General features: G+C 38.0%; 3 protein-coding genes across 16 annotated transcripts in view; 2 read left to right on the top strand and 1 right to left on the bottom strand.

Moving 5' to 3' along the window:
• ZNF280D (zinc finger protein 280D) overlaps positions 1–7,558 on the top strand; it is a 54,603-nt gene extending 47,045 nt beyond the window's left edge. For 12 of the 13 annotated variants that reach the window (XM_064456483.1, XM_064456492.1, XM_064456485.1 and 9 more), the window contains one exon: positions 3,143–7,558. In XM_064456483.1, coding sequence (XP_064312553.1) covers positions 3,143–3,779 — 637 coding nt within the window. In that variant the 3' untranslated portion in view covers positions 3,780–7,558. The remainder of the gene's footprint in view (positions 1–3,142) is intronic. The other variant, XR_010373758.1, reaches the window with a different exon arrangement.
• Positions 7,559–37,411: 29,853 nt separating this feature from the next.
• Positions 37,412–45,676, top strand: MNS1 (meiosis specific nuclear structural 1; the record flags this gene model as incomplete). The annotated part of the gene is made up of 9 exons (XM_064456471.1): positions 37,412–37,478; positions 37,691–37,853; positions 38,457–38,559; positions 39,395–39,624; positions 40,363–40,579; positions 40,658–40,765; positions 42,250–42,507; positions 43,331–43,456; positions 45,119–45,676. Coding segments are annotated over 9 exons (1,371 nt in total), but the record flags the coding sequence as incomplete, so codon positions are not given.
• Positions 45,677–46,640: 964 nt separating this feature from the next.
• TEX9 (testis expressed 9) lies at positions 46,641–69,657 on the bottom strand. 2 transcript variants are annotated; one of them, XM_064456469.1, is made up of 11 exons: positions 69,491–69,657; positions 69,278–69,369; positions 68,299–68,362; positions 66,715–66,785; positions 63,105–63,153; positions 62,003–62,085; positions 60,303–60,481; positions 56,811–56,893; positions 51,096–51,230; positions 50,475–50,609; positions 46,641–46,818 (listed from the first exon to the last, which is right to left on the bottom strand). In XM_064456469.1, exons 1-11 carry the CDS (start codon positions 69,542–69,544, stop codon positions 46,741–46,743), a joined length of 1,023 nt encoding a protein of 340 aa, XP_064312539.1. In that variant the 5' UTR covers positions 69,545–69,657; the 3' UTR covers positions 46,641–46,740. The 2 variants fall into 2 exon arrangements, with proteins under 2 accessions (XP_064312539.1, XP_064312540.1); XM_064456470.1 differs by lacking the exon at positions 50,475–50,609.
• Positions 69,658–72,089: the final 2,432 nt, after the last annotated feature.

The raw sequence follows: 72,089 nt of genomic DNA, 5'->3' as shown, positions 1-72,089 counted from the left end.
TGTAGAAGATGGATTCATTGTTTTCATTTATTAAACAGAAGTCAGATTTTACGTCCTAACTGTTCACTGAAATCCTCCTTTCTATATAATACAGTTGTTAACATCTGCAAATTTTCTGGTATTTATGATGTCATAATTTTCAGTTTTCTTACCCTGTAACCAGTATTGTTTGCACATAGAGTAGTAAGAGGATGTTTCATTTCTAGTATTAGATGGAAGGCTATTCTTTTTCAACTACTGACTTACTACCAGAATGATTTCTTGAAATCCTATGACTTTTCTTTTTATTGCAGGGTTTTAGTGTGCCACAATTGCTAGGTTTTGTTTATTCACCTGTAGTTCTCGGCAGAGGTGAATTATTTCACTGGAGAGCTGTTTTGTTGAAATGAACTCACTGTTGTGCTTAGTGATCTAAAAGGTCACTGTTGTTTGTGGATAATTGTTATGGTGATTGTGCAAAAACTTGTTTAATTTTGTTTTTATACTCTATAAGTGACTCATGGGAAAGTATGCAGATGAGAGACAGCATGTTTCTGCATGAGAAATGAAATTTTTTTTTCCCTTTTCTTCCCCACTTCCTCCACCTCTCCTACTGTGTTTTGCCAAAAATGAGTGAGAATGAGAGGCTGGGTTTGGATGAAGCTGGGATTTTGGTTACTGGAAGGTGAGGGAGATTGTGATGGATTCATTTTTTGTTAAGGGCAGTTTTGTACTTTGAAGATTTTTCTTGGTGTGAATTGTGTGTGTGTACATGTATGTAATCCATCTGGGATTTCTGGTGTGAAAACACTGCTCTGTCTGCTAATGAGGCATTAGTAATTCTTTTTGCATATCTGTGTTCAAAACTTTCCACATAGAGCGTAACACTGTGCTTGCTAACTCTGCAGCTACACCTCACCTTCAAGTTGCTTGCTGAAAAGTAGTAGCTGAAGGTCATATACATACACTCTTTCATAAAGAGTTGACTGGATTTTCATGTGAAGACAATTCTAAATATATACTAGCATTCATACAGCTCCATATAGCTTAAGTGTTTCTCTGGAATAGATGAGGTAATTAGGAACAGTTATGGCAAGACCAGTTATGTCAGCCACAGCTGACTCGCAAACTGGGTGTTTGTGAGCATTGGCTTTTGTGTTGGAACTTAGTCTTGAGTTTTCCTCAAATATTACCCTCTTTCCCTTTTTTTTTTTTTTCTTTTAGAAGTTTGAGAGGAGAAGAACTTGGATAGAAGATTTGTCTGTATATTTGAGAATGTCATTTACTGGTATAGGTAGTCCAACAAATGAAAAAACTTGTTCTGTTTGACACAAGTAGCAAATATAGGTTGTAACTTGGTAAAGAGGTTGGCCTATCTCTTGAGTTAATTCCTTATTATGAGTGATAAATTGGTGTAACAGGAAGAAAAGATTCTTATTACTACCTCAGTGACTGTTGAGATTTCACCACTCAAGGATTATCTCAGCAGCCTCTTATCCCTACTCAAAATATTCCTCTGACTTAAATTTAAATTAGGAAATGGAATGTTCTTGGACTAGTTTATTTAAGTGAAGGTAAAACCCGGAAACAGATTTCTGAATGTTTGTAGGATGTAGCACCTTTTCCAGAAAAACCATTTTCTCTAGAATCCAATATCATTTAGCATATAGGCAAGTAATGTGACTTATTTTAAATTCCTGGATCAGTAGAACAACATGTGCAGACTTTCAGCTTGAACAAAATATATAATAAAAACATAGTAGCAGGAAATCGGTTATTCCTTTTAAGAGTCCTGGAACTGTCTTTTGCTTAGGTAATGTTAAAAGTGGTTTTACCAAAAAATTACTTCAAACCATTTTTAAAACTATTTGAAGAAATAAAGTACAAATGCATTTTGATTAATGGGTGATATAATCTCTCACATCTCTTGTCTGCATGTCACTGTTTAGACGGTATTTTCCATTTAAGTTTTAAATCTTAAAAGTTAATTTGGGCAATTTATTTGCTCCTAACTTCACTTCCTACATAGGATTTATATCTGAAATCAGACCAACTGTTGTTCTTCCATCTCCCCCCCCTGCTTTATTTTGTCTGTCACCATCATCATTTTAGGTAATTTGAGCGCTACTTATTCTGTAGAATTTTGAATGGGTTAGAAATTATATTAAACTTTTACCAAATGTAAATCTTCACAGCAAAAATTGAGTTCCATCAATGAAAGGATGGGAGAAGCTGGTGTTCCTGTAACAAATGAAGAGAAATATTAGCAAATAGTATTTCATATTTTGACTGTTGGAATGTAACATATGAGCAAATTGCATATAGCAATGTGACCAGACTATTTTATATTTTTATGGGTACAGGTGGCATTTGAAGTCTACAGTTCAGTCTTTCTTTGGAGCACTCAGTTTTATTTTTTTTCCCCTGCTCACCCTAAAGCAGTGCATGCAAGTGGCTTTATTGAAATAATACAAGGTTTAAACAGTTTGTCTACAAAGTTTATATGCTGTGGTTTAGATTTTATTATATAGTAAGATTCTCATTTTCACTTGCGTAATTCAGTACTGATCTATATTTCCTTTTTATAAACATACAGTTTTACTCTGAAAAGTGGTTGAAAATGCTACTTCACAATCCACTTTTCCAGTGAATCCAGATTTGTAGTTGCTCAACTAAATTTTAGATTTAAGTTAATTCATATTTCTGTCAGCTTTTCTCTCACTTTACTCTCATTAGTATTGCAGAGTCAATTTGACAGTATAAAGGTATGAACTGGCTTCTTTTTCTTTCACATCATCAACAAAAGTTACCAAGTAGTTGTATCTGCACCTGTGTCAAAAAGGCTATGCAGGTAGAGGAATTTAACATTGTATTTGGGTAAATACCATGTGTCATGCAAAGGGGACATCTTAACCTTCCTTTCTGGAGATGAAATGCAAGAACTAAAGAGTAATAACTGACTGCTAAATACAAAACTGGGTTTGTAAATAAGTTAGAAAAATGCAGCTGTTAATTAGATCTAGCCCATCTTGCTATGAAAACTTGTGAGAAACACCAAATAGGAAATCCACAATACCACTTTCTGCGTGTCACTTGGCAGAGTACAGCCATGTGTTGCTTTATTTCATTTGTTATAAAAGTAACTTGTTTTGGTTTTTTCCAGCAAACAAGAGTGTGACTCTACAGATGAAACAAAAGAATGCAATAGAAATCAAACTAAAAAAGTTGCATCAGTTGAAAAGAATGAAGAAAGCTCATCATTATCAAATAGAGACAATGTTCCTAGTTTGGAACTCCCTGACAACAGCTCAAAGAATTCTTTGCATGAGAAAGGAGAATGTTGTGATTCAGATAATAACAAGCAATTAGTAGAGGAGAAACAAAAATGTATTCTTGATAAAAGTGAGTTGAAAACTTGCCAAAGTTCAGATAACATTATCTTGAATGAGCAGACTAAAGTATATAGCTTGGATGAAACTACACTTTCAGCAATGAACGCAAGGGACTTAAAACTAACATTGGGTGAAGATGTTATTTTTGAGCAGTTCTTGAGAAAGAGAGATGAACCTGAATCTGTTAGTTCAGACATTAGTGAACAAGGCAGTATTCATCTGGAGCCTTTGACTCCATCAGAGGTACTAGAGCATGAAGCTACTGAAATTCTTCAAAAAGGTAATGTTGCACCTTCATCAAAGAAAGCTGGACAGCTCTCTGAACAAACAGATGAGACTTCTAAAGAAGGCAGTCCCAACAGAATGGAAACAACTGTAAATAAGACAGGCGAAAATGAAGCAAGCTGAAATTATGTTAATTTTATTGTTTATTAGGAACAATGATAAGAACACCATGGACCATTCCTGATGAGTGTGCTCATTGATGCCAATTATTAAAAGAAAAAAAGGGTAGGGGGAGAGGGAGGAGAGAGAGATGCTAAAGGGACGTTCTGCATATGAAGATAGCATGTATGTGTATGTACAACTGAATTAACTAAATTTACAAAAGGTAATGTTCAAATGTATCTTCCTGTCTTTTGGGTGTGATATATCTTATTAGATTGACATTTGAAAGGAGGAATAAATTCTAATTTTTGTAGTTAACTAGCCTGGGATAAGGTGATTTGTTTGCCAAGAAAATATTTTTTTTAAATCCTTCAGTGTGAATATCATTTAACAGTGGAATTCAGTATTAATTCACTTCTGATGCTGAAATGGAGCACACTTGTAGTGATGGTTATTGGTCTGCTGGTAATTTGGGTAAACGTAACCCTTTGGACTTGGTGTCACATTCCTGTCTGTAAAAGCATGTAAACAGAATGATATGAATCTATGCACCTCTGTACAGGTGTAATCCTGCCAGGCTGTAAGCTTACCTTAATAAACTTTCAGTGAAAGTGGAATTATTACAATAAAAATATATATTTGTGGGGTTTTCAGTGTCCAGGCTGTGCAGAAATACTGAACACAATTGTATAAAGTAGAACATACTGCTGAAAGTACTGTAGCTGTTAGGCTTTTACCATTGTTTTAATAATTCTTAGCCATAGACCTGTAGGAATGGTCTGTAAGTCACACCAAAGTATGGTTTAATGTAAAAACTGGTTTAAGCAAAAAGGAGGAAACCCCCAAACTGGAAACACAAACTGGCATGCATTCTGCCATTTTGCAGCTGCTACTGGCTAACTGTTACAAAAAGGACACAAGGGCATATAAAGTAGAATTGTACAGTTCAACTTCTGGACTTTTTGTAGTCTAAACTGTGTACAGAAAGATGGCTGCTGGTTTTGGTTTGGTTTTTGGTTTGGTTTTTTTGTGTTCTAGTTAGCAGCTAGATGTAGGGACACGTATGATTAATGGTAGCTTGCTCTTATGACTTCACTGCTCCATTTGAAACATTCAGAATGTGCTTTTGACTTAGAGTTTTGTTTTTAATGAATGTTATATGTTTTGAACAGCTGTTAAAGCACTGCTGTAAATTATTACCTTTTGAGTAAATATTTGCAACAAAATTTTGTCTTTGTGCATAATTTTATGCTCAGCTTGAAACTTTGGGCATAGTTTTCCCACATTTTTAAAAAAGATTTAGTGACGCTTCCCAAAAACTATTTAATTTTAAAATTGTGAATTAATTTGAGACTTACGTGAGGTTTTTTGTTTGGCTGGGCTCTTTTTACTTTTTTCCTCTTAGTATTAAATGAGTAAGTGCCTACGCATAAACATATTTTTTGTAGCTGTGTATTGTGGTAAAATGTGCTAACTTTTCCAGATTATATAGAGATATTTTTCTGGGACATCAGCATGCAACTGAAGTCTCCTAGTGTCCTTCTAGGCTCAGCTGCTGAAGGAATCTAATCAGCAACAGTATTAAAATTTAGAGACCATCCAGCTTATTGCTGGAGCCTCTAAAGAAACCACATCAGTCTCAACATCTGAAAAATTGCTTCGAACTCTGAAGATTTGTATGACTTGAATTTTGAATTATGGCTTAGTTTTCATCCATGCAGGTTTAGAAGACTTTTAAACGAAAAGTGGAACAGTTTACATACTTACAGCTCTTCAAGATCTGCCACTTTAAGAACTTGAAATAACAAGGCACACGAAAAAGCTGAGAGCAATAATTTGCAGTATTCTTTTGTTCTTTAAAGGTTTTAAGTGAGATTGTTAACTCAAGTTATGATTAACCAGTCTGATGTCTTCATGCATGTACACGTGGAAGATGATAAAATACAGCATCACAATGGCAGTTTAAAGGACTTAATGAACTATGAAACTGGATGTGTATGTTACTGAAGGAGTTCCTGAATACATCTGCATTTAAACCCAGAGAAATCCCTGCAGTATTTTTAATCTCACTGATGATCTTCCATGCAAATTATATATTTTGAATAACACTCCTATATGTGGTGTTGGAAAAGATTAAGTTCAACTGGAACCAGTTGTATGATACTTACTTGTAAATTCCTTACATTTGTCTTTTATTATGCAATTAAAATTTTTAAACATTTACCATTTAAATAATAAGAATTTGGAAGAATTTGGCCACATACTGTTGAGAAAAGTTGGAAAATAAAACAGATTAAAAAATCGCACATTTGGCAGGTGTGTGTATATATATTGTCAGATGCTTAATATGTAAAGCATTGTTTGCTCTAAAGCATGTAGAGAATGCTTATACAAAAGGTAATGTTAGGTATAAACCATCTAAATATCTAGTAGCACTTCCAAAGGAAGAAGTGAGAGAGAATTAGATTGTTCTAGCAGGACCATCAGATAACCTTACTTGCCTATTTAAAGCTATCACGAAAACAATGACATGGTATTTTTGTGAAGGAGAAAAACAAATTCAATACACTTTTTCCTATATGAAGTGGTTCACTTGCCTTCTAAACACTGTAGGAGACTGCATAATTATGAAGATTAATCTCTTATGTTATTTGGGAGGTTTTCTAGAGATAAGTTGAACTAGTACTTTTGGCTGAAGTCACTCCAGAGATCAAGTTAGGTTGAATTCATTATGAGTTATTTGAATATAACTGCACATAATGCAGGGTTTTTCTTTGTTTCTGAGTCATTTAAAAGTTGGGTTGGTGGTTTTTTTTCCCATACAGCTGTCAGTATTTCTTATTCTGTGTCACCTCTCTTTTTGTACTTAGAAGATATTTTACCTCAAGTTTTCATTGCCTTACCAAAAACCAGCAACTCGAAGTTAATTCTTGTTATCTATATGAGAATCACCATCTCCCCTCAGCTCAAGAGATCTATCATATTTGCTTGAATAATAATTTCAGATTGTTTATATAATGTTTATTTTTAAGGAAATCAAATGCTATGCATATGTTATCTTTATTATTTGGATTTAATGGAAAACTGTTATTATTAGCTTATGGTCAGTGAGTGTTTAGTCACTTGGAATTTCCTCAAGTGCAGCCAACATTGCAGTTTGCCTTGTGCAGTTTGGGAAAGAAACTGAACCTGCGGTTCAGTTTAACAGAATGGATGAGTAAACCCAGGGAAAAAAATCAGATCAAATCATAGCACATACTGAGTTCTAAGTATCGGGTGATGTATTTTAAACACAAACTTTTTAATAACAAAACCATGTCCACTTTTTTCCCTGGAAATGAGGGGAGAATGAGAAGAACCCTTAGCCATAGGTGTTAAATAGTGTTCTGTGGTGTTTTACTGCTAGAAGGCATTAGTAATTGAAGGTTGGGGTAAGGAATCTTGAATAACCCTTGGTATTCTGCAAAACCTTAAATAAAAGATCTTGGCGCTTTTCTGCAGGCGCTAAGCATTGTTATTTATATGCTGGCATGTAGAAAGCAGTTACTTTTTTTAATGCTGTAGAATACACTAATATTCTACCAAAGACTGTGGCTGTAGGCTGTCACAGTAGTGTTTTGTTAGAGACTGTTTAGAAATTTTTGTCTAGGCCAAATCTTACACCTGATTGTTCTCTTTTTGTTTTCATTGGTGTTTGATTTTTTTTGAGGCTTGTAAGCTTATTTTGTCTAGTTGCATCCTGTATTTTTTTGATGTATGCTTAATATGCCTCTAATAAAAAAAATTGGTATGTTTTATGATTACTTGAATTATTTTTTTTTTTAATAAAACCTTTACTCCAGTTTTAGTGTATCTCAGAAGGACAGTTCTTAGTTCTTAGACGAAGCCTGGCACGTTATCTCCTTTCAACATTACATTTTTATGCATAATTTTGACTCTGATTTTTCCCCATTAATTCAGCGCTAAAAAGGAAAGAAGTATGACTGATAATTCATATTAGTTTACAGACACATTAGTTTACAGAATGTTCTTTGTTATATTCATTTGAGTTTTGGACCACTGTTCTAGCTCTAAGATCCTTAATTAAAATTTTATATTCATTTATTTCATTGACCCAAAGTAACCATGTTAGGTTGATGTTTTTCCTATGTTGCACCAGATTTAAAAAAACAAAGTGGAAAATGTTTAGCTGTGAAACACTTCATTTTGAGGGAGATTAATGTAATTGTTATGCCTGCAAGGTGCTATAAAGCTAATGTGTTTATTGATGTAAAAACGTGCTCTTTTTTTGAGTTTAACTGTTCATTATTTCAGAGAGGCTAAGGTTTTTGTGACAACCACAAAGATAACTGTGGTGTTATATATATATCTGCATTTAAATTTGGGCAAATTAACTTCATATTAAGAAAATTAAATGTTCAGATCACATGTATGGGCTGTATCAGACAATTTAAGATTAACTGCATTATCAAAAAGTGTTAGCTTGTCAGAAACCAATTCTCCATTCTTTAAGCACTTTTTTAAGTAGCATTGCAAAATGAATCCCTTAAGTTTATTTACATTAAATTCATAACATAATTTCATCTTAGTTCACTAAATTCTCAATGTTAGGCATTTAATTCAAGAGAGTTATTTTCTCAAAAACATTTGGTGAATGGGGTAATATATAGTGGTGTCTTTATAAAGGAAGTTGACTCACACTGGTAGTGCAGCAGCCGTGAGTATGTAACCTTGATATGTTTGGCTCATAAATAGTATAAGAATTAATAATTTTGGCTAAAGGAAAGTAACCTGCAGGTTTGTTCCTTACAGCCTCTTGCGACTTTCTCATTCTGGTCCTGTCATGGTATTCTAGCAACAAATTTAAATCCTTACTCTCCTCTCTTTTAAGGCTGTAGAAGAAACAGAACATATGAATACTTAATAGTTTTTAAATTGTTTATATTTTAATTATTTGGGTGTTTGCTGCCTGAAATGAGGATTGAATTTTGTGTATCAGTTTCTCAGGTTTTCAGCAGAATTCAGCTGAGACTTGTGTCTTTCCACTTGATCTTGGAAAGACTTCACTTCCTCTTTGAGCTAGCAAGTTGATGGCATGTGCTATAATTTTCCCAGGATATTTAGTGAAATGCAGTGTATTTGTTAGATATCATTTAAATGGCTTCTTTTTCCCTGTCACAATCCTTTGTATCTTGGAATGTCTCCTCCTGATGGTTGGTGTATACTCAACTTTTAAATCATAGGCTGGTGATGGAAAGCAAAAGACACTTCTACAGAGGAGAAGCAAAAGTAGATTCAGAAATTTAATCATGAATAATAGAGTGCAACATGCAGGACAAGTAGGTTAAGCTGCTTTATCTAATAAAGTGAAGCTTTTTTTACTGATTCTTAAAATTGCAGCTTGAGGAGCCAGAGCATTGGTCATATCCTACTTTCATGGCTCTGAAAGATAGCCAAGAGCTTTAAATATCTGTATCAGATCAGAATTCCCAGAAGGAGCCTAAGGCAACAAGTTCATGCTAGAGAAGCTTTTCTTCTGTTTGTGTCACTTTTCACTCTGTTCTCTTTCCCAGATAACATATGCTGGATGCCCTCTTGAGACCATAGAAAGGCCAGTTATCCCAGAGGAGACGAATGCTTGTAGGATCTGCCTTGATGGAACCAAAAAGAAGCTCTTAACATGTGGCATGTATGCTGTCTTGTATTAATATAGTAAAATGTGACTTAGTGTTGAATAGTGGCATTTTATTAATCTTTGCTAAATAATGAAGTTCTAGTAGTTCTGAAGAGTTTAACAATGCTGCTTAAAATAAATGTCCTTTTAAACTATAGCTTGTCACTTTTCAGTGACCTTTGTCTGAGATAGCAGGCTAGCAAGTACCACAGCCTAAAAGTGTCAAGGCAAGCTGTGTCATCCTCTGTTTTAAGGCTGAAAATGACTTAGCCTTTCTTGAGGATAACCTATGAAGTTTCTTTGAGTTTGTTATAACAGAAACTTCAATGTACAGAACTTCTGTTTTTTATAGACCTGCTTGGAACTTAATATTGATTCAATTTAAATTAGTAAAACAAATTTATTAAAGCAGAATGTACTTTTTAATAGCATAAAATGTATTTCTATTTAATAAAAGAAATCGGTTGTCCTCTGGGTTCCTCTGAAGGCAGTCTTAATGTAATAGGAAATGAAAGTACAACCTGTATTGAAAATACAATAAACATACCAGAGTTCTTCATAGCAAAAGTAACACAAGTTACTTGTGGATGGAAAGTAAGAAGCTCTGTACAGAACTGTTCTCAGTTTTATTCAGTAAAGTAAAAGATAAAGCTTCTTCCCTTCCCTTTGCGGTTGTTTCCCTTAGCACATTTAAAATCCTAGTGAGGGTATAGTGCCAATATCAAATCAGATGTTATGTTTGTATGGTCTTTAAATATCAGAAGCAATGTTATCATGAAAGGTGTTTGAAAAATGAGCCTGGAAGCTAAAATTCAAACATTTAATGGATATTAAAAATTGAGTACACCATAAAACTAAAACATACTGCAGTTAGAATTTTGGCATCATTCTTCTAGTTGACCCCTGGCTGTTTTATAAGTGATTTCTTTGTCCATCCTGCAGGGTTTTAAAACCCTCCTAGTTTCTCCAGTAGATAGTCTAGTGCTCTTCGCTCGTTTAATCTGCCTTATCTCAAATTGGTGAACTACTGAACATAACAGAATTTGAAATAATTGTTCCGAGCTTTTACTTCGCTGCATTTTGTTGCTTCAGTTGCACAACCTTAGAAAGATAAACTTCCAGGTTTATAGCCCTTATTATAGTCACAGATATAATTGAGGGGGGGGAAAAAAAGATTTTTCTCTTCCCTTGTAAGCCTGCATCACCAACACCTTTTGGACTATCATACTACATCACCACAAATAAAGTTAAGGAACTTTGCTTTATAAATAATTTATTTTACTTGGCCATTACAATTTTTTTAGATTAAGGTAGCTGAGTTTTACAAGAGGAGTCCAAGTTTAATCTCAGAAATTTGCTAAACTGAGGCTTGCAAGGCTCTGATTCTATAAGAATGTTTTCAGTGATTGAAGCAGCCATTTTCTTTTCCCCTGTAGCTGCCAAGTCTCACTTCAACCAATTTTTGGAGATACACACTGAGCTGATCAGGCTGAAAACACCACTGGCAGCATGAACAAGCAGCAGCAGAGAACACCATGGCCAGTTTGGGCCATTCAGTTGCTGCTGAATGGGAAACCACAGCCTAGGAGATACAGCTTTTGGAGTAGTCTGTAGGGAACTGTAGACAAATTTCTACTTTGGGGAGGAAACATTTCCATAAGAGGAATAAACACAGTGAGCTTTCACTATACCAAAACCAGCTGCAAGTAATGAAGCTATTGCATCAGTTCCTTTGGAAACTGCTTATTATAGCTGGATCTCCAGAGATTTAGTTGTTTATATTTCAATTAACTGCTGCCACTGAAGGTAGACACCTTTTTTGAGTATGACCCATACATCCTTCAGTATAAAGGATTGAAGGCCATAATACAGCTTTTATAATTTGCATGCACATGATGTATGGTTTTCAATCTATGCAATTATAGCATATTTGGTTCATCCAAGCAAGCACATTGCAATAGGAGCACCCTATTGCAGTTACAGAAGGCTCGTTATCAATATAAATTCTGAAAAATCAAATGTCATTTTGTAGGATTTTGTAAAGTAGAAAACTCCTCTGCTACCCAGGAATATGTTAAGCACTCACGCTTTAATTTTTAATTTCTATATATTTTATATATTTTTTAATGTATATTTATATATTACTAAGTGAAGCTGGGAGAGAATGGAGCTTAGTATGCAGTAACTGCACTGATGATTAAGTCTGTAACCACTACAAGTAGATATTAGCGAAGTTGGAAATAGGAGTAATTGAACCACTTTCAGACTTCAAAAAACCCTTTGCAAAAGAGCAGAGACAGAAACTGTAAAATATTCTGGTCATCCTAAAATTGAAATCAAGAGTCTTTTTGTCAATGAAACATGATAGGTTTATTAAATATGCTGTAGAGTATTGTATGAGAAAGTTGGTTTTATCTGCTACAGCTTTTCATTTCAGCTGTATGTATGCTAGTGTAGCTTCAAAACATCTGGGTACAGCAATTTTTTTTCTTTTCTGCACCTGCAAGTGTAAGTACACACATAAACAAAAAAGAAATTAAATCTTTCACAGAGCCAATGAGAAAGAAAAAAACCAACCAGCCACGACACTCAGGGGAGCAGTATGACAAGTGCTGAGCTGTAAACAAGCTTGAGAGGGATTTAATTCTTATGACAAGCGCCAGTGGTAGTATCTCACATGGACTCAGCATATGCACACATTTCAGAGGAGGAATCACAGAGGACTTAATGCAAATATAAAAAAGCTCAGAGCACATCAGCCTATACTCTTCTAAAAATAACCTCATAAATCAGGATGAGCTAGTGTTATTATCTTGATTTTTCAGAATTTTGCCACTTGTAAAAGGGTTTCTGGTTTATACTCACACTATAATTAGACTTTGACATATAAACTGCAAACTCTGGGGCAGGGATTGTGTCATATATTTGTAGGACAAGTACAACAAGACCTCACTGGGGTAACATTTTCAGGGTGATAGTAAAATGAAAAGCTGAGTAATAGCTGCTGTAGGCAATTTTAAAGAAGTTTATTTTAGGTTAGAAGCTTTTTTGTTGTTGCTTAAGGAAAGAGAATTGAGATGTAATTTGGTATCCAAATTAAATTTTAAAAGCCTCTAATGCACACTTAATCCCTAATTACAGTCAGGTCCTTTCTGTTTCAAGTATGCTTATAACTGCCTCATTTCTCTAGCAGCATTCTAAGAAGCACATACTGCAAACCATACCCTGCAGTGTGTACTTAAGCAGATTTCCCCATGGCTGTTGATGAGTTAGTGCTGCAAGATGTAGCCAGTTTTCACATAACCTTTAGGCAACTTTGAGATGAGTAGCATGCTCCGTGTGCTCCAGCTACTACATGGGTTGAACTCATTTAAGAAACCAGAGCAGTGCTCTATTCACCTTAGATCTTCAATCCAGCTGCTTTCTTTTCTGCTTTCCTCAGTCTGCAATAAATTAATTCAAAGGTTAAATTTACTAGCAAAGGGTCACTAATCCCTGGAGGTATGGTTTTGGATTGTCTGCAGGCTCAGCCAAATGCTATTGTGTTGGGTTGTCCTGTAGTTTAGATTTCATTGCAAAAGGAGGCAGTCTCTAGGAAAAGAGTGTCTCTTAGACCCGATCTTTCTTGCTCACTTAAATGATTGACAATTTGAAGGTTGTGTTATTTTACCACAGTTCTATTATGTTTTAAGCATACTGAATTTTAAACATAGTTTTACAATACTGATATTTCTGGATTTAAATATGAGATGGTTTTGTGTGTGCAAATTACCCTTCATTTGTATGATGTAAATACACTGTTTCTTAGCCTGTTTCTGGACAGGTGTTTTAGACAACCCATGTATTGCAAATGATTGAAAATGGCCTTGCATTTGCAGCTGGTATGAATAACCTCCAAAATAACAATTAACAGGCTTGACTTTGAGTGGAATAGTTTCCCACCTTTGGCATGGAAAGCTAAAGCTGCTCTTTCCCTCTCTCACCAACACAGTAACATCTGTTTTAAATTCTTTTTTCATTCTGGTTTTTATTTCTATAATTTTTCTTTTAAGGACAAGTAAGCATAAAAGGAGCTCATTTTGTTTTGAAGTTAATATTCTAGTGGTTTGCAAAACTGTAAATAACCATTATGTCTTCTAGAAACCTGTAATTATTTGCTTTACTGATTTAAAATTACCTGGATAGATCAATGTATGGGAGAAGAGCAGAATATCAAAATCCTTTTTTAGCAGGTGACTAGAAAGAACATTTTTTTTAACTAATTCTTTATTACCAGAGCAGATGGAAACTGCCATTATTTGTATAAGTTTTGAGAATCATGTCTAAATAAAGATTCAGATACTGAAGTAAGTTAAACAAGCATTAAAGTCCAAGCATCTTTGAATCTTGAAAGCCAAATCCCAATATAGTTTGGATCCTGTAATGTTTATTTTCTTTTTAAATGTTGAGCATAGGCTGCGTATTGCAGAAAGCCACATAGTTATTTGCCCAAAATTCTGGGACTTTAAAGAGCTCTTGCGTGGAGGTAAGACAACAAGTTTCCCTCTCAAAATAATCTTTCATGTAGATCAAGAGCTAGTATCTGATTTTACAAAACAAGTAGTAGTGACTCCATTTGTACTACAATCCCTTGAAAGAAGCATCATACCCCTGTCGGCAACTTGTTTTTTATTTGTGGCAAGATATAATAAATTCTGCTTTTCTGAAGAACTTCTAGAAAAAATGCTACATAATATGTTTGGACCTAAAGGGTCTTGCATTAAAGTAGGCTGAACTGCTACTTTGCATACTTTAAGGACTGATTTTCAAATATCATTAATCTTCCCCACAAAGAGAAGGGATGGGTTATGCTAAATATCTCATAGTAATTTTTAGAATTAAAATGGATTCACATGTTCTACATGTCTAGCACAAGTAGGCTTAAAATAGAGGATTGTTTTGTTGAGCATGGGCTCATCCATAAACATCAATGTCTTCTAATTTGACACAGGTAATCCATATATCTGTGTTGTTTACAGACCACTGGATAAGCATCTCTGCCCGTCATTGGTTTTGTGCATTACTCCTGTTAGTAGAGAACATGCTAAGTAAGCTCCATTTCTCTTACAGACTTCTTTTGCTTCTTTTATTTTTAATAGTCTCTGTTTTGTTATTTTTCCAGTATTTTACTTTCTCATTGCGCAATAGCAGTTGGAAGGATGATAGTGGGAGGACACCAGCTACTGTGGGTGGCAGTAGGACTGCTCAGTTTTATTGTCCTGAGATTAGATCTGTTAAAGAGTAAAAATTAATATAGACAATAGACAAGGCTGTGGTAGGCTGCTGTGCTTATGGGGTTTCTATGAATTTTTATGTCTTTATATATGTAGTGATGCCTATGTATACACTTTATGATTTTTTTTTGCCAGCCTTGCCCTTCTTGTTGGGGAGGACAAGAAAGTGCCTACTCATGCTAAGCTTTGAGTAAAGCCTAGTTATGTGAACACAGATATATAATAACTAAGCCCTTAGGCCGATTGAAAGGTAACTATGTACTATGCTACACTATTCTTATAATGTCTCTATAATATAGGAACATGCTATGACAGATAATGTGCATATATATGGCTGGTGTTTTGTAAGGTTTCTGTGCAGAATGTTTTGTTTCATTTTACAACTTGATTGAACCAAAGTTGTATGTCTCTTTCAAAGGCGGAAGACTGGATTTATAAGAGAGGTTACTGAGGTAAGAGGTAGTTAACTTACCCTAGGCTTCCTTGTGCTTGAGCACTTTGTAGTGGGGGCAGAGTGTGCCTGCCAGGCTCCCTCCCACACCCCTCTACTAGGAGTGACTTTGAGCCCATCCTACTGCAGATGTCATACTTTTGGTTCTTAGCAAAAAGACTGTTGCTTTCATAGTAGTAGGGAGAATTTCTATGAGAAAGCAAATACATGTTTCTTAAGGAAGGTCTCAATTTTTTGTAATTAACAGACATTAAGTTGATTGAACTTTGTTGTATGCTCTATTATTGAATCTAGCTCACCCTTCTAGTGCTGTAACTAAAAGCAAGTGAAGAGCAAGCAGCCAGTTTATATAGCTTCTTCAGATAGCTTACTATTTAAATCTTGCTTGTTCTGCATTTAAGAGTGAGGCAGTACTTTTAGTTCTCTGGTTGCATATATTTGAACATTCAGAAGGTTAAAAATACTACATTTACTAGGTTTCTCTTAGTAAAAGACAGAAATTCATTCTGGATGATGAAGATGATGTTCACCAGAACACAAAATTCTCCTGAACACATTGGCTGAGTTTAAACATTGCTCTATTAATTTCAATCCTCTCTGGATGCACAGGCCAAACATCAGTAACCTGCAAGATTTGTTAAAGGCTTTACTCTTCTAATTCCCACTGGGGTATTTTAATGTTGACAGCAGTTAAAATTCTCCAACTGGAGCTTTGCATCCATATTCTCTTCCTCATAGACACCTGTAATGGATTTCATCTGTTTTCTTTGTTACTCCCTCTGCTCATTTAAATGTAATGTGCATTTCTCATCACACCACTCAATTAACATTTATAAAAATTACTAAAATGTACAGATACATGCACACACACACACATATATATTTGTCCCAGAAGAACAGTGCCTAGGATTTTGGTTTTGAATATAAAGCTGGCCAAAGATAAATACAGTACTATAATCATCATGCCTTTCTTTAAAACAAAAGAACATTTTTATTGTTTAACCTTTTGAAGCTTCTCCAGAGATTTTTCATTTTCTCTATCCCCTCATCATTAAGCGATGTTCCAGGAGTGGAGGAATTCATTCCATTTACATGTCTGGTGTTTTACGACAAGTCACAGGCTCCTTCCCTGACTCTCCAGTCCATCTCTTCTGATTTATATATAGCTGGAATTATGGCTTTACTAACTTTTTTTCCTAGAAGGGATTAACCAGATATGGGGGGGGTATTGTATTGCTTCAGGGATTATTCATTTTCAGGGCCTTTGTTCTGCAAATGATGTGTTAATAGGACATGTTAATTGGTGTTTTAACCTGATGTCTGATTGAGATTCCTACTGAACCAGTCTTGTCTGCCTTGGTTCATCCACAGTGAGGATGCCAGCCTTGTACTTGCACTTAACTCAAAAATAGCTTGGGTACAGTGCTTAGTAAAGCTGAGGGAGGGTGACTGAACAGTCTGAGACAGAGCTGTTAAGGCATACAAAGTTTTTTGCTGCCACAACTATGTTTCTTGAGACACGTTACTTCGCGTGTTTGAAGTCTTGTTGGTGAGTCTCCACTGTACTTTGGTCCCAACAGGGATCATCACAGAATAAATCTAGCATACAAATTAGAAGTATGAGATTAGCTGAGATGTAGTCATTAAGAATCTAATCTGCAGAAGACGCATGCTGCAATGCTGGTCAAATTAAATTCTAGTAGGAAGTCAGGCTTGTATATATTACTTAATTCCCTTCCTCAGTGAGCAGGAAGCAAAAGAATAACTTAATCTAGACGAGTCCTTGTAATCTACCTTTCTGCAAATACTCTTCCCATACCAGCACTGTTGCCCACTTAGCTGGAAGGAAGGCCTGCTGGTGTGATGACTCTGGGTATCATATTTGCTTTTACAGCCTGTATATGAGGCTGGCAGGCTGTTCACTCATCAGTCCAGGGTGGCTTTTTGGGATAAAGTGATACTTAAGCACTTAGATGAAGCTGTGGTCCTTGTAGCTGTTGGCAAAGATGGCGGTTAGGATTTTGGTAATTCAGTAATTCATCTAGCGGTCTTGTGAGGAAAAACAGTAATGCAAACAAAAGACGTAAAATACTTCACTTGAACAAAATTCTAGTCTGTTCTGACTTCTGATTTTAGGTACTTAAGGAACTAGAAATAACATGCTGCTATTTTAACTGTGTAACTTACAGCATTTTAACTCCAACCCACATTGTCATTTTTCACCCTGCCCCCACCCCACCCCCAGCAAAAAATCCTACAACATACTTTGTATGAAGAATGAAGATATGTTTTGAATCCTGTTTTTATTTCTGATGGTGTAAAGCTCAATCATATTTGCATATTTGAAATGGAAGATTTTTGTCTTCTATAAAGCCTTTTCCTGTCATATCGTAAAAGCAAAGACAGTGTACAGTTTCTAATAATAATCTTTGCTCTCTTTTAACAGACACATGCTAGTATGAAGATGTTACCTGTGCATCAAGCATAAAGAATAATGTTGTCTTGTAATAATGTGTCAAATTTTTCTTTAATGAGGAAAGGTATATAATGTACAAAGAGGGGTAAAACAGCTACTAATATCTTCATTACTGTCTGTCAAAAAAATGACAGTCCTATTACTAAATGAGTGAGCTAAAAGGAATAAATGGATAGCTTATAGAAATTGCTTTTACAGTGATCTCTGAACACAGAAGATGCAGTTTTAAGCCTTCAAATTTCAATGCAGTCATTTTGGCAATAGCAACATATGAATGTGTTAGATGTCAAGAATGTTTTACTCTTTATATTCCATAGTTAGGCTTTGGAGTATTTGTTTAGTTTTATATACCTTTTGTGAAATATTAGTGCATTCTGCCATTTAAAAGTTGTCTAGCCACTAACAGTATTCTGGATTGCAGAATTCAACCTACTAATTACGCTTCCAACAAGTAGAGTTGTTGGAGTTTTGGCCTTTCAGAATTGAAGGACCTCTTTTTCTTGTTTGAGGCATATCAGAGTATAATATCATGAACAAAATGCTGACTTGACCATTGGTTCCAGGAGATTATGTTGGGGCATAATATTTTTGAGACTCATTCCAATAATAAATTACAGTTTTAATGATGGTTCCACTAACATATGGCAAATAGAAAACACTTTCATAGATTAAGCAACATAGCTTCCATTAAACCTCTGCAAGGACTAAAGACCAGTAAATTGTTAACTATCTAAGTGTTCATTTGTTGTACTTTCTGTTGAATTATTTAACGCCTTCCTCCTTCCTACTTTAAGGTAAAATCTGCATTAGAAATACTATTACTATTACTAATCAGGTTACCAAATCTTAAATCATGTATACTGCTCCTGCTATTTTAAATCTGTACATGGTGTTTACCTGAGAAGCAGTGAAAGGAGACTGTATTTATCATAAATTAATTGATTAATATTTATATACCAGATGGTTTTTCAAGTGCTAGCCAAAACTGATGGTGTTTAAACCAGAGCAATTGACAAAGATTGAAATAAGAAACTCATGAAAATATCTATGAAGGGAGGGATAGTACATTTTTACTTCTAACAGCCAAATTATTTATGGATTTAGAAGTACAGCTTGCCTACTGCTGATACATTCTTGACTGTGCATCTCATCCTGTAGTTAGCCCGTGCTTTTAAGAGAAAGCTTACTGCTGTACATAGTACAAGATTAGCAAAGGCTGAAAGTGTGATGAGTCCAGTAACATGAATGCTTATCCACAGTATCCCTCAGAAGTAAGACTCTGACTCAGTGTCTCATCTTGCTGTGCACACTTTGAAAGGCAAGATCTTTGTTTACTGGTTAAGGATTGATGTCTGAGACATGTGGGAAAAGGGAGCCAGGGAAAGGTGGTGGTTTATTTTAAAAGGCACATTCCAGCCTTTACTTAGCATATGTCTATTTTATGCAGTTTAAATTAGTTAAATTTCTGTACATTTGGTTTAATGTATTTGTCCAAGCAATCTGTCAGTTATCTAGTAGCATTTGCTTACAGATTGAATTCTGGTGCCATCATCTGTTGACCGTGTCTAATTGCAGTATGGGCAGATTGGGATCCTAAAGCATCTAAGATTACACTTTTTGTATTGCTTGTTTCAAATGTAACTTCAGTTCTTATAGTCACAGAAAGACCTTATATATGCTGCTTTAAAGAAATAAAAAATTCAAAAGTCTATATAGTGGAGCAGCTGTTGTCTGAGTTGGATGTCATATGTGAATACTAGTGCAGACAAAGCAGAAATTTTACAGGGAAATAAACTAGACAGTGCAAACTCTAGAACAGCATCTATAAAGCTGATTTTGTATAGTCACTTTATGTCAAAAACTACAGGTGCTCCTGAGATTTTGCAGCAAGAGCATGTGCTGTAGTTGTTGTTCTGTTTGGAAACTTCTGCTCTTTGTTTCAGTAAAGAGTTTGTCTGACCTGCATGAACAAAACTATTTGAAAATCATTAACTGTGATTCAATTCTGCTGCTCTAGAAACTAGAGCTAAAACTTCCATTTACCTTTCTGGGAATGAAGTACCCTGCCAGTACTCTGTGTTCTCTTCAATACTAGCATCTACGGAAAGATGATTGGTTTCTTTGGTTTACCAAAATGGTGTATTTAAATTCAGTAGATCATCCAGAAACAAGAAGATTTAACATGAGTCTTACTTGCTGGTGGTACATGCCTACACTGTAATCAGGCTTTTTTAGCTGTGAGGTGGTGTAGTAGTAAGGTTCCTTTCCACGTTTTTAGCTCGTTATCTCTGAGTGAAAAACTTCTCTCCATTCATAGCCTTGGTTTCAGCCTCCATTTATCAATTTCTATCAGAGTCCAGCAAAACAAATAAGTATGACGATATTGGAGAGATGTCTGGAATAAGAGTCGTGTCAGAATGAAGAACGAGACTTGGCTACACCTCAGGGCTACATGCCTGGTGTTTGTGGGTGAAAGTCATTGTCCAAACTTGTCTGTGTTTGAGTTGATCTTTCTCCATTAACAGCCAGTGGAGAGAAATGCTGGCATGATCTCACCCTGAGGTAGATGTTTATAACTGGCAGGCATACCTGCCTTCTATCCATTGGCAGTAATAGGACCTCGGACTCAACTGGAGATGCTACAGTGTGAACTTTACAAAGATGGGTCCCATACAGTATAGCCACACTGTCATCAGATTTCTGTTGCAGAGAAAGAAACTCTGTGAGGAATATCTACAAAAAGTTGTCATCTGAAAAGGAATTGCGTAAAAAAATCCCAGAGCCCTGAAACCCAGAGCAACATGCTGGAAACTGGCCCAGCTCTGAGCAGCAGGTTGGACCAGGCAACCACCAGAATCCCATCCACCTACAACTTGTGAGTGGTTTTGGATTTCAAGCAGGTACCTTCTCTCTCAAGGGTGAGAATCAAGGGGAAGGCTTTATCTTGTAATGTATGCAGGATTTCTGTGTGTTATGGGTGATCCTTAGCAACCAAACAGATATATAACATTTATAACTCAATGACAGATCTGAGCTGCACAGTAAGCTACCCAGGTGAACTCAAAACTTGTCACTGATTTTTGCACTCTCTTAATCTTCCTGTTTATTCTGTGCTTCATTAAAGTCCATCTCTGCTGGACAGACTGTCACTCAGGCTAGGCCTATCCTGCTGTCTGAACTGTCTGGGGAGCGCCCTTCATCCTGATAAATGGTCTATTAGGAAAGCATGTGTCGGAGAGAAACCCTCCATGAAGCTAAATAGATTTAGAGTCTGTTCCCTCTGAACAGTCTCAGTGGAATGGGGCAGGCATGATCGTTAAAGTGGATTTAGAATGAGAAGACACTTTTTCCTCAGGACAGGAAATTGCTTGGAGTTTAGAAAGGTATGGTTTAGTTCTAGTAATAAAGGGAAAACTCTCAGCATTAGCACTTGCTGCCAAAATGTGCACGGTATTGGTGGTCTGGAAGTTGCTGAACTTTCTCATGGTGACCGCTTGGGAATTTAATAGAGACAGCCATTCTCTGTGGAGTTTTTGTAATGCCTATCTGTAACAACAGCAATTGCTAGCATGGAGGAGTGGTACTAAAAAAGCATTTAATATCCTCACAATGCAGTTTAGCAGCTGAAGCAATGTTAGTAGCATAACATTACTAGCATAATGACCAGCAAACCTCTAGCTAAGGGAGGGAATTTTTTATTCTTACAGACATCCTGTCCCCCTAGCTGTGGCATTTTAAGTCATTGCTGTGCTGTCCTTGACCCTCTAAACACATCATGGTAATAGCAAGGCCAAAAAATCCCTTAAAAATTGAAAACCTGCCCTTGAAACAATCTGTTTACAAGTGTGACTTAGTATGAGGTATCACACACCCAGATGCCTCTGGTTCATCATCTGGTGCTGCCTTTTCCCTAGGGCAGGTTTCCTCAGGCACAGCATGGGGAAGGGAGAGAGGAGCTTGGGTCGCTCCTGTTTGCTTCTTTGTGGAGTTCTGGAAATGCTAGGGAGAGGAGGGTGAGCTCAGTTGTTTCTGAGGTTAGAGGACAGTTAGCATAGGTTGGCTCTGTTCTCCTGCAGACCCTCAGAAGTAGCTTTGAGCTCCTGAGGTTGCTGCTGCCTTTTTTTTTTTATTTTTTTCCTTCAGTGTATTTACATCTTCCCTTTCTCTGCATTAGTGAGTGGGGATCAATGGAAAACTGATTCAGAGCTTTTCCCCACAACTGTGTGTGTCCTAAGCAGCCATTTCCATTAGCAGCAAAAGTCTCAATTTCTCTGAGCTTATTCACTGCTCTGGATGTTTGAGGTGTTGCAGGGGTGCCTGTGGGAAAGGCAAAGCCTATGCAAAGAGCCGGCAGATGACATCTTGGTTCTTCTTCTTTGTTGCTTGCAGGAGCTAACATGCAAAAGCTCTCATTTTCACCCTTGTTGGAGCCGGTCCAACAGAAACATCTCTGTTCTGTTGGCAACAAGAGAGGTAGCATTTGTACCAAAACGGGGAGGGAATCCTGCCAGAAGATGCTCTGTGTGAAGAGTGGCTATGGCCCAGGGAGAGGATAGAAAAAGCTTATGCTGAGAGAGCTAATTTTAAATTAATTAAAGGAAGATAAATTCACATTTTCTGGTAGAGCATCTTCCAGGAAAAGAAATAAAATAAAATAACATAAAAGTAATAAAGAGCAAATTCAACATTAGTCTTAATGAAGGACTAAGCAAATATTGTAGACTTTTTAATAATAGTAATAAAAAACTATAAGTATCATAACGATGTGCATGTTGTAAGCTCATGTAATCGCATGCAGTTGGTTTTTGCAGCAGTAATATATTCTCTGTCTGCCTGTGAAGATTTGGTAGACAATGACTGCAATGATGATACAAAAGTTGAAAGAGGTAACATAGGGGAAAGAGTGTTCTGGAAGACCCTTTTCTGCTCTTTCTTTTGTTATTATTTATTTAAATGCAAATCTTCCAGGGGAAAAAAAAAAAGTCCAAAATCTGATAAATATTCAGTAGCATTGGTGAATTCATGAATGTGAGGCTGAAGTTAAAGAAATGGTGAGTCACAGAGAAACTTGTCCAAGGAAACAAGGCACTTCTGATATTTTGAAGTTCAAGGAAGAACAGAGGATAGCAAACTCTTAAAATAAGTCAAGGCCTATCATGTATTTTAGTGTCTTCTAACAGTGTACTTCAAAAGTAATCTTTTAAAAATAAACTATGTAGGAAAATATTCACTTTGGTCATCTTCAGGCAGACCTAAGCAATACTGAACTCAGGCAGCTTATAATCAGTGTGGCCATCTGCTTTCAGATCTGTGAATGACAAGTGCCTGTAAAGGCATCGTATGTTATTGTTAGAAAAGCAGGTTGTTACGAAGTCTGGGTCCAAGTTGTCATGCACAATTGTAGTTGCGAACATGGTGTCTCAAAATGTCATCCTGATGTGAATGCACTATTTCAAGTTTTGGTTTGTTTCAGTGGAAGTAGCTCTCCCCGGGCTGAGATTCTCCCCCGGACTGGGCACGGTCTGATGCAATCAGGTGCAAAAGCTCATTTTCCCTTTCTGTCCCTTGGTACATGAATGTTTGTACAGTGTTGTTTTCCCTCTCTGGGCAAAGCATAGCAAAAATATGGCTGCTCCATGTTGAGTCCTGTAAGAATGGTACTAAACCTTCCTGCATCACTGTGGGGCCCCGCCCTTCCTCTGTCAGTCCTGAAGAGGGTATGAGAGTCAGCTCCTCCACCTGAACAACACTATAGCATGCTATAAATATGTTAATTCTTTAATTTATTAAGATTAAAACTTACTTGACCTATTTAAAAATGTTGCTGTTTCCAGGGTATCAACAATAAAAATAATACCTGAAAGACACCTAAAGAAAAGCTTGGATGCATGTCATGAATGTCATGTTATTCCATGGCTTTATGTTTAAGCATCTTTATTACTGCGTCTACTTCCACTTAGAAGATTACCAACTAGAACAGGTTCAAACCTTTGTTTAAATGAATTCTGCATTGCATAAAAAGAATTCACAGTAAACATCTTTAGGATGTAGGTAGAGATGAAAAAAATGTGTAGTTTAGTATTTATTGAGTACTGGTATTGTTGTTCTTGGCTTTTTTTAATGTTTCTACTACACCTCATTATGAGTTCATTACAAGGGCTTTGCCTTCACAGTATGACATAAGTAAGCTTATGTTTAGCATTTTTATTATACAATCTATATATAACCCTAACGCTCATTTAGCTCTGTCTAGGACTGGCCAGAAAATTAATATTTAGGGAGGGCTTCATACATTTTGGACAAAAAAGAAAATCAATTTTTTTTCACTGCTTCTTGAGGAAAAAGAGATTAATTCTCTATCCGATGCAACTGGGGGCATGGAAGGTGGATCTTCTACATCTAAGAGTACTGGGTATTTAGGATTATATATTATTTAAGACACGTCTCATTTAGTAGTCTCAACATCCATGTTGTCTCTGAAAGCACATTTGGCATATTGTTGTTTGTTTTCTTCCTTTTAGTTGGGGACAAGCTGCTACAAGGAATCAAGCTTGTGTCCTCAAGCTCAAGGTGTCTGCAGGGGGAGTCCCTTCTGCACGTTAGGTCTGGACCAGTTGGATGCCATTCTCATCCCAGGCCATGTGTAGATAACAGGATGCTTTCCCATGATTTGCTAATCCAGCTCAGGAGCTAAGCAAGGTAGGTATTTGGTGACAAGCTGCCTGGAAGGCAAAGAGAATCAGTTTTTCAAATATTGAAATTCATAAGAAGAAAGAACTTGACTCTTTTCACCTGTGCCCCGCCCTCTCCAGTAGGTATAAAATAAAAAGTTATAGTCCTTCAGGAAACTGGCACATTACATAACAAGTAGGTAAGAATTAATTGTTCCTTTCAGGTCTGTTTTTAAAACAGGAAAATATTTAGAAAGTGAATTTTGCAGTCTAGATAACAGTAATTTTGTTTTATGCAGCTGCAAGCAAAGAATCTGGTGTCAAAATACAGTGGTACTTGTAAGTAGTAATCAATAAACATGAATTATTTATGAGACAGGATAAAAATGGGCAAGTATTAAAATAGAATCAAAATACTGTGTAAGCACTAAGGAATGTGTATGAATTCCTAGCAAACTGATAGTGACATCCATTTGGAATCTCAGCTTATGTGCATAAAAACAAAGTGTAAGTGAATATTTCATTAGCTAAATGTAAATAGATTATATATAAATTTTAACTAAACTGCATGAACTAACTGTTAAGGATCAAGTATCTTAACTTAGAACATCTACAGTATATAAAAGCTGATGTGTCTGGTGAGATGATTTGAGAAGGAGCAGCGACTGCATTTCAAATAAATAACAAGCACCTAGAAATCGTGTGAGGTCAGTCAGGGAGCAGAGGGATTCAGCTGTCCACCACATTTTAAAACCTGGAAGGAAGAGATGAGACAATTTAGGGGTGACTGCTTTCCCCGTGCAACTGGTAGAGAGAAGGTTTTAACACCATTCCAAGGTGGAGAAAAAATAATCTATAATAGAAATGGCAATGCACAAGAGAGAGACTGATTCAGGCAATTTACTCTGCTAGACATCAAGTGCTTTTTTAAGGCTATAAGTGATCATTCAAAAAAATTAGCTGAGATCAAGCACCTGGGCCAAACAAAACCAAGCAGAGAGAAGTCTCTATGTTGGAGGGGCAATGAGAAAGCCTCATTTAACACAGATACTGTGTTATTCACACTTTTTGCTTATTCTGTCTGCAGAAGTCAGGTCCCAACAGAGCTCTTGGATCCTGGAGAAGCCTGACGAGACATGTTATTCTAAACCCACTGACAGAGAAGTCACCCCACAGAGAGGAAGATGAGGAGTAGTCTTCACATGTAAATGAAGTGAGGCAAGGCCTGAAAAATGTTTCCCAAAAAGAGAAAAATTGAGGCCAGGAACTAGGAGTACCAGAAAGAGCACTTTGGAGAGCAAGTGCCTGTGGGATGGTAAGAAAATTCCGAACAGGTAACAGAGACAAGAGGGTAGAGATAATCTCTCTGAAGATACTAAAATGAGCTTCTTAACCTACAGTTGTACCTCTGTAGTACATGTCTGAATAGATATGGGGACAGGAAACAGTTATCTGTAAGCTAAAGCAAAAAGTAATATTTTTGGGGCAGGGGGGTAATTTTTTTTTTCTAAGCAATAAGTGACATGCATAAAACAGGGAGTAAGATCATGACCCTGTTTAATCCAGTGGCAGAATCCTTTGACTTCAAGTCACAATCAAGGCTTTTTACTTACAGTTCCTAGTCACTCCTTGCCACGTCACACTAGCACTACCTCAGTGTTAGAAGTCAATACTGGGCCTTAAGTTGTGTGCAAAGTTATATACAGACATATGCAAGTGCTGTAAGTTGCGTACACTGAAGCATATATGAGTGACTCCCATTTTGTTAGAAAAACTGAGGTACGTGGAGCCGGAGATAGGATTAAGGTACCTAACTTGCAGCACAGCACTTTGTGGCTGGCAGCATGGGCAGACACCCACAGGCACCCTCTGCTCTGGGTGTCCCTGAGAGCCCAAACTGCCTTAGGGACCTCCTGGGAAAACAGGCCACCACCTGTTCCTAGAAAATTTGTACTAGTCAAAGCATGAGGCCAGTACTGCTTTACAATTTGTAATGAGCAGAGGGGCTGATGAGAATGGTAATCATGCATCTGGGGAAGCGAGAGTCCTGATAGTGCAGCAATAGCCTTTAATAGGTAGTGATGTACACATTCAGATGCAGTACAGGTATAAAAATACTAATCCATATGGTGCTCCTCCTGTGTAAGTATGACAAACATTGTTGCAGGCGTGCAAAAAGGGAGTAAGGTAAAATAGTTTCTGGAATGCTATGCAGCAAATTACAGACAAAGCCAGAATTCAGGCACACCTAATCCTCAGTCTGTGTCCAATCCTACTAATTGCTCAAAGTCTCTTTGCTGTTGTCACATAGAAAAGGTCATTACATATTTGAAGATGTTCCCACTGGTTGCTTGGAGAGCTATTAAAGAACCCACATGTGAGGGATGAACGGAACGAAACTGTACGTTTCTCATTGTTTAACAGAAATGCAGAACTGGCAAACTCCCCCATCACATGCAGGATTGGTGCTCTGAAGAAAGGCTTCTGTAGCAATGTTTAAAGTGCAGTTGACAAATCTGAGGATTATCAGTCTGTAAGAAAATTGATCTGAATATTGCAGCCCTTCTGTGTTTGGAACTTCCATTGCTTTCAGGGCCTGCAAGATTAGCCCCCAGTTTGCAAAGGAAAAGCCTTACCTGACAGGCTTTTGAGGAATGTTCCTTTTTGAAGAAATAATTCAAACCACTAGTTAATTCTAGACTGTTATTAGAGACCGTCATGCCTGTGCTGCAGTTATTGGTTTCCTTGTGTATGGAGAGAATTAGTGCCATGTTTCAGCTGGATTTCATGATTGTATTATCCAGTCAGTAGTAAAATCCATTCATGCCAACTCTTTGAAATACCAACCTGTTGTGGATGCGGTGTTGTGTTTCATGGGAGCTGGTTACATTATGAGAGAAAGAAAATGTTTGCGTAGTAGGCTCTTTAGCTCTTATTTGAAACTGAACTTTTGGACAAGCAGGAGGAAGTAAAAAGGGAAAAAATCCTGAAAAAAATCTCTAGACAGGCAGAAGTTTCAGCAAATTACTGATTACTTAACCATAGTATTTGCCTCAAAGGCAAAAACATCCTGTGCCTTCAACCTGCTGTTATCCTGATGGGGTCGATCAATTTAGCAAAGTTGTTCAAGCAAAGAATTAAGCCTACTTGTACACCTCACCACTGGGCACTGAGTATTGCAGAGACAGAGAAAGCACATTTCTGCTTCTGCCTGCCTGCCTGGTTCTAACTCTGACCCACCGCCGCCTTGCACTTCTATGTGTGTGTTTTGCTGAATACACAAAGCATGTGCTTATTCTCTTCTTCTAGCGCCACTAAAGTTTAAATTAATAAACTTAAAATTCCTTCTCCTGTTATTTCCTTAGCTGCCTCTCCTGTGACACTTTTAAAATATGTCCTGCCCTATAATCAGGAGTAAAAGAAGCACATTGATATTGCTTTCAAACATATGTATTATCTGAAAGGCAAGCCCACGTAAAATGGTTTCCAAATAAACTCAGTTAAAATTTCAAAAGTATAGATGATGGAGAGTGGGAATTTCCAGCATATCCAACAGTAGAAGAAAAGTAGAAACTGCTCATCTTAACGTATCACATAAAATTCTGTAGGTCGCCAGCTTCTGGTCATGTGCCCTTATTAAAGCACCAAAAATGTTTCTAGGCTCATTGCAGCTAAAGTAAAGTTGTTTGACAGTGGTGTTCATCTATTAGGACAGCAATATGATCATTGATTCTTCAATGAGTAACAGAAAGGTGAAGTTAGTGATCTTCAGAAGGAGGACTTTTAGCCACAAGGGACAAAAGGAAGAGGGGAAAAAAAGGACTGAAGAAAGTTGTAGACAAAGAAGCCATTTAATGCAGATTTGCCATAAGGCAAGATAATAATGCTTGAATGTTATGAACTGCAGAAACTCCGTAAACGCATTATATTTTAAACACTTAATCTGTTTTACAAACTACATACATTCTTCTGCTAAATAAGATGAATTGGGATTCAAGAAGCAGCACATCCTGACAAATCTCCTAAAGGCATCCATTAATATAACTCAACAGTAGCAATTTTGTTTGATCATTTATTTGCAAGAATCATTAAGGTTTATTAGCATAATTATTCCCTGTGGGACTTCATGTCACATAAATGAAAAATGGCATTACCAATATTTAAAAGATAAGTGCGTAATGTTCAGAGTACTTAAACAGTACTCTGCAGGTGGTGTCCAGCTGTAGTAAATTAGATTAGGTTTGATTTCTAAATTGTAGAAATACAATTTCAGTGCAACTGTTTATTTCAAAACTATGTTTGCTTATTGTGCAAGGCATAAACACACAATGAAACTCTATAGTTACTTGCTATCGTACATATATGTACATTGTTTTCTGATTTCAAGTAAGCAACTTGTCTGAAGATAGCAGATGGGAAGTGAATGTTGTTTACTGGTGGAAGTCCTTTTATACTCTTGTCTTTTTTACTCTTTAGAGTTCTGTATGATCACCTGAAATTTTCTCAGTGAAAATGTCCTATCTCCTTCCAAGCAAAATAGTAGTTATTGTGTCATTAGATCTCCTTCTCTACAGAGACATGGAGACCCTGGCTTTTTTGCAGTAGCTCTGAGACCAAAATCAGCTGGTGCTTCTGTACCAGCTCTGTGATTATCTCGGTGCTAAGAATGAGGTTGGCTTGCTTACACAAGCACTTTTTGAAGCAGACATGAGGACTGATGCATAACAAAGCCATGGGCCCCATTCGCACAGCCTGCATGGTGGGCACTTTCAGGTTTCAGAAGGATGCCAAGGGGGTCAGCGTTAAGAGGGTATATGGGAATATAATTATGGCAATTTGAGGGAGGTCAGATGAGTGAACTGCCCCTTTGTCATATGCTTAGGGGAAACACTGTGTGTCTTGCGTTCCCCTTGCTGCTGCTAGAGCAAGTGCAGAGTGGCAGGCATGAGCAAGAGCACATGCTGCTTTGGGGAAAAGTTGCCAAAGGTTCCTGCACAGATGAGTTGCCATTGGGCACTGCTCAGAGTGAAAGCCTTCGACTGAGGGAAGGGACTAGTGAGAGTCCAGCTGCAGGGTGGCAGAGTAAACACAGCTTTTGGGGCTGGGTGAGCCCTGCTTTTGGGCAGCAAATCCATAGCATGCAGAGCAGCACAGTGCAAGGCAGGGGGTGTGGGCACTGAGCTGCAGCCACCCAAGAAGGCATCTTGAGCCCTTGAGCAGCTGCTGGCAGTGCTGTGATCCCCCAGCAGTGCTCCACATCAGTGTGCCCTTTCAACAGACCTTGTATGCAGGGTCTCAGCAAGTGAATCATGCTGAGAGGTGAGAGACTGGGAATACCTTGCAGACAGAAACCTGTGGGCTTTGTCTGGTCCATAGCAATACACAGGCAATTCACTACTTCACCGGTGAACTTGTTTTGGAGCACAGAACTGCTGTTTTATCAGCAGCGAAATGTATTGTTAACTACTGTGTGCTCTTCTCTCTAAAGGCTCTTGAATAAAACATCAGGGATTTTACTAAAAATGCCCCAGGACTCCTGCAGACACATCTCCATGTGGGGCAGGGAAGCAGAGATTTTGCGGGCCCTGGGCTTGTCACAGGGCTCTGTCGAGGCTGATGGGCAGGATGAAGTGCCAGTTCCAGAGATGGATGCAGGCAGCAGAATTACTTTCACATTCCCCTCAGCCATTTCTGGGACTGATGTTTGTTTTCTGTTACTGCCCTTCAGTTGCCCTTTCTGTCGGTTGGCTTGAGGTTATGGTTACTGATTAGTTTGTTAAAGACTCTGTTGTTTGCAAATGGCATCTTTCTTCTTAGTTTTCCGCTCTTTGCTAAGCCTTCCTTTGGAGCTCCTCAGTTTTTTAATTATTTACACGTTAAACTGAACTCTTTGGAATTCATTTTGTTTGGTAGTATCTTGCAGGAATGAAAGGGCTCTGCTTTCTTCTAAGCATGTTTCTTGGTACTCTCTTTTGCACTCAAGTTAGAATATATGCTGACACCTGGACTTGGTGCTTCCAAGGGAGTAGGCAGTCCAGGAAGCATATGCCACCTCACCCTTTTACTTGGTGTATACTCCTCTATGGGTGCTGCTATAGGGAGAAGAAGAGTAAAGTGTAATCCTTAACATTTTCTTTCAATATCTCATTCAGCCTTGAAAATTATTAATCTTCCTTCCAGAGGTGTATGTTCTGATGGCATTGCATACAAAATACTGAAAAGGAAACTGTGACCTATTCGAGTGCTTAAATGATGGCCAAAATCAGCTGAGGTGATGATGATTGCTGGGTTGGGGGTAACGACTGGTTTCCCTCCAAGATGCTCCCTTTGCCCTTGTTCAGTTGGGTACTTCAGCAGATGAGCTTGTTGCAGGCTGGTTTCTCAAATGCCACTTCTGAACCCCACACAGGAAAGACAAAGATAGGATGGAGTAGGAAAAAATATAAGTCTGGTATTTAATCTTTCTGCTTCCAAATTAAAAGCTACAAATGGAGCTTTTTATCTTGAGGGATGCTTTTTGACAAATAATTAAATCAGAGCTCAAACATAAAAATCTGATTAAACTAGATATAACTTTTTTGAAAAGCTTTTACAAACAGAACTTTCATACTTAAACGTTTAGATTCTCACTTAAAAATCATCACTGTTCATTTTCTTAAGAAAGAACTCAGTCCTTGTGCTTGAACTGATGATCTTTATTCTTTTTCACAGGGGACAGGAGTTTTATTATGATAGGTAAGTGGATAAAGCTCTTGCTGCGCAAACCAGGTATGTTATTACAGCAGTAGTTTTACAACATTCTTTACATAAAAGAACTGTATTTGTTCTGCCTAGAACATTTGCTTAAAAAATGATCACGGGTGAAGCAGAAAGCCTGGTAATTGTAACTAACATTCTCCCCAGTGTTTGCTAGTTGGATTAAACACTGGATGGTGGACATGGTGCTGTAATTGGTTTTTAATCACTGAATACTAGCAAAGTTGTGCCAAATGCACAGGACAGATGCCCTGTTCCATAACCCAAACAGATCTACTAGCCAGGCAGCCAGTTGGCAAGAAAGCTCAGACTTTGCTGTGTGCTGTAAAAGCTCATTTCCCAGCTCACTGAATGGATGTTGGATGTTGTACAAAACCTGGCTGATATTGATGGTGTAATTGGGGCCTTTTTCATGTTTCCTATGAAAAGCAATTGAACTACAATATAGATTAAAGTAGGGAAATAATAAGAAACTATAGAATATATAGGACACTTACAAACTACTAAAAAATGTGAATAATATGATCAATAGGAGAGATGCAGAAAGCCACAAACTTGGTACTGCTTGGAGTAATATGAATGGGGCAGAAAATGCAAAGAAACAGAAGCACCCGAAGAAAATACGAAAGAAACAGTTGCAGAGCCTAAGGCACTCTTTCCATCTTGACACTGAACAAATCCTGAAAGGATTTTTTGGTTTTAAGCATCAGATGAGTTTGGGCTGCATGTTTCATGAAGCCCTTATGTTTTCTGGCATTGCTAATGTGGAAACAAAGAAATGACAAGGATTGTATGGAGATAAGAGATTGTGGGATGAAAAATGATTTTGTCAATTCTTAAGCCTGGAAGGGACTAATACTTCTTCCTGCCTAGAAGGAGAATCTAGTGTAGTTGCACTACACTAACAGTTTTATTTTTAAAGGTCCTCTCTACAAACTACCTCAGGAGTCTGCTTTGGTGTTATCCTGCCCTTTTAACTAGAATAACAATTATTTCATGTCCAACCAGCAAAAATACCCTCTGTAAGAAACATTGAAGTGTAATGTCACTGTGGAGTAAAATCCATCTGTGGTCTTTCGAATTTATGTATTCAGTTGTTAAAACCAGTGTGTCTCCTCAGAAGAGTAGGTGGGTGCTTTATAAACTTGTAATATTAATAGGAATATTAATAAGTTTCCTATTAATATTAATAGGAAATGTTATATTAACAAAAATAGGAAATGTTAAGAACTCTGAGTTTACCCAGAGATACATGCTATACAATGCTGTGGATGTAAATCAATTTTCATAGTTTTAGTCACATAGTTTAGTGAGTTTAACTCTGAGTTTAACCAAACTAAAGTTTAGAGACACAGTTTACAGCCTTTACTCTTGAGCAGTAGGACTGAGCAGAGATGGAAGCCCAAAAACAAAGCAAAGAACATGGTGCCCCTAAAAGACTAATTTCTGTTCATGTCCATTGCACAAACATCCTTTCTGCTTGAGACACTCCATTTATTCTTTGAAAGCTCAATACTACAGCTAAATATTTATTAAACCACATTTTTTTCATCAGGAACAGCTGTGGTTTTGTTGAACATATTTGAAGCACTGAGTATTTTTGTTCCTTGTAATATTCTTGTTTACAGATCATAATGTCTTAAGTAAAAGATCACTTCTGCCTACTGCTGCCATGGGACACATTTTCCCCACTACTGCAGGATAATTAAAAATAAAACGTAGCGCAAAGATTTTCTTGACAGTGATAGCCCCTTAGCTGCTAAATCTGCTATCGCATCCATCACTAATCTCAAGCAAAGCAAGCATTGGTTGCTCTGTAACTTATCTAGGTCTTTAGTAGATCAATAGCACAGCTCAGATGTTTCAGATTCTCCACTGTTAATTCACATTTATCTTTTCATCTAAAGAAGGTAAATTACCTCACAGAGAAGCTGTGTTATCCCCAATAGCGGTTTACAATGTTGCAAAGTCAGCATGACCCACATATCTTATCTGAGCTGGAACACATTTGTCACTGTCTCATGTTGTGATCATCTGGTAAAACGCCCAAGAAAAGAGGTGAAACTGCAAAGTGGCTTCACCATTTTCATTTAATGACCTTTTCTGCTGTGTTCTCCTGCATCACCTTCAATTTAAACTGCTAAAATAAAGGGAACTTTCTTTTTCCCTTTAATGCTGCATTTAATTTTTATCATTAGCAAAATTTTCATTCCTCAGCAGTCTTCATTTCTGCTGTCGTGAGCCGATCAGTAGGTGGTGGTATTGAGACTGAGAACTGAATCATTTATTAATATGCAATGTTAACCCTGAGAAAGGACTGCTGAGTTAAGTCTACATTTGTAGAGTGGGCTGCTGGTTACCTGAAGCTTTTCAGGCCCTGGGAGTGTTTAATACTGTTAGGAAAAGGAACGAGAAGCATGTCACTGACCAGTAAGCTGTAAGCAGGCTGCTGCAAGAAGAAATGCTGTATGAAATGAGTTAGATAGCAATTATGCAGCTGGGACTCATTCCTTTCCAAACTATAGTAAAGTAAATGTTTCATTATTTGTTATTCTAAAACCTTGACAAATTATATTATGGAAAGAAAACTTGAGAAACATTTGACTTTTAGAGAGTCTGGCCTAGCTGGTTGCAGAGCAGTACATTTTTATTCTGTTCCTTCAGATGAACTGAGCAACTCTGCCTGGACTGAAACTCTGTTCTGCAAGCGTTAACTGAGAAATTAGGTGGTGCCATCAAGGAGATCTGCTTTTTGATATAAGGCAAAGGTAGGTCTGTTTTCAAGACAGGGCTGGATTTCCTCCCAAATGAGAACGTATGAGGGAGGCCCCTGTGAGGAGCAGTGACTTGCTGTGACTGCACAGCTGGGAGGAGCAGCAAAAGCAGATGCTTTCCCCACAGGTAGAGGTGGATTGTCCGGTGGAGACGACCTTGGTGAGGAGAACGGGATGTGCCAGGAGGGCACAGGACAGAAATGCTTGCCCAGGTGCAGGTGTGCTACCCATGTGTCTGCACCTCCAGCACGCTTGTGGGTGATCCAAACAGGGAGGAGCAGTCAGTGCCCTGGGGGGACCGAACAGCAGCCCCCAGTTGCTATGGGGAGGCCACCAAGAAGACGAAGCTGGGCTCTTTGTTGACAAGCACAGTGCAAGTCTGAGAGGCTGATGGTCACCAACAGAAAAAGAGGAAGTTCTGGCTGAGTGTAAAGGGGAAAGAAAGTTAGGAGGACCAAGATTTGGGACAGGAGCCTACAGTTCTTAGGGGAGCTCTCAAGAAGAGATGAGACTGGCAGTTATATTTGAATTGCAGGAAATGATTGTTTTCCATCTTTAAGTATTAAGTTTAGCGAAAGGAGCAGGGAAAAGGTATATTGGGTGTTCCTGTAGAGTTTCTGGAGTATTTTCTCCTCCCTGTTCTCTACATGGGGTGACAGTACATGCTGAAAGGTTACTTATCTTTCTTTGGAAATCTGCACACACTGTATGTTTACTGAACTGTCCCTGCTGAGGCACGGAAACAAACTCTACAACTCAGAGAGTTATAAAGCAGGTATTTTTATTGCAGTGCTGGGTGCAAGGGGGATTGCTCTTCCTAACTTGCACACCACGAGTCATGATATTGCTCAGTTATATACATATGCATTCGATTTCCTGGAACTAATTATAATACTTGCATCTTAATTACCCATGCGTTTTAAGTCCTTTTTTCTGCATATGGTCACGAGTTGGCCCATCGGGTAATCTTGTCACAGTGGCTTCAACTGGGGTTCTGACTCTTATCTAGATGGAGATGTCCTTAGTTCCTTTGGTCTTGGTTTCAACTGGCACCGGCTGCTAGATTGTTTGCATCCCCCCCAAGGATGTTCCCCATCAGGCTTGCAAAGATTGTGTCCTTGAGTGCATTCTTGCCTGAGGCCCCTTACAACAGTGGCAGTTGTGAGGCTGTTGCCTGTTTGTCCTGGGTGCTTCTGAGTAGAACCTCAGGGATCATGGGGCTGTTTCTAGACAGGAGTTTGGTAGTTCTGCACTTTGTTTAGGCACTTCTTGTCCTGAAGCCCCTATGACTCCCCCAAAGCAACAAGTTTCAGTCATCATGCAGGCTGTTCCTGTTATCTTACAGCCCAAGGCTACCTCATTATCCTGGCTAAGTTTTGGCTCCGGGCCTCAACATTTGTTGAGCTACACTAAATTGCATTAGTAACGTTTAACTATTTATTCCCTGAATCACTGTGGCTTAATTTATGATGGGGAAAACTATCAGGGCATTAAAGGTAAGAGCTTCTGAGCACAAACTGCCATAAGTTCTCAAGGATAAACAAATTTTTGTTGTGGTTTTTTTTCTTCTTTGCATTTTAAACACACTGCAGCAAATTTGAAATATCTGGGAAATGAAAGAATGAGGCACCAAGGACTGGAAACCTCAAAATATTTTCCCCTTGGGATCTTACTGGATATTAGTGCTGTGTTCTATCCCTTCTGTGAAAGATACACTGCTCACAAACACTGTTTACGTACAAATACAAGCCACCTCTTAATTTTAAAAAGAACTTTGTGAACTGACTTGTTGGTCTCTGATATACGTGTGTTTTTATTCAAGCATTTTCACTCCCACTTTTCTGTCTGAATACCTTGCTGTCCCAGAGACTGAATCAAGGTATATTTAAATTCTCATTTTAGAGTGTTGCTCTTCCAAATTAAGGGCATAATGTGCGCAAAGATTAAATTTTACATCTGATGGTTATTTGCCATTATTTCCAGAAGTGAGGTAGGGGACCTGATTTTGTTATTTTGTTTGGTAAGAAAGAAAATTCCGTTTCTTTCCAGTGGGGCATATAGCTGTTTACTGAGAAGAAGGGGCAGCAAAGTATCTTTTGCACCTTTATCGCCCCCAACCCTCTGCCACCTCCAGACCTCAAGCACTGAAAGCCAGTGCTGTGCCAGTGTAGTTAAAAGCTTCCTTCTTTCTAAGTCAACACCCTGGAATTGTTGGGGGATAGGTTTTATGACATTCACTTGTTTTCTTGCCTACTGTTGAAGAAACAGGATGATTTTTTTTTAAGAGAGCTTTAGTGGTAACACCACTTGGAAAAAGAGGTAGGGAAAATTAATGACCTTTTGCTGTCTCATCTGTCTGCTTGTATCAGTGCAGTTAAAGACATGATGTCCTGTAGTTTACTTCCTCCCCCCCAAGCATTGTGGGAAAACATTTTTCTCATGAGAAGAGCAAAGGATAATCAAAGCTTCAGAAAGAATTCCACTAATTTGGGAGATTTTTGTCTAAGATTTGGAACTGATTTAAAATGATGGGTGTTGTCATCCCATATATAGATGTAGGCATATCTAGCCCAGAATCAGTAGAAACATGCAAATTTCTTTTTACCTAATTGGACAGTGTTCTTAAGCTTCATTGATTTTAATTAATTTTATAAAGTAGGCGACATTAATGAATTTTAACTAGTGCTTTAAATAAGTTTAAATATCTTCACATAACTATGTAGAAAGGCAAATAAAGGGGGGAAAAAGTGGTAAAAGTGGGTGCGTAGAGCTTGTGGGATTGGATGCCACCATGTTGATTTCCTTCCTGGAGCAAAGCCAGTCTGGAGAAACTCTGGAGTGAACAGTTCTGCTTTGCATAATATCTGTCTCTCTGAGAAAATCTTAAGGGCTGGATTTCCCTTTTGCCTATCAGGTTTATATATGCCAATCATGTAGAATTACATAGCTTTTGCTGATGTTAATTGTTAACATTCTGGCTGTTGATTTCTCCTGTGACTGACTCCCAAATACGTATTTGGGATCCAATATCATACGTACAAAGGAGAGAAATTCTTAGTTAAATGCTACCACCTCGGTTTGGTGATTATGGACGAGTAAAGTGCATTAACTTGAACTAATAAGTCAAGAAATGCTCCTAAATAGATTTTTTTTTTTTAAGACATTTTGATAACTATATTTCTCCTCCCTCCTTGTGCTCAACGTCTACTGCTTCCCGCTTCGCCAGTGGCGGTGAACGCACGCGCCGCTCCTCGGGCTCTTCTCCGCCGGGACGTTGCGCTTACCCGCTTTTGCACCGACGTGAGCGCATGAGACCGTGCAGCACCTGCTCCTCACGTGCGCTTGGGGTCAAAAGAGACCGAGAAAACCGCACCCTCGATGCAGCTCTGACTCAGCTCGGCCCTCGCCTCCCCAGCTCTCTCTTGCAAAGCGGCGCTGACGGCCCCGCCTTTGAACCTGCCGCAGCCGGCGGGGGTGAGGGGAGGAGGGCCCAGGCCGCTGCTCCCGCCCCGGGCCACGCCTTAGGGGCGGGCCGCCCTCCCGGCCAATCGGCGCGGCGGGCTTCCCCAGGAATTTGAAGCTGTTCCCCGCCTTTCCGCCTGGCTACGCTGCTCGTTGCCGTGGCAGTGCGGCGCGGGCGCGATGGTGAGCGGGGCCCGGGCCGGGGAGCTGGGGGCAGAGGGAACGGGGCGTCCGGGGGGGCCCCGCGGCACTGCCTGTCCCTTGTCGCCTGCAGGCCTCGGCGGTGCTGGAGCGCTAGCGGCGGCTGGAGGAGGCGGTGCTGCGGATAGGGGCGGGGCCGGGCGGACCCCAAGGGGCTCTGCCTGTGTCTTCCAAAAGCTTTCCTCTTTACGCAGAGGGAGCCGTGGCGGAAACGGTTTGTTCTGATCAGGGAGAAGAGAGCAAGAAGTTCAGGGAGCTGCAGCTGGAGCAGGAAGAAAGGCTGGCGACTGAGCTGGCGAGGCTGAACCACGAAAGACTTAAAGATGCAAAGATGAGGCAACAAGTACGAGAGAACAGGTAACACTTCAGAAACGTCACTGCTGCTGTTAGAGGTTACCACAGATGTCAGCGAACAGTGTCGGAGCAGAGCGAGGGAGGTGAATGCAAGGCAGAGGAGGAGAAGGGAGGTGCGACGTGGGGTGGTGGAGGCGAGACAGACTTGGTGGAAGTTGTAGCAGAAGCAGAAAGGAAGGAAAACTTATTTAAGATTCACATATGACAAAAGATCGCATTTAAGTGAGTTTTGTCAATAAAACTCTGATCCACAAAATTTTCATTTTGACCATATGCTTATATATGTGTATATATATATGTATGCTTGTGTGTGTGTATGTTTATATACATAGATCTATATAGTTACATGTAAAGTGTGCAAAGCTATTGATAGTGTACAGACGGCTATAGACCTCGGTTTGAGAGAGGTTTTATTTTTCTGCTCTTTTACTAGAGCAGTATTTTTCATCTAAAATTGGGCTTTTCCAATTTTATTCCAATTTGGGCTTTTTCAACTGTTTAAATAATGATGGAAATTTCAAATTTTTTTCCACTGGTGCTGACCTAATCTACTGTATAGGTGCTGTAATAGTATATGTTTATTTTTGGGTTTTTTTTTTTCCCCAGTCTTGAACTTCGAGAGTTAGAAAAAAAGCTAAAATCCGCCTATATGAATAAAGAGCGAGCTGCACAGATCACTGAAAAAGAAGCTCTGCAGTATGAGAAAATGGTAATTAGCTTCACAGCGTCTCCCCACATCTGAGTGCTGTAACTCTTCACGTGGACTGTGCTGAAAATTTTGCTTTTGGAACGGGCCTTTTTATCTAAAATATTGTGAGGTTTGGGCGTTTGCTGTTTATTGAAAATACTTTGTGTGTTACAAAGGACTAATTAGCTGGTAATAACCATCCATAAGTCTTGCTTTGCCATTGCAATCAAAGTAGTAGCGAACTAAGCTGTACGAATAGACGTAGGTTTTATTTTACTGGTTTTGTAATGTTTATCCAAGTAAAAATTATACACTTTGTGCAGTAACCACTTTTTATGGGGAATCCTTACCTCAGAAGCATTGTTGAACATGTTACTATTATTAAACCTTTATCTGAATAACTTCAGAGAGAAGCATGAATTTTTATGTGTAGAATAATATTGGTGATCAGGCAGATGAGTCTGATTATGTTAATGTTTTATACATTAGTTTTTGCAAATTGGTGTAAAGACAAAACACATTTATTGAGGAAGTCCTACATAGTGAAACCACATTCCAGTCCTTATGCCAACATGAGCTAGTTTCACTCATGCTGAACACACTACAGCGTCTTTGTTCAATACATAGCTTCCTCGAAGTATTGTTAGTTCTCTTCGAGTTGTTCAGATATTGAGGGTTCTCTTCAAGAGTTCTACTTACTGAATTAAGCTATTAAGCACATTAAGGCAGTACAGATAGAGGTGGAAAAAGTTCTGGTTTTGTAATGCAGTATAATTCCTTTTCGTATTGTGTTTTTTTTCACAAGTTATATTAATGGGAATAAAAAGGAATCTTGCATTGCTTTTTCTCCCTATAGACATGTGAGGCTGAAATAGCCCAAAAGATGAAGGAAGAGTATGAAAGGGTAATAAAAGAAGAAAGTTCTGCAGAACTGAAGCGAAATAAGGAGAAAATAATGTATCAGCAAGAACTGGAGAAACAGATTGAGGAACAAGAGAGGAAGAAGCAGAAATCATATGAAGAGTTTCTAAGAGAGAAACTCATGATTGATGAAATTGTAAGAAAGATCTACGAGGAAGACCAAATGTTAGTTACTTTGAATTTATTTATTTAAAACAAAGCAACTGATAAAATTCTGTATGGAACACTGATTTGTATATGTTTATTTCATAGACTAAGGCCTATTTCAGTTTTCCCTGGTCACATTTTACTAACAAGAGGCTGACTTGCGTGGATTTTGCTGTTTAAATGTCAGAATGTTCCTCTCTTTCCAGTCAGCCTTGTGTCCTTGTTCCCCGGTCATGAAAGCCAGCTTATTTCAAGGAGTGCTTCCATTGGGCCCCTAGTGCTGGAAATGGCTGCATTTCAGATTTCTGCCTTGCCTCATGTCCCTACATCTTCATGAGACGTGCTGTGTGCCTGTCTTATGGACAGGGATAGGAAAGGAGGTTTCTGAGGGCAGGGTGGTAGTTTGGAGGGGGAGGGTTTAGTATGAATAAGTAAATAAAAAGTTTAGGAGATTCTGGTGCCATTGGGCTTCCTCCTCCTTTCTGCTTGGATGGAGCACGTATAAAACTGAGTAGTATTGAGTGTATGTACAGTCTGTTTTCCTGAAGAAAGGTGTTAAGACATGTGAGATTAACCTGTTTGGGGTGATTCATTAATAAGTATTTTCACTTTAGGTATCTAGTTTTCAGCTGAACGGGTAAGGAGAGTCCTTTAAATCTTAGTTTCTGGAATATATTGTTAATGATGAGCATATGGTCTGTTTAATGTTACTCTGCAGTATGTTAAATAATTTTAATTTTTTTCTATCTTCTACAGGGAAAAACAACTGAAGTTAGATAAAATGAGAGCAACTCAGACATATATTGAAGAATTCAAAAAAGAACAAGCTCTTTGGAGGAGAAGGAAACAGGAAGAGATGGAAGAAGAAAATAGGAAAATTATGGAGTTTGCCAACGTTCAGCAACAAAGAGAAGATGATCAGATGGCTAAAGTTCGAGACACTGAGGAGAAAAGACAAAGACTTCAGAGCATGGTAGCAAAAACTGAAATTGCAGAAAAAATTATTGTACATTTTTGTCTTTCATTTAGAAATCCTTCCTTTTTGTAATAGATTGCCCAAAATCTGGAAAGAGAACAACAGAAGTGTGAAGAACTGGCACAAATCTGTCAAGAGCTGTATCTAGAAGAGCAAGAGGACACAGAAAGGCAGAATGAGATGGTAAGCGCTGATGGGTAGTTGAAGTAGTACCTATGTTTTGGATTGGGGAGCATTTAACTTTCCTTGGATTTCTCCTGCAGATACACATATGGATATTTTGATACTTGTCAGATAGCAGTTTTTTCATATATCGTACATACGTTACACATGCCTGTGCATAACCTGTTAAGGGAAAATGCAAGTGGAGAGGAGTATTTCAGCTTTGCTGTAATTCCTGCAGAACATTCAGGTTAGAAGAGCTGGTCTGGGTGAAAGTTTTATAAAATAAAAATGGTAGTGTACATGCAGGAGAACGTATAATTTATGGAGCACTTGTAGCTATGGGTAAACTAATGTAATTTAAACAGATCAGGTATGAAAATTTAAAAAGAAAATGAAACCATTTTCAATTGCTGATCTAGAGAGTAGGTAATAAAGTGAATGCAGGGGGCAGTATTTTACATAGTCTTCCTCTGTCCTTTTGCTTCTGATGTTTTTGTGATGGAGCAGCGCTTCTTCAGTCTTTGGAAATTGTCACTGGAGTTATGATGCTCAGAGAACATTTAGTGAGAGGATGTCCCACATGCAATTCCTTCTGCATCTGAGGATGCTCTTCAGAGGCCAAGTAACTCCCATTTCTACAACTTTTCCTTTTTGCTCATGGGCAGCGTTGGGTTGGGGTTTTTTTCCATGCTTTGGATTTTCTAAGCCTATGGTGTTATTTGTGACTTTGGGATGTTTTTGAGGGACTTCCTTGAGTCCATTTTGGTCTGTGAGCTGTCTCAAAGCAAAAAGCTTAATTCTGGCATGATTTTAGGTACATTAAATAAATATGAATTGTTTTCAATTCTGTTCTGGCACAAAGCATCTATCTGCAACACTATTTCCTAAACATTCTCAGTCAGACAAGCAATTTGTATATTAACTTAGTTTTGGGAGTTTTCTTTGCCATCCATAATGTATGTATGTTTTATTTCAACCAGGAGGACAACTGAAGGTTTTGAATATCCTTATTGTCTCCTTCATATATATATTTATTTCATGAAGGAGAATGCCAGTAACTTGAATCAAGATCAGGTTTAAGCTAAGCAGGTTAATTAACTGCGTGCTTTTTGCATGGCCATTTGCTTTTTCCTGTGGGCCTGCCCACACTGTCTTATCTTGCTGTGGGTGGCAAACAAAATGTAACACAGGCTGAGATACGTAATGCTGTTATTTTTAGAGAGTTGTTCAGGATGACTGTCTTGTTGATTCACTTCATGCCAATGGGAAAAAATAACCTCCTTTTGTTTTGGACTTAATTTTGAGAATTTTGAGACATTTGCCAAACTGGTTGATACTCGAGAGCAGTGCTACATATGGAGTGTTTGCTCTAGTTATTTATGCTAGAAAGTAACAGCTACAGTAAATTCATTCCAAGATAAATCGAGTAGATTGGCTGATGATGATCAAAATTTTCCAAAGTGTGTTCAGTAATACAGCACTTCATTAAATTTCCTTTGTAGGCAGAAATTGAAAAGAGAATGAGGCAACGCCTAGACTTAAGGCAAACTTACGAAGAGCAATTTGCTTTAAAGAAAGTAGTGCAACAAGCTGTAGAAGAAGAGGAAGAAACCTTCAGAAAACAGATGTTGGCCAAGTTTGCAGAGGATGATCGCATCGAACAGATGAATGCGCAGAAGCGAAGAATGAAACAGCTTGAACACAGAAGGGCTGTGGAAAAACTTATTGAAGACCGTCACAAGCAGTTTATTACAGATAAAGTAATAAACTTATATTAAACTTTTCACTTTTGCCTTTGATTTGGCCAGAATGTTTCACTATGAGAATACTTTTGCTACCCAAAGTGACAAGGCTATTATTACTAGGGAAAGGTGACAGGGGAATTGCAGAGAAATGTGCAGGCGGGGAAGCAGGCCTTTGTTTTGGTTTGCTGACAAGAAAAAAGTCTGAACACAACTGTTGTCCAGTTCAGCATCACTGATGATGGTGTGTGAGAAGGGGAAGTCCCAGGTTTGGTTTTAGATTGTCTCTTGAATTATCACCTGAGGAGGAAAAGGTGTAATCTGAGAACAAGTCATGGAATCCTATACCGGAGTTTTCGGACCTGTTCTATACAGTATAAATCACATGCGTAATATGAATTGCAATTCCTAGTCATTGGCATGGGAATACACGCCTATTTCTCCTTTTCCTGGATTAGAACAGTAGGGCAGGGACAGACTAACTTGTCTTGGAGCCAGGAAGGAACCAGAACTTAACTACCTTTAAAAGGGCTTCTAGTATGAGAGTGAACACTTACATAGTGGACCTGCCCCACGTCTTGCCATTCAGCCTTCTCTTTTGTCTGAGGTTTTCTTCTAGTTACCAAACATGTATTGTTTAAACAGTGCTTTGTGGTTTTTTACGTACACTTCTCCATCCTTTTCAAATTTATTTTATCTGACCAGGAGTTAATAAGTGGAAGTTCAAAATATACTCCACCAAAAAAAAATATTTCTCTTTATACCAAGGTGGATATTGGTGGACACACATGTTCACAGAGCTGAAACTCAACAGTTACAAAAACTTGCTTGTTTATTGTAGGAGCATGAACTGGAAGAAAGGCAGTTAGAGGAGAAAAGACAAGAAAACATCTGTGCAATTGTTGAAGAAGAGAGACAGAAACTCCTGAAAGAGCATGCATCAAAATTACTGGGTTATCTGCCTCGAGTAAGTGAATTGTTTTTTAAATGCTTTAAATGTTTGTCCTGGAAATTGGTGTTCTCTTGGGGAGTTTAAGGTGAAGTTGCAAAGCTGTGTAAATTCTGGCAGGTGTCCTTATTGCGTCAGCTCTCCTGTGCTCACCTTTCCCTTTTTTAAAATTTCTTTTTGAGTTGGGAAGCTATTTACACAAATATTTTCTCTGTATGAGGGCCTTTGGGCTCTCCTGCAATACTGATGCCTTGTAGAGAACTTGCTGAAAGCTCCCACAGCACTTTACACATCCAGTCTTTGGGATACGGAATATAAGTTCTAAAGCAGGGCTTTTCTAGATAGAGAGGGGTCCACAATATCTCAAACCCCATTTCTACCAAATTTCTCAGCTGGAGCTTTGGGAGCAATTTGGCCGTCTTCTAAGTCTTCTGTTACCATGGAAGCAAGGCCTGGTCTCCACAGCAGTGCAATAAACTGCAGTGCTTATAGAAGTATTTCGAAGCTCATTCTGTTCATCCTTGTGTTTTCAGAAGTTAAAAATATGGAAGCAATTACTGTAATAGGAATAAACTACAACTTATTTTGTATTGTATTTCATAATCAGGAAGATGACCCAATGGTATGCCAGTGAGCAGAGAGCTGCTTTAGGGATGTAAAGATGCATTTACAGTAGGAAAGGAATTATCCAACTCTTTAAATAAATTCTTTTCTGCAATACTGGAAAGCACTGTAAATATAGCAGAGTATAATTTTTATTCAAATATTAATATGCTATTTTGGTGCATTGATTTGTAAAATTTGGAGTGAGTCTAATTTTCTAATGTAGATTTACTTAAAGGATGACTGCAATTGGCAATACTTTGGTATGGTTTTCTGGTTTGAATTTACTGTTGTAGGAAGTCTTGGCTATTTCAGAGCATCCAGGGCTCATACCCGTTGCATAGTATCAATGTGCTACTTTTTTCTTTTCTCTGCTTCAACACTGTGTCTGAGTTGTGTGGCCACACATCACTTCACTCAGAATGATACCTAATGGTACACTCAAAAGTGCTACCTAATTCTGAAGTCTCCAGCATAGATGCAATTTGTAAATTTTTTCCCCTAAATGCTGCAAGGTACATTCTGTGGGTAATACGCATTTTTAGCCCTAAAACTAATTTAGATGTAGATTTAGATTTCTGGGTTCCCCTGCTTCTCTTCCCCAAAACAGCTTCTGATTAAGTTGTTCAGAATCCGTTTATTTCGGAAATAATTTCTTTGTGTGAGCTCATTTCAGCACAACTGAAGGTGGAGATGGAGCCCCACCCCAGCCAGTGCCTCTTCTTGATGCAGTTGCTTGATTTTGCTAAACTGGCACCAGTGCTGTGCTGCTGTAATCACTCTCATTAGAAAGTGAATGCAGATTAATGTTGTCTTTTGCATAGTGCTCATGATAGAATCCTTACAGGGTTCTCATCATCACTTGCGTGAAGAAAAGGGGCAGTTCTAGGTTAGCACCACGTACACCAATATGAAACTCATCTCTTGAAGTTTTGTGGTGGTTGTCAAGGCTGGCTGTTCTAAAGGTAGCAGCAGTACAAGCTATTACAGTCACTTCCATCAAGAATTTCAGAAGTCCCTAATAATCTCTCTATTTTGTTTTACCTTCTGACATGTGTTTTCTTCCCCTTATTGCAGGGAATACTCAAAGGTGAAGATGACATTAACATGCTTGGAGAGGAATTTAGATTGGCTTATCAGAAGAGAAGAGGTAATGCATTTTCAGAAGAGGGATGAAATTTCCCCATCTCATCTCCTGGTTTGCCGCTAGGTGTCACTGGATTTCTGATGAAAATTCCCTTTGCTGTTAACAGTGAGGAACTCCTTTTTAATATCATTAAAGGCCTCCATTTTAAGACTGGAGGTCTAAACTGATGAGCAGCTAGCTTTATTTAAGCATACGTTTTACTTGCATTTTTCATCAATAAACTATTATGGATTTCTCAATCATTCTCAGTTAGTGAGGTAGCAGTGTTAAAGATGTTTTCTCCAGCAGCTCTGCAGAAACCTCAGTGTAAATTCATGTGTGGATTTCAGTATGGACTGTAAGATTCTCTTAATACAATATTCTTGGCTGTAGTTTAAAGGCCTATCTGCACTGGCATTACACTATTAAAATACTAATCCAACTGTAGTTTGTCTCTTCTCAAAGGGGTAGATCTGAGTTACTTATTTCACTGTTAGCTCGTGTTACTTTGCTAGTAGGATCTAAGCAGAGATATTTTTCCATTTGAGGTCAGAATCACCATTCATACCTTTCTTTTGGTGAACAAACTTATTGTTTATGTGCCGTGTTCCTATTCAGTTGCTGAGGGAGGAATCCACTGAAACAGCTGAGGTTAGGCAGAGGTTCATGCAAGCTGCACAGGCTTTTATTGCTCCCGTTCATTAATGTACACATGATATGCTCAGCTCATCTACACTCAAACTTCTACCTAGTTCTTGATTACACTTACGACACAATAATATCTTCAAGGATATAATGGTTGTCAATCACCTGAATATGGAGCCATCGTTCCTGACTGTATCCCAAAGCAGCAGCTGGTGGCCAGGGAAAGATTTACTATTTTCACCTGGACTAAAGTAGCCATTTTAAACAAGACAACCACATCAGGTAGTGGAGCCTATCCAGATAGTGAGGGGCGAGTATCATGTATGTTTTTGCCAGCCAAGGGTGTAAGATGTAGTAGCTAAATCAAGTTATGATTGTTTCTATAAAAGAGCTGTTGGTGCTTAAATGAGGTGCCAGACCAGCTAGCTTTGAGAGGAGATCTGTCACAGAGGACAGACAAGGCCAATTTTCCAACCACATGTTCTAAAAAGGACGTGACATTTTCTTCTTAGCTGGATCACTGGTTAATTTATCTCTGTTGCAACAAGAACTTTTCTGAGACTAAACCCAGCTTATACCTTATCTAAAGTAATACTCAGTCCAAATAGTTTTAAATGCTAAACCAGAGCGAATTGATAACAGAAGTTCATTTGTTGGAATATTCCTTGCACGGTCTGTGCTTCTCTGCTCATTACAGAATGGACAGTTTGGCCTGAAACTTCAGTAGACATTTGTATTTCACATGATGCTACAACACTAACTTCTCTAAGCCCGATAGCTTAATGATTTAAACATAAGCAAAATCAACAAAATCAATTCACTGGGACATACAGTTATTAAATATTATTCTTAACAAGCATTCATATACAGTGCCAAAATAATGTACCATCTGACTTGTATTTCAAACAGAAGTTGTTTTTTTATGGAATCAAGAATTTCCCCACTCAAGAGCTTTCATGAATTCCTCTTCAGTAAAAGAAAGCATCTTAGCAGCTTCAATGTGCATCTTAAAAAAAAAAAAAAAAAAGGAAAAATTAGGAGCAGAAGGTAAAATAGTGTGAATGACCACTACAGCATCCTGTATGACTGGGACAGCTGAAAGGGGCTTCACATCTCTCATTCTATTTTTTTGTACTATGGTTTTGATGGTTGTTTACCTGTTTAAGCTGAAGCAAAAATTTATAGTGTAGGGATAATGTGATAAATTTTTGCTAAACATTGCAACTTCAGCTCTAGTAAAACAGGGCCAAAGTCTTTCTTAGTTCCTTATATTGCTTTAAAAATACCTCTGTTTTAATGAGGCATGGAAATTACTGAAAATCTGACAACGCTTGTGACCTCTAAAGAACACATACAAGACTACTGGTACCTGTTCTTTCAAGCTGATCAATACACAGGTTAACTTTAAAGCTATTGCAAATACAATACATCATTAAGACTCGGTGTGCTAGCCCCTCTAATATGAGTGATTTAATGTTAAATGAGGATTTTACAAAATAATACACCACCATTAAAAATTAACTATCAGCAAAAACCAAAGAGTAACTGTTCTACACCTTCATGAGAAATACCTGGGGCTGACCACTGGTAGCTGTCTTGCCACGTATCACACCATGCATCTATGGTCCATTATGGCACATGCACACCCACACCCCTACATGTGTACATATGTATGTTTAAAAATCATACAGTAGCCTGAATTTGTATTTCCATTACATAGGATATGGCACACTAACTGGAACACTGAAAGGAACAGAACATTTTATCTTATAACAAGGGTATTTTCTGTTCAAATAATGCAATTCCTTGGAAAAATGCCATCAGGGTCATCAATGCTGGATGAGAAAACAATTACTAAATGTTCAGTGTATTTGCAGAGAGCTACCACTCAAAAAGGCGCAGCAGCAGGAAAGCCCTGAAAGCTCACTGGGTTCCAGCTGATGTCACAGCTGTGCCACATGTCCTCATCCCTGCACTGCAGTATAATCTCTTTACCTGTCATCATTCAAAGTGGAAAAGAAAGTGTTCCAGTTTTTACTGCAAAGGCAATACTCAGGGCAATCAGAACGGTCTGCAGAGACCAACTGGAACACCAGCAACTACTTGCTGCTAGCTGCAACTCATCCTGCTACTGGTATTTAATACCGTAGGGGGATTTTTTTTTTTCCCTCTATCATTCATGTGGTAGCATATACCCACCTTCAGGCTAGCTGTACCTGCCATGTGCATCTGAATCTGCCACACAAATACTACACAAATGGCCCAAATTAGGTTTTTCCTCATTTGTGAAGCAGACTTGAAGTTCTTTAGGTGCCTATGTGTCTTGAGCACATGTGAGCTTTAGCTGCCCTTCCCCTGTGCCTTCTGCCAGAAGCGGTAAAAGGCAGAGTTAGGGCCATTCTCTTCCAGGTGCTGCCAACCATAGTCTGTTCTGAAAAGAGAACTAGCAGCATTCTCCTTCTGTGAGCAAGAAATATTTTTTTTAGAAGAAAAGGTAAGTGGCTTCCTCTACTATTTGTGGTTCTGATACAGTATTCATAATTTTTTAAAAACATATTTAATGAAGTTTTGTGACGTTTACCCAAGACTATGCTTTTTGTTCACAAACAGAAACACTGCTCTTTGACACCCATTTCAGTGAATTAATCTTCCAGAGGAAATGAGCTACCTCATGCACAGAGTATATTTTGAGTGCTGTATTTTTTCATTCTCAAAATAAATCTGAAGAGCTAGAAGGGCCAGCCAAAGTCTAAGCTCACACTGTTTCTCTTAGGTGAATCCCGAAGATCTCCTCAGCATCCTGTTACTGCCAGAAAAATTCTCTTCCACTAGAAATGCATGAGCTGCCCCAGTTCCCCTTATTCCACTTACATATCCTCCCCTGTCCTGTATGGGAGAAGTATTCCAGCATCAAGGGTGTATTTCCATATTGCAGTTCCCAACTCTTTGGCTAAGTCTGTGTATTTTGTTATATGAAGTTGTCACTTCATACATAACTACTCTTTCTCTATGGGGACTCAACAGCTTCAAGGGCGTTTACAAAATGTCTGGTAATCACTGCAGCGCTCAAATGGTAAACCAAATGGTCTGCTTTCTTATCTCAAAGGCTGACCCTTCTAAGGTGCTTCTGCTCAACAATCACCACACATTGCTTGCTTTAGCTCTCTTACAGCTTTGGTTGGAGTGCAAAAAGAAGCGCATTAACCCCATCCCGAAATGAATCACATTAGATTCAGTAGCGTAAGCACTTAGAGATGAACCAGTCTATGATGTGAAGATCCTACCTAGACAACTGTGAAGGCCATGGCTCTGCATGTGTCTCATGCAGCCTCCGAAGAAAAACTCATACAAATGATAGCATGCGATCCCAAGTGTTTGGTAAGTGAAAGGTGTGATGGAACTCTGAGATCTAAACATGTCAGTAAGTGGAAAATGCTCATCTGGCTCTAATTGGATTTCATATAAACAGACAGGTTCTTTCAGTGTGTACCCTCAAAGCTCATTTGATAAGTCTATGCTGAAAATATATTGTGATAAATATAAGGATTTACCCACTCTGCAGTGTCTGAGGCTTCTCTTTCCAAGTAAAATACCCCTCCTTTTTGGAATATCAGTATAGCTTTATCAAATATGATAGTCAAATACATTTTTAGCTATATTCTAGCTGAAGTATTAACCCAGTTTTTGGTGCAACACCTTTCTACAAAAGGTGTGTCACTAATGGTTCAGCATGAATTGTCAGCAAGTATCCTACCACCTATCCTCCATTCAATTTCAGCTTCAGCTGCTGAAGAAACTAAAAAGCAGCATCCCCTGCCCTCCCTTTTGTGCCCTGAGGGAGATATGAAACAAATGTAGAATAAAACAACCTTCAAAATAAGGCTAGCTGCAAGTGCAGCGTGGATGGGAACACCCACGCAACCATGCAGATGTTACCACATTGTGTGTCATTCAAAGTATGCGTGGTATTCCAGGAATTACAAAAGGATGGAGATCAATTCCCATTCTTCAGTCCAGTAAATTCACAGCTAGGATAAGTATTCTATTTTTTTCCTCCTCCTTTTTTCATCTGACACACTAGGAGATGTGCATCCAGGCAGAATCCTACATGTGCAGAACACCTCATAATATAAATAAAAAGAAACAATGTTAATAGAGAAGGACACGCTTTGAGAACCCAGGAGGAATGTAGGCCTGAAATGTTAATGGCTCACTCCTGAGAGGGCACACTGTTGTAGCTGCTGCTAAGACAAGTAATATGCTGTGGGGAAAAATCTTTTTTTAAAAAAAAAAACACAACAAAAAAACCCCTACATGCTAAAATGGAGTCAACTGACACAGCACCACGGGGAGTTACTTTTATTACCTGAACAGTATTTGTTCTTGAACAAATAGGTACTCTCGGTCCTAAAGCTTGTCAGCAGTAACCCTTCACCATGACAGGATATGTTCCAAGTTACGAATGGGGTCAATTCAAAAGAAGATCAGCCTTTGCCATAAAGCAAAATGTTAGCAATATGGTCTAATAAAAGTGAGGCTGCTGCTCCCTTGCACCAAAACGTCCCCATCTTGGGGCTCTAGTTTCCATGACTGCCTTACTTGACAACAGGCACATTTAGCTAGAGGTTGTTAACTGAAATATTACAGTACTCTGGTCCTTACCTTCTGTCTCTTTAAAATATCAATTAACTTTAACTGCTTTTTAAAACCTGTCATTAGCTCTTCTTTTTGTTTCTGCAGTTTCTTGTTTTCCATTTTCAATTCTTCAATTGTTTTGAGTTCTTGGTTTGCTACATCCTGCCATGGGAAGGAGAAATGTTATTATTTATGAAAGTGGTGCTTTAACCAGCAAAACTTGCCACTAGATAACAAAATTACAAACAGTAGCCACACATGACATGTCTGAAAAGAAATGAGATTAACCAAAATATTCCCATGTCAAAACTTAAAAAAAAAAAACCTCAAAGAAAACAGGCATTGTTTTGCCTGCATATGCATTAGGTGTGTATGTGTAGTTCTCCCTTTTTCTAAACACATCAAATTTGCACACAAATGGGGAAAATCAAAAAGGCTATAGCTTTATTCTCTATGTTACTTCCTCCTGCATAGGTTGCCATAGCGTCATCTGAGGTAACTTATCAAGCCCTTTGGTGACTTGGTCTAAGTTGATTTTGGGCTTGTCTGTAAGAGACACAATACTTCCAAAGCCGATCAAGCCTTTTGTCTCATTCTAGTATTACTGAGTGATTACAGATTGAAACTTGTTTTCCAAAGCCACTGTACCTTATTACTTTGCTTCAGTTTATTCAGCTCCTCTTTATACCTTTCTGCTTCTTCCAGGGCCCTGTTTAAGCGAACCTTTGTTGCACTCTGACTGCTTGAGGCCTGCTTTTGTACACGCTTTAGATTCTCCAATTCCTATTTAAGAAGCAAAGGATAAAAACAAACATTATGAATAATAGTATTTTAATGAATCCCATATAGACAATACAATTACAGCACGGGTTCCCCTTGAAAACTTAAGGGTCTGTGGACTTCTTTGGCCTGCAGATAGAATCTGTCTCAAAGACCATTGATTTCACCATTAAAACATCCCCTTCTCCCTTGAAATCTTGGAAGGGGATCTTCCTCATCTTTGTTTTCAACTTCTCTTAGAATAATTGTGGAGCTGATCATGTAAGACCACAGGATTGACTGAAAAACCTTGTATGCTCAGTCAGAAACAAAGAAAAACATGTTGCTATGTCCACTCTGGCAGATATTGGAGCAGTGGCTAGTATTCCTAGCTGCTTCTTCCCACCTGTTCCTTTTACCTCTTTTCCACAGAGATTACTACATGCAATTACCAACAAAAAGAACAGTCTACTGAAGATGGCTAAGGGGAGTAACTATTCCATCTAGCAGAAAACAGTTCATCAAGTGATTATGGCAACAATCAACACAGTTCCCTCTTGTCTCTGATGGTAGTATTTCATAGTGCTGTAAGTGGGGAAATGAGAAAAAGAGATCAAACTGGGGAACTGAATAATTAGATTAAAGATCAGGGAATACAGATAAAAGACAAAGTAGAAGAAATAAACAATTTTGGCAGAAAGAGCTTATCTTGTAGTTTGTAAAAAACACTTTCTTTTTTTTAAGACCATTATATTTTTGGTCATGGACACAGAAAAGAGTCTTTTAACCAAATCAGGATAGAGCGGGGGCTTGTGGTTAACCTTTTACCCTCAGACTATGTAATTGTTCTATTTTCTCAATTCAACACCAGCTCTTATGGTGGTTACTTCTAATTTCCCCATCACTTATCCAAGAAATACACACTAATTAGCAAGTGTATGCAGGAAAGATGTTATGGTAAAGTTATGACTGGAACAGGTATTTCTGGGAAGCTTTGAATCTTATCCAAAATGGAAAAAGGAAACAGGAGACTAAGATGCACTAATCCTCTAAAATTCTGTTGGCGAACGTGCCTCCCCTAGGAGTCTGCAAAAACAGACGTTGCTTCAACATTGTTATGTTGCTGCTAACCTGTCCACCTGACTCATTAAAAAAGATAGGTAAAAGCCTGGCTAGCGGGGCAGCAGAGCCCCTCCCTGGAACATGTGCACATGCATCATCAGGGAATGCAAGTTTGTTCACTGGAAACTGGCCCCCGTTTCCACAGAAAACAAGCTGCACAGCATGCAAACCCCTTTGTCTTGTATCGAGATGGAACTGTGAATAGGGTCAACTAAATCTTTGGTGCTATGTATTTTATTCAGTGTTAATATGAAGAGCTTTGGAATACAACTTTGCAAGCATTTAATTAGCAAAAGAATAGTCTGCATGCAATGCAAATTATGTATCAGTTAATCATATCATTTAACTAATTCTAATAATTCTTTTAGGTCTTCTTGACATTTACTGTCATACATAATACCTTACCAAGGATTTTTTGCAAGTCATCTAGTGAGGGCATAATGTTAAACATATTCAACTCCAAGTTTTTCATCTTGAAAATGCACAAAGTATTTTATTTTGTAAGCAGGCAAAGTTTCTGCCAATCCTTCAATACTTCAATTAAAAACTGGATTCATTTTCTCCCATAATGTTTCTCTAAGAAGGGAAAAACCTACTATGTTCTAAAACTGCATCCCATTTCAATCTCTGGATTTTTCCGCTGTTCTGGAGTGCTGAGGCACTTGGATATCAGTAGGAAGGGTGACACCAGAGAGCTCGTCTATGAGTAACCCTCCCAGCAGGCTTTCCTTCCTCCCAGTGGCAAGCATACACAGCACGTCTATCTTTAGAAAGCTCAGCAACAACCTGTCCACCACCAAAAACATTTGAGAGGTAACATTTGGGTAACATTAAGCCCTTCTTCAAGGCAAATTATAAAATCCCCGCACAAATCCTTAAAAGGAATAAGAGCACAACTTTGGTGTTCCACTGACCTTTATCCAACCTTATAGCTAGATGGAATTAACAACTGAGAGAGAACACAGAGGAAGGAATGTTCTTGTAGAAAGGTGGTGAAAAAGGCAGGAGAGGTGATATCATTTATTAGATCAACTAGACGGGGGGAAAAAAAGCAGAATGCTGGAAAGAAGAGGATGGAATTTTCGGGGAGCATCAGAATTCAGCTGCTGCCTGAGGTGGGTGTTCAAGCAGAAATGTTCACAGAGACCAAAGACCAAGAGAATGAAATCTAAAAATAACAAACTAATTACCATGTTTCAGGTAAATTGTGAAAACTTGGTGAAAATCTTTGCCTAGGCACATACAAAAAAAGTAGCTGTGGTATTAATAAAATTGCGTGAATTGTTGATAACCTAAGGAAGCTTGGGAAAGCGTGTATCACAATGTAAGTTGTCTATTTATGTTGCAACAGAAATCACAACAAAAGCAATAAAAGCCCAAAAATCAGATGTTACATTTGTGCTATCTCAACTATACAGAAACTTTCTCTAGACTGAAAGTAGGAGTCTGGAGAGTTTAGTGGCACAGCAGTACAAATTCAGGCCCATGTTCATAGGAAATTGTTTTTAAATATGTCTAGAATTAAGCTACGACTATTAATTACATAGTGTTGAATAACGCTTCATACCTAAAGAATAAAACAGTTTTCAGATTGCTAAGTCCATAGGAGATTTAAGCAGTTACTGCAAAATTATTTTTAAATGCGTGTTTTTGGCAGTTAGATAATTTTTTAATCAGAAAAAATACGTAAAATAACTTCTGAATTAGCAGAGAACCATTCATTACACATACCTGCCTTTTTTGCCTTCACAGTATCTTCAAAGAACTACCACTATTTCTCATGATCATGTCTGATCAGTTAACTTGAGAAATTCTAGAAAACACAACCTATTAAGAACTATTGAAGCAACTGAGAACAGTAAATCCAGAGCAAAGGCAAGTGAGGAAAGTGACCCTATTTTGGATATGGAAGCTATACAGCAGAAGTGAATCAACTTTCTGTCACAACAGACATCTGCATACTGGGATAAACATTCTAACTGTGACTGTACAAGAACCAGCATAGTCTGTCTAAGGGAATTATGGAAATTGCCATCACAGAAGGCTTTAAGTACAGGTTAAACAAACTTATGTACACGATGGTTTGTATACAATCTGTCCTGCCTTGGTTTAAGAGAATGGACTAAATGAATTTGTAAGTCTCTCAGCCCCATTTACAGTGAGACGATGAGTAGTATGAGTACTGCTATTTAATATTTTCTCTGACAGAATCAACAGTCAGAGCACTTATTTAAGGGAACTTAAAACCTCCAAGTATCTGCACAAAAAGAACACACAAAGTTAGAACACTTTAGTTTTAAAATGCCATAACTATGTGACATTAAGATGAAAGCATACCTACACAAACGCGTAGTATGATTTCATGGCAGTAGAATGAGACTTTGTTAGGCTAAGTTGTGTTCTGTTTTCCCCAGATTTTTAAGTGAAACATTCTCCTGGTTATGCTACAAGTACTACACAATACTATATTACATGATTTTTGAAGTCAGCCTCTCTAGCTCTGAGTAATTAAAGAAAAACACATGCTACTCTTAGATGAAGTTCCAAACAAACAAAGCTGTGTATGCAGGCCATCTGCTACAACTAGGCACATATACAATTTTGCATATGTGGCCTACAGCAGAAGCCAGGTTAATTTTGATTCATCCAAATTGGAGCTGCTGGTTTTCAGTCTATTTTCAAGAACAAAGATACATCCTTTCCTCTACTTGCAGAAGATACTAATATAAGCTGCAAGTGTTTTGTTGTTTTTTCTTCCCAAAATGTTCATCAGGTTCTACAGTTTAAAATAAAACTCTTATTACCAGAAGTAATTTTTAACCATTATAATTAAAACTAGAAAAATAAAATTTCCCAATATTTTTCAATGCTCTTTTGTGAATTTGACAGCAGTTTCTGAAAAGGTTGGTTTGTCTTTTGCGGCTCTTTTATACAGGAATTTAATTTTAAAGTACAGAAATATGCGATTGCAGAAGCAGAAGAAAAGCAATTAGCAAAATATATTATTTCTTCCTTTAAAAAAAAGTGTTCCGACCATTTAAAAATACAATTTCTAAAACTATGACCAGAGATTGAAACACTAATGGGATCACTGGATATTAATCTATCAAACTAGAGTACAGAGGGTGATTTGATGCATTTTTTTTCCTTTCGTGAGATAAATCAGACTAATATCTGCAATACCTTTTCTAGTGCCATGACCTCTCGCTGTAACCCTTCACTCTTTTTGTTTGCTTCTTGTGACAACATTTTGTACTTTTCAGTCTGAGAATGTTGCGTAATGATTGTTCGTTGCAGTCTGGTGTTTTCTTCTTTAGTACCTTTAAGCTGAGATTTTAAATTCTGATTTTCATCATCCTGTTTGACAGTAATTAGCAAGAAACCCCAACTAAATTATTGCAAGGAAGCAGTAGGATAATGTGATAGTAATGCCTTGTAAATAAGCAGTAAAAATACACATATTGTACATATGGAGATAATGATTTTTCAGAATTATGTTATTTTTAAATGTTCAGATCCTTCATGATGGATTTCACAACAATTTTAAGAAAGGAAACAACTACGACAAACTAAGAAAACAGAAGACCCATTTACCAGGACAATACTTCAAAAAACAATAACACTTCTTTTGTTTAATTTTCTCCAGTCTTTTACTTGGAACTGTCTTGTAGCAATATGTAAAACATTTAATTTCTCATAGTTCAAAGGTTTTGAGAACTATCAAAATGTCAGACAACAGTATGAGTAACTGGCACATACATATTTTGTGACATTTTTGTGAGAATAGCTAAATGCACACATTAGGAAAAATTCTGGGGAAGAGAATGTAGTTACTGATAAATCAATCTATTACGTTTTAGGAGATTACCTGGTTTTGACTTAAAAGCAAGCTAATGATCCAGGGTATATCAAGTATTCAAATTCAAGATTCTCTCAACATTGAGTGAATCCTGTATTAGCTTCATGACCTACTGGCAATTACAACCCACATTAAGCATTATAATTTCAAGGCATTTTTCTTTTATAACCTTTTAAACATTATAAGTGAATACTAATGTAGGTTATTTCAGAGATTCATTATGCCTTTCATTTCTTTAAGAAAAAGAAATCAAGGCACATACAGAAATTGAGTTTCTATGAAAACAAGTCTTTCTCTCCTTTCAGGCTGTGGAAATGCTCTCCTTCCCAGCAGCGATGGCTAGGGCACTCTGCAGCACCACAGTGTCCCTACAGCTGGGGCATGTCTTCATTCCCAGTGGTTCTTTCCTGCATCAAATTCTTTCTTGTTAAGTATATTTCACAGGCTTTTAGTCCAAGATCACATTTATACAGAAATGACTATTCTTGACTCTGATTTCTTAGGAAATTTTTAAAAAATAGAACTTTAGTTCTTAATACTTGAAAAGGTGAGGGAATTCTGTTGTGATTATTTGTTCAAGGAGAACCTACTCTGTTTCTACAGATATGAAACTCAGCTCTTACCTTTTTCCTGCATTCACACACCACGCTATCCAGCTCTTCCTGCATAACATGTAACTTTGCCTTAAAAAATCTGATCTGAGCTTCTGTGAAGATAAAAAGTTACATTTAATATCCACAAGTACTCATTATTCAAAGCAGAAAAGAAGCAAGACTGATGTAAGAACTCACGTTGTTTGTAATTATCAGAAATAGGCAAATAAAAACTCAGATTTCTAAATAAATGTTGCAAACTTCTCATTCTTAGGCAAAGCTTTGTATAGATTTTTCCTTTTAATGACTGAACTCAACATCTTTAACATGTAAAGGACTCAGAATTCTCAAAATTGAAACTTATTGGAAGCTTTCATCATACTATGCTATACGTTACAGCATTCCTTGACACTGAAGTCAAGAAAACTATATTGTAGGGTATGCCTACATTGCAGTCAATCTGTAGCTGCAATTTGGATAGTTACACCCAAAGTAGTTTTAAACTGCTCACAACAAGGAATTAAATGTAGACTAGAGAACCCTCCTAATAGGTAAATATCCTTCCCACACAGTAGTCCATGCTTTTTTAAAGTACACTGCTAACAATATTCAATTAGTAGTTTAAAATTAAACTAATTTAATCAGATGGTTTTTCCAAATGAAGTACTTTCTTGCTCTTGGACAGCTAAGAAACATACTACTGTAATGACAAAACAAGCTGTGTGTGGACAGTATGTTCTTTTACTCCATATTCCCCACCCTTTCCCCAGATCATTCACAAGGAACTCCCCCTGAACTTCCACAGGCACAAGCATGGAAACAGTATGAGTATGATGTCACCCAGGAATAATCATTATTTACAGTAGATACAAGGGGAAAGAATAAAGTGGAGGAAGAGTATCCAGAGTTGAATATGAAGGGATGGATGGGTACATGTGTTCATTTGCTGTAATAGGAATTCTTTTTATTTCACCCACCTTCCCTTATCAATTGTAGCTTAAGTTGTAACTCTGCAGAGGCCAATATTAAGTAGGATTTAGGAAAACATCATAAAAAAATAAGATACAGACTGACGTTTTTCCTCCTGTTACATCCTTACTAGCTTCTGGTAACTAGTGGCTATCTCGAGATGGAGACCATGTTGAAGCCGTTGAGTTTAATATTCTTTCATGTACTTCTATACTATTAAGTTGTTTAATTTTCTTCATAAAACATATTGTAGTTTGGCATTCACAATATCGTGCGGCAATGAGCTAGCTGATTTAATTTCCATCATGTGAAAGAAAAGCACTGTGTAGCTTGCTTTAAATCCCCTTTAATGTGGCATTTACTCGAGTCTGCATTACAAAAAGACAGCTTTCCCTTTACCATTACTGTTTTCATTACAGAATGTTTCATATTGTCCTCAACTGTTTTGTTTTCAAATTGAAGATTCAAATTCAAGTTGTTCCATGCTTCTGACTGCTAGTCTTTCCTAGTTCTACATCCTGGGTTTGAGATGGGCTGTGCAAAACTGAGTGTCACACTCAAGATGGTGTAACATCAATTATATAACAGCATAATGATAACAGCACAATATTTTGTCCTCTGTTATCTACCTGCAAAACCTGGTTGTTTCTTTTTAACATTTTGTTTCCTCTTTTACTCAGTTATTAGTCCATAGACAACTTCTCTTCTGTCTTAGGCAGCTCTGTGTCATTAAGAGCACTTAGCAGTAAACCTTGTTGAAACTCCAAGAGCACAATTAGAACCAGATCAGCCTTGGGAGGTGGCTATGATCCAAAATTAGTTTGAACTCTCACAACAGGTAAAGATAGTTAAACAATTAGCTTCCTAATTGGTCAATTTTAATCACCTGATGAGACTTAATAAGATAGCCTTACGTTATAAAGTAACCAACAGTTTATGAAATAGTAAATAAGAAAAGGACATCTGACAGATTCTGACATCTTACAAGGAAGGGTAGGTGTCTTGAACTCCTGAGATGATCTGAAGATTAACATGAAGAGTGACAACACATTTAGGTATTTTGTTCATATGTGTGAGGGTATATTAGGTAAAAATAGAGCTTCATCTTCAGCCTTCTACATGTCTGTGTGTTTCTATCATTGCTTGTTACTGCAGAGTTGAGTTATAATTCACAAAAACAGTCCCTGAGAAAAATAATGTGTAAGCTACTGTGCTGGCAGAAAAAATGGCTGCACTGTGATAACCTGCGATCATGAAATAAAGATATGGAACATAAAGCCAGGAAGAGCACTGCAAGAAGCTCAGAGAAAGGGCAAGGCTATGGAACCTTATCAGTATGTTGGCATAAAAAGTCTAGTGTGGGCCCATTAGCCTAAGGAATCCTTTGCTAGGAGATTTCCACTAAGGGGTCAGCCCACTCTGACAGAGTTAATTTGTAACTACATCCACTTCCTTGTGAAAACTGCAACTGTTCTGTGAGTTTGACACTGCTAGCATGCTCTGTAATAACTTCTTCAGCATATTAAGGAGGCATTCAGAGTGTTCTAAACAGTCAATATCAAATTGAAGGAGCAAAAATCAACCCCGAGTATTTTCATTTCATTGTTGAAGTTGCAGAAGCAATTCTCAATACTTAAATGCATGACCTTGCTCCACAAGACCTGACTACCAGACATCAGTAATAACTCTTCTTGAGTTACCTTGAATTTATTTGGTGTAAGCTTCCAATGCAGTCCAAAGCAATTTCTTTCTAGTTCAGGAACACAGACTAGAAAAAAAAGATATCTGAGGATCTGTTTTGGGAGACTTACTAACAGAAGACCTGCACAGAATTACATGTGGAAATCAAGCTATTTCTCTGTTGGCATGCTTGTTGACCTCTAGCTGTTCGATTAAAAGAAGAGGTTTTGGGCACTTCATACTACTGCAGTGAATGTCTGACTTCATGCTTGCTTTAGCATTGTAAGAAATGACATAACCCACTATTATCACACCAGAGCTAAGAAGACAGATATGCACCACACCTTTAGCTTCACTGGCAAATGCTGCAATCCCCTTTCCTACTCTATTTCTAGGACAAACATAAACACACAATTTGAAGTGGGAAAGTATCTGGAGGATTCTCATTCAAGCACTGTAGTCGAAACATTACTTCATTTAAGCCACTTACTAAGATCCGTAGCACTGGTCTGAGGAAAGGCTTTTTCTTTTAAAGGCAGAATCTGTGCAGGGGACCAAAGCTCATATTTTTGGAAATACAAGCTTAGCATCATGTATTTCTATTTCCCCAGTGAAATTAATCAAACATTATGCACATATTCAACATATGTAACCATCCAAATGTCTTCCTACAAAGGTGGAAATCAAGATAAAATTCACTTTTCACCATTATTATTCATACGTGACCTGATCTTCCCCTAGGACTACATAAAGAAGAAAAACCTTCTTTTCCTTTAACTTAAAGACTATAGAACTTTCCCTGTAATTTCTACAGCAACTCTTTCCCCACAGAACCCAGAGAACGAAAGTACTTAACTATGGGAGGAAACCTACCTGCTCCAATTTCATTTCCAATGCTTGGAATAATGTCATCATCTAGACAATCTGGTAAGCCATCTCTCTCTAGTTTTTCTTCAATTTTGCTTATTGTTTTTGCTAAAGAAAAATCTATGCAATCCTTCCATACTGCAACATCATCAGCATTTTGTACTTCCACGTTTCTTATGTCTGAACTAAAAAAAGGCAAACCCTAGATTTTAAATTTCTAATAAATAAATTACAAAAATATAGCATATTTGCTATTTTTAAGAGTAGACAGTTATTTACCTAATATAATTTCATTGCTTATAGTGGTATGAAAGGTGTATTGATAGCAATTTCTCATTTTCTTTATGTAAGATACCTTTACCGTATTCCACATAAACAATTATAGGATTTTACATATTATAATGTAGGAGGCAGAAGAAACAGTACCATTTTGTACTGAGAAGATTTTGGCACGATCTTCTCATCCAACAACTTCATAGCTAAATCAGAGTAAAAGAAAGAAACAGAGGAATGTTCTCTTGCCTTTAGCTACCATCCGCTGCCTTAAATTCGGCTATTTTTCCCCCGCGTGTTAACTTTTCTAGAACTCTGTCCTCTCTAGCTGTACTCCTATCTTACTACCAAAATTTCTGTATCATTATGCCTGTCCTAGGAAACTTCACTGATCCCAGAAGTTGCATACCAAAGTTTTCATAAAACCAAAACAGAAGGTATGTGACACATATGCTACATAGGGTATCATCTCCCCAGCTTTCTTTTATAAAAAGATGGCATTAGTTTCCACTGGATCTGAAGCTCCTAAATTCATATTCCAATATATCCTCGTTCCAAAGCAGCCTCCAAACTCCTTCTGGCTGCTAACTCTCTCCCACAACTTTGGGTTCACCCTGCAGGTCCTGTACACATACTTCTAAATGTCATGATGTGGTGCTAGCATGACAGCCTCCCCTGAACTGCCCAAGGGATGCCCAAAGGGTCCACAAGTGACTCCCAAGTCCTGAAACACAACCTTGGCCTGTGTCAGTTCCATGTTCTGCCACCTTGCAGACAACTTTCACCATATTTTGGTACTGGCCCATGTCTTGTGGCAGTTTTAATTTGTTCCCAGGATTTTATGCATTTCTTCACTCTTTTCTTTTGTCCAGATCTCCACTTCCTGCTTTGAATTTGCTTGAATTACCTTGAATTTTCTATCTACAGAGCTGAAGCTTTTCAGCTTGAAACCCCTGAAAGCTGTGGTACTATTACTGACTCTTTCTTGTCCTGTCAGCCCAAGATTCATGGGGAGACCGTCACATTTCCTATCACAAATCCGATCACAAATCAGTCTGCACCACCTAAGTGTGCTCTCTCATGTGCCTCACATGATGTATTTCCCACATGTATGCTCATTGGGCATCCTTTCACTGAAGGAGTTAAGAGAGTTTAACTGTTAGCCTTGAGAAGTGCTTAAGCAGAAAGCAACAGCTTCATTTTTTAAATATTAATCACAAATGTTTGTTAATACTTTTGTTAATACTGGTGCTCTATGCAAGTCAACAGAGATAGCTACATGGTGAGCTTACTGAGGAGGATCAAAAGTTTGACACATTGATTTATACAAATATATATAAATGTAGAAGCATACATGAATAAAAATAACCTGACAGGCAAAAATAGCAACTAAAATATTTTATCACAAACAAAGAGAGATGTGTATAATATACCTTGAAGTTGTTCTTTTTCCCTTACTTCCAGAGTATGGTCTGTTCTGAGCCGTGGGCATGGAAGCACTTTTCTTGTTTGCTACCTACAATTTTTTTTCAGAAAGTGGTGATTTTTTTTAATTAGTTAGGAATTACTTCTTTTTCTGTTTTTTTTGTTTTGGTTTTTTCAGGCATTCAAACTCAAGGACACTTTCAAAGCATGCTTTTCAAACTTTCAAAAGCACAGTTTTCCAGTTTCATTTGTACTTGTCTTTGTCTTGCAACTTTTATGTCCCTATACCCAAATTATAATACATCCAATAATCATTTTCTTGTGGGAGTTTTTGCACATGTACTCATAATAAATTCATGCTCAAGCACATCTCTCAGCTATTACCAAGATATTAACTATTGGACTGCCAATAGAGTGCATTTCTTTGGAAAATGCTTATCATACCTTCAAAAACATGTTATTTTTATACATTATTTTAACCTTATAAATTCACCATAGAAGGAAGATCTAACAGTATTTTTGTTACTTTAACTTAAATAAACTTCAAAAATTTGGCTTTTTTTCTACTGTATTCTGATAAATAACTGAAGACAATATTTTGGAGGCTTTAGCTCACCTCCTAAAATATTCAATGTAATTGTAATTAGAGACTATTAGTTTGTTCCTAATCTCAACCTCCTTTCTCCATTATATTTACCCTTCCCGTATTCAGTTATTTTCACTGCTTGTTTATTGCTAGTTTATTACATCTCAAAGACAGTAGTACTGTCTTAACTATTATAGTGGTGGGGGAGGGAAGGGGAGAAAGGAAGAAATTAGTTATGTTCTAATATTTTGCATTTGGAATTCTTAATTTGATGTTCAAAACACTGAGCGCTTCTGTTAATGCTTTACAGATGAGGAAACTTAGAACACAAAAATTAAATGTGACGTAAGTCCACTTAACCACCAGACGCGCTGCAAAACCCTGGTAACACTGTCCCTGTAGCACTGCTTTGAACATCATTTCCTTTTGGCTTCCCACCCATGTAAGTTCCCAGTGTAGCACAGCCTCAAAACCAGAAGTAATACTAGAAGATAAATTAACCAGAATAGTTTTGACTTTGATACCTTGAAATGTGAGTGTGTAAGAGATGAAACTTCAGGGTAGAGTGGACCTCTGCAGAAAAAAAAAAAAGAAAATCACTGAACATGTATAACAAAATAGACATTTTACAATAAAAATTCACATCAGGAGAATAAAATTTTATATGTCTAAAATAAGTAGTATAGCTAAGGTGGGAAGATATGCTAAGTACAATCATAAATTCAGTCTCATTCTCTGTCTTTCCATTCTACCTCATTTGCCACATAAATCACCTGGTGAGTCTAGGGTATCTAACACAATAGTTTACTTATGTGCCAGAATCTGAATCTTGTGTCTTGTGATTCAGGCGATTGCTGCAACTACTGGTTTATTAGATCAATGATTCCCTGTACCAGGGAGCAGCAGTATGCAGACTGTTATCAACTTCAGCAAGAGAGACTGACAATCCATTACCAAAGATCACCAACAGCTCAGTGATTAATATGCCTACCCGACATACAAATCCCTGAATTAATACAAAGAAAATGAAGATGTAAACCAGTGTCCTCTACATCCTAAGAGGGAGTGCAGCTGAATGCTCAGATTTACTATTGCCAAGCCAGTTGACACCTCCTATAGGTGGAAGCTATTTATAAATTCAGCCTTACAGAATTTTCTCTGAAATACATATTACAAATATTGGATCCATTTTAGAAATTAAAAAACAGGAGTAAAAAAGCAGCTTTCTTATCTGTTTATTTGGCTGAAAACCATGCTTCTTGTCATATATATATATATAACTTCTTTGTTTTCAGAATGAGTTATGTGAATCTGTGTTATTGCACTGAGAGTCTATTTTTTTACTACCCTTTATAATTTTTTAACGTCAATTAAAATGCTGGCTTATAAAAGATTTGGAATAAAATTTAAATTTCAGGCACATCAAGTCACCTCATTTTGTTTTGCCCAGCTGATTTGAGCAAATATTTAGATTTTGCCTTTTAAAATTTCACAGACATCCATTCATCAACAAGAATTATATGCACAAAGCTCCAGATTCTAGTAATCAAAAAAAAAAAACCAACCCTGGAGAAATCGTCTGTGTATGGTTGGCAACAGACTTCAAGAACAGGATGATTAGGTTTTGTCTGTTTACCCTATTTTCCTCATGCTTCCCTCCTATTGGCTAGCTTTAGGAGCATGCAGAAGGTGAGGATTTGCTGCCACAGAAATAGCAGTTATATGTTATTCTGAAAAATATGAAATACAACACCTTCTGTACTCAAGAAAACAATAATGTTCTTTCCATTAAAAGACTAATTTGTTCCTACTATATCTGTGGGCTCAGGGCCCTCTTTTTGGACAAACAAACAAACAAAGCAAAACAAAACCTTATTGTTCACTAAATTCCTCAAACTTGTCTAACCTTAATGGTTTCTTTCCCCTTCGTCATACATGACAACCCACTTAAAAAACCTCATAATACAGTTCTATAGTTGTTTGGTAAGTGAAATTAATGGGTAAATCCTGAAAACGTATACAAATAAGGAGCTAGAGGATTGTGGCAACACTGAAACAGAAGCTGATGTTTAACAATTCCATCTCCACATGTAAACACAAGATGCACACGCATGAGCAAATCCTTTGTGTTTGCTAATCCTATTCAAAGCCTATAGCATGCTTGCCGATGCGAGTACAGTTCCCATCGCCATGAGACTGGCAATGCTCTGAAGACTGAAAGTGTAAACAAAAGCTGATTTCAGTGTGATGTCACGGGAGCTGCTTTGTCTCTATGTAATTCAAGCTTCTTTGCAAAAATTATGCTATTAAAAAATCCAGAACAACTTATTTTAAAATATATGCTGACTTGGAGAGTGACATAAACATTTGTTGCCTTTTTTTTTCCTCACTTTGCTTAACCATTTTTTTTCTCTTAACTGGTCTTTTTTTTTTTTTTCCCCAATACTACCTCTTGGCTTCAATTTTTCCCCTTCTTTCCAGTTGCTTCAGTGTTCATTCTCCTTAAAGGAATCAATGGAAATTTCAAATAGATATTTCAAAAAGAACTCAAGTGCTTCCTTTAGATTTATGGCTTATCTGCTTGCACAATTTTGAAAGAAAAAAATGTAATTAAATATTAAATACTTGGAACTAATCTAATTGAATGGCCTCAATGTTCTCTCATGGATAATCAGTGTGCCTAATTCCTAGCACGCATTTCTAATTTTTTTCACTACAGCATGGGATTTCAATTCTTCTCTCACATAAATGTTTACCAGAACACAGACTGTCATTGTTTCAAGGTGTCTTAATCTATGTAGGTAATTGGTAGATCAGATGCTACTCTGACATGCTAATTGCCAATATTTTTTTAGTTCTTCCAGCACTTCCATTTATTTCAAATGTATACTATTACAGCTGTTAACTCCCTTTGTGGGGCTGAATCCTCCGATCACGTAACTTCATAAAACAGCCCTATAATTCAACTCCATTTTGAAGTTCTTAAAAAATCTTCTGTCTACTGTCCAAAATTCATCTTACAGAATATAAAACTAAAGCAAAATCCAGAATTTGTTTGCAAAGCATGATTATATTGGTAACACATGGAGCTTCTTTTTTTCCCGCTCTACAACTTACAGATTTGGCTTTAAAATAGCTCAGGAATAATTTTAACTATAGTAGCAAACTTTTGTTGTTATAGCCAGGCTTCTATCACAGACTTCCTGTCACACCTTTTTGTGCACTGAAAAACCCTTTTACATTCATAAAAAAACCCTCACTTTTTGTTTTTGCTTTTACTCTGCACAAAAGTAATCATTTGATCATCTCTAGCAGGCTTTCATATATATTATTTCAAAACAGTTTCCCAACTGCAGCTTAACATTTGAAGCACCTTGTAGTTTGGCCCTGTATCTTTGTTATCCAGATTAGTGCATTATAAATTTAGGAGCCTACAGATCAGATCCCTGACAAACTGTGTATTAGTCTATCTTAAATTCACCCACTTCCTGTACTATCAATATACAAATCCTTGGACAACTGCTAATAATGCCTCTGAACAACTAAGTAAATACGGCTATGTATCCACTGTAACGGGTTTGAACATACAGGCTAAAATCTACAGTTGTACATATGTTCATACAGGCAAAAGGTATGTCGGCCTCAGAAGTGTAGTGATATCCAGGTTCCAGAGGGTGGCAGCTCAATGTTTGTCTGTCTTAGGTTTTTGTGTTTGGGTTTTTTTTTTCATCAAGCACTTCCTGTCCCAGGAACATTCAGGCCAAGCTAAATGTGAACCAGTATCTATTTCTTCGCTTTGTCAACTGAACTGGTTAAAACCCATCTACTGCTGAGTGTCTACTGCTTTGTACTGCAAAGAAACCTGCTACCTTACCTTGCTTTTTTACAGATGTCAGCACTACTTAGCATCCTAGCTAGAACATTTCAGCAAAATTAAGACTTCCTTGAAATAACAAGGAACAACACTTACTTAGTATCAATTGTTTCAAATAGCAGGAAAAAATTAGACTCCACCAATCTACTATGCTGCAAAGACAGATAAAACAGGAGCATGACTAGGGTGCAAGTCAGGGTGTACAGGATCAGCATGAAAGATTCCCCACAAATTATATGCAGCAGTTGTAAAGCACATACCTCTGTCTGTCATCTTCACCTGACTTAGTCTGTACTGAAACTGGTCTAGACAGTAGCTCCTGTTGGCCTTTCTTTATTTAAAAAAAAAATGTAGTCAATTTTGGGGGAATATAATCGATTAACGATTAATTACATATTAATAAATGACAGATTACAACAACTACAGTCTACTGTGGAAAAGGACTTAAAATACAGGAAAAGATAGCTAAAAATTAAAATGCCTTTGCTATCGCCCAGTATTTACTTCTACTCCACAACATGTAATTGCGTTTTGCCTGTAAAACTTCTGCCTACCTTAACACTACCTGAGATGCTGCTGCCCATCCCCCCTTTTCTCTGAAATATAGGAGTAGCAAACGCACAGCAGGTGGAACAAATTCTCAATTTTCCATATTGCACTATAAGCCTTAAAAATAAATCTTTATTCATTGAATATGACCATAATTGGATACTGATATGTTGTATGTTCTTTAGAGAACAATTCAGTCTGAATGTTCAGATAGCTTCTATGTTGCTAAATTACAGTTAGAAAGCATAATCTAGAACAAAACGCAGTTGTCCCATTTAGCGTTCATTTGGGTTTTGGTTTGGGGTTTTTTTTTTGGTTGGTTGGTTTTGGGTTTTGTTTGTTTTTTTAACTCAGACTGTCTTTCTTTTGTTGTTAAATGTGCATCTGTGCAAGCTGGCAGTGCCATGTGGCATATTAGGTGTTCTAAGAATATTTGATCTTCTGCTCTATTTGGGAGTGGGGGAGGGAAGAAGTGGTTTTGTTGTTGCTGTTTTTTAAAGGAAAGAGACTAGATGCTATTTTGGACACTTCAACTGCTTCTGTTCAAATGTCAAGCAGTTAGCCTCAGCTTACCACAGCTCGAGAGAAGAGTATGTTTTCACAGGACACAAAAATGACGTTTCAACAGTAGGAAAAGCACATATAAGTATAGAATGTATCTAATATGCAAAACACCTTCTCCAAACTGTTCTGGGTATAAACCATACCTCCCCCATTCACTTTTTTAAATTTGTCCATTTTTCATATAAAAACTTGACTCTACTACACAGTTATGCTGATGTTAAAAGATAATACTGACAATAAACAGGGTTTTTTTTCTTTTTTAAGAAAGCTTCCTTCTTATTAACTACATATTTTCCATTTATGTTGCTTATTCTTTGTGTTTCTTCGAGCTTGAACAATGTAGATCCTTTTTCACTACAATGTTATTGCAACGATATCTGGTTTTCAAATACTAATTTTTTTTATTATTTAAGACATAAAAACACCTATAGATACTTTTCTTAAACATCATAAACAAGTTTTAATGTGGTTTTATGTATATATCTGCACAAATACTCTATGCATCTATATGAACATCTACCTACCTGATGAAATTATACAAAATCTACTTTTACATGTGCTTTTAGTAGAAGTTTACAATTTTGAAAAAGAAAAGGAAAAAAAAAGCTTAGGTTGCATTTGTAACCAAAATACTTTTAGTTGTCATGGTCCAAAAAATTTCTTTTGAAATTTGACCCTGTGTGCATGTGAACCAAGGCTAAGTTATGTAACAGTCTGCATAACCTACTCACCATTACTTCTTCAGCCTGACACACCAGTTTTTCTGATTTTGCTTCTAATTCTGCATTCAGTCGCCTGAAAGAGTAACAACACTTGTCATGCAGTTTTTTAAAGATTTAAAAGAAATAAATGTAAGCATGACTGTATCTCTCCCTGAACTAAGTGAAATTTTAACAAATCCTGCAAGGGAACACTGAAATATACCTCTGAGTGTTAACAAAGTTACATTTCAAGAATTTCCTGGGTTTCTGTCATATCAATAGTAATAAAACACCTATACCTATTAAACAGTAAGGTTTAGACTATAATTCTGGGAGGTAAAGGGTGTCCTTAATTTTTGGCCATGTGATTGCTTAATACACCTTTTATGTCTTTATTTCCTCAACACTTTCTTTTTTTTAACACAGTTCTTACCTTAGCAATACTTAGCAACAGGGGTTGGGGAAGGAGTCATGTATGATTACATTACTTGATCCCATAATTAAAATGTGTTGGTATACATGATGTACAGGTTAAAATAAGCTTGTGTTCTTGCATGCTTCACTTTATAGCTTTTCATGCAGTGAGACTAAGTAAGTTTCTGAGACATGGCTTCTTGGACATCCTCACCATTCACAGGGGCTGAGAGCTGACAGGTAACAGAGCAAGTGCTTTTGAACATGCTTTCACTGCATCTGTCACAAGCTTTAGAGCTTTTAAGCGGTTTTTAACAGGCTTAAGCACTTATACATTCATAATTTAAAAGTAATGTCAGTGTTTTAAATGCAGAAAAATCTAACGTCCAGAGCAGCGCACAGCCTACCCCGAGGCGCCTGTGTAAAAGGGCGACAGGAAGGCTGTACCGTGCTGGGAGAAAGTTGAAACATGGCTTTTTTTTTTTGTGTACTCTCACCTGTACGCTCTGGGGGAACTAGTTGAGGGACTCGGATACAAGGGATTAACCATCAACCCGCCAGCAGCGCGGGTGTCAGGACCCGGCCGCCACCTTACTTGTACTCCGCCTCCGCAGCCAGCAAGCCGCCGCTCACCACGCCGGTCCCCGCGGCGGCGGGCAGAAGTGGGCCGCCGGGCGGTCCTTGCACCTGCAGTAAGGACGAGTTGGTGTGCGGAGCGGCTCAGCCCAGCCGCCACGCCCGCGCCACACCCCGCGGCCCCACTTCGGCCCCACTCCGGCCCCTCGCGCCCAGCCCGCCGCCGCCTTACCCCGGGCAGGCCCCCGCCCCGCCGGACCCCGCTGCTGCCGCGGCCCGCCGCCATTTTGTTCGCACTCTTGTCTGGCGTCGCCTTCGCCAGGGCAACCGGCTGCTGCTGCGAGGGTGGCGGCTCTGCCTCCGTCCGCTCTCCGCCCTGGGGCCGAGGGACGGCCACCCTGGCGGCTGGCTCTCCTCCCCACCGCGGCACGTGGCCCTGGCTAAGCCGCCTGGCGCTGCTCGGTGCGGAGGGCAGGGTCGGGGCAGCCGCGTTTCAGCCCTTGCTGCCAGGCGGCGGGAAGCTGAAACGGTTCGTTCCCCTTCCCCTCTCACAGTTTAGAGCCAGGGTGACACCGTATCAGGAGCTCTGTGACAGCGATTGCAGGCCCAGGGCACGGAGACAGGACTCCTGACCAGAGGCCAGGGATCAGCTGGCTCCTCACATGGCGCCGGGCTGCCATGGGGTCGGGTGAAGGCGAAGTGATAAGGTCTGAGGTGGCATTACACTTATTGTAATAAATATGTATTACAGCTCTTCAGTTTGAGCTTTTTGGCCTGGCTACGTATTGTCCTGCCACCATCCCTTCATTTCAGTGTATTAAACTTCTGCGTTTGCAGCGTTACAGCAACTATTCCACCCTATTTATTGCTCTTTGTGCTGTCACCTCTCTGCATTTTCTGTTCCCACTTTTCTGTGATTGTTGTCTGTTTTTAGCCTTCTCCTCTGCCATGCATTTGAATCTCCCCATTATTTTTGTCCTTCACCCCCACACTGTTTGCTTTTGCTGTGTTTCTCCTTCCCAGTCACCCATGAGCCTGTTCCCTCTCATCCATTGCTCTCCCACTCACTTGTTCATTCTCTCCAGTTTCCTTTCCCAAGTTTCTGACGGATGTTGCCCTTCTATTTGACAACAGCCCTGCCGTCCTGCACCCATATAGGTAGCTGGGTAACTATATGGCAAGAATAATATAGTTCTATACCCTAAGTTACATGGGCTGTATATGATGTCAATTAAGAGATTTGCACAGGGGAAATCAGAAGGGCTTAGCTGACTGGAAGTAGAAGGTTTGTGCGTAGCTGAAGGATTTCTGCAGAAGTATTAGTTGCAAAACAGAAGAAATGCTTGGAGGAGATTAACTTTGAGCTCTGAGACATGCAGTGTAATGGGATAAATGGAGGTGAAGTGAAAGACAGGACCAATGTGATTAGTGGAAGGCAAAAAATAGAAATATCAATACAGAAAATGAAGGTGCTTAACAGTAATGTTTGATGCAAAGGTATTGATACAAGGTGGGCAAAGAGCAAGCCTATGAAAAAAAGTTATTAAGGTTTTGAAGAATTGTCAGCCAAGATTTCAGTCCATTACAGTAACTTTTTGTTATTTTTTTTTTACAAAAATCCATGAGGGATTAAAGCATCATAACCAAAGCATCATAACCAAAGGTTTTAGAAACCTCTCCAGAGATGTTTAGTGAGGTTCTGGGGGATTTTCAGAGAAAGAGAGGAGCTAGAGAGGGGAAACAAGGTTGGCAGGGTGAAAGCTACAAGGAGAAAAATGCTCTTTCCAAACAGCAACAAATATTTTTTTCCAGAATAAAAGTACTCTTTCTTTTAGCAAATCTAAAATATAATCTTAGTAACATTCTTACTGTTTTTAAAGTTCTCATCCAATATAGCTATCAGATCATTACACCTTCAAAGTGCCAAAAGTATTAGCTAAAGGATCTCTGCTAGTTAGACACTGAGGCAACAAAATCAGTGGTTGAGATTAGGGAAGTTAGGGCCACTGGTTTTGTATCCAGCTTTTATCTAAGTCTTAATAAACAAAAGAGGCATAATTTATTATATAATAAATACTTAAATATGTTCACAAGCACAACAATGCAAGGTTCTTTTTGTTTAGAGCCCTCTAGGAATAATAACATATATATATATTAGGATTGCAAATTTGCACATTTTTTCTAAGATCCACAACATGATTTATTTAATATGATTTGTTTTATTGAAACAGTTGTGGTTAATTCTCTAATACATAGTTGGTAACTGGGTAGAAAATAGGCTTATATTAGAGATGACAACAAATAGCAAGATACATAAGGAGCTAGGAAAATTTATCTCAGTATTTATCTGGGGGGAAAAAAAAAGTGTTTGAAAGAATAGAATTAGCAAGGTTTACGAATTACCCAACATTATTTGTTAGCAGATACCCGTTTTCCATTTAATAATTTTTAAAAAGTTGATTCAAACATCATGACTGTAAAACCAAAATGTTTTTGTCATTTTGAAATTAAGCGTACATCAGATTAGATGCAGAGTTCAAACAGATTGATCTTTGTGATCATAATGAGCTGTACTTGGGACCTATTGCTTGGGACCTCCATGATTATAGTACATCATCATTCTGAATTTTCCACGTGTTTCATTTTTTCTTTGTTTTTGAGGATTATAAGATCCCAGAATTAAATGGCTCTAACAGAAATGTTAGATTCCGAATCAAGTGTTTCACTGCATTGCCATTGTTGCTCTTCCAGCAAAGGAGGAGATAGGTCACAGAACAAAAGAGCTCTGTCAGTATAGAAGGTAGGAGTGGTTCAGGCCAGAAAGGTGTGCG

This window comes from Phalacrocorax carbo, chromosome 7 (genome assembly GCF_963921805.1).
Source record: "Phalacrocorax carbo chromosome 7, bPhaCar2.1, whole genome shotgun sequence".
Lineage (NCBI taxonomy): Eukaryota > Metazoa > Chordata > Aves > Suliformes > Phalacrocoracidae > Phalacrocorax > Phalacrocorax carbo.
The sequence above is the reverse complement of the archived record's forward strand: the minus strand, read 5'-3'. Positions and strand labels throughout refer to the sequence as shown.

Bases quoted from the DNA above. Each gene is read 5' to 3' on its own strand.
- TEX9 (XM_064456469.1), bottom strand. From the start codon at position 69,544: ATGGCGGCGGGCCGCGGCAGCAGCGGGGTCCGGCGGGGCGGGGGCCTG. The intron at 66,786-68,298 runs GTGAGTAGGTTA...TTTTAAATAAAG, and splicing joins GTCAGGCTGAAGAAGTAATG to AAAGGCCAACAGGAGCTACT. The intron at 50,610-51,095 runs GTACAGTGGCTT...TTCCCATGGCAG, and splicing joins AACTGAAGCAAAGTAATAAG to GATGTAGCAAACCAAGAACT.